Raw genomic sequence first — 72,089 nt, 5'->3', positions numbered from 1 at the left:
AGGGAGCCTGCCTTAGCCCCACTGCACAACCAATCAGACTTTTAATGGCCTAGTCAACAGTGCTGACCAGAACTGTCAGCGTCCCTTTTTGACCAGGTGTTCTGGTTGAAAACCTGACACCTGGCAACCCTACACCAAACTTCCTTAAATATATAAAAAGAAAAAAAAAGAAAAAAGGAGCGGGGAAGGTTTCAGATCCCTTATTCATCATAACAAAACAAAAGGATAGGCACAAATCATTGTTTCTCGCCTTTGTAGCTCACTGTTAATGAGAACTGGCTGAAAAAGGGGAAACATTCTTCATGACAAATTTCTAAGCCCTGGTCTACACTATGGGGTTAGGTCGAATTTAGCCACATTAGGTCGATTTTAAAATGAATGTGTCTACACAACCAACCCCATTCTGTCGACGTAAAGGGCTCTTAAAATTGCCTTCTGTATTCCTCCCCAGTGAGGGGAGTAGCGCTAAAATCGACCTTGCTGGGTTGAATTTGGGGTAGTACAGATGCAATTCAACAATATTGGCCTCCGGGAGCTATTCCAGAGTGCTCCAATGTGACTGCTCTGGACAGCACTTTGAACTCCGATGCCCTAGCCAGGTACACAGGAAAAGCCCTGGGAAATTTTGAATTTCATTTCCTGTTTGGTCAGCATGGTGAGCTCAGCAGCTCAGGTGACCATGCAGACCCCCCAGAATCACAAATGAGCTCCAGCATGGAGCGAACAGGAGACACTGGATCTGGTTACTGTATGGGGAGAAGAGTCTGTGTAGGTCAAACTCCGATCAAAAAGAAGAAATGCTAATATATATACCAAAATTGCAGAGGGCATGGTGGAGAGAGGCTACAACAGGGACACACAGCAGTGCTGCATGAAAGTTAAGGAGCTCAGGCAAGCCTAGCAAAAGACAAAGGAGGCAAACAGTTACTCCAAATCAGAGCCCCATACATGCCACTTCTATGATCTGCTGCATGGCATTCTGGGGGGGACACCTGCAAGGGGAGAGTCTCATGCAACAGGGAGGAGGATTGTGTGGATGAGGAAAAGGAAGAGGAGGAGGAGGAGGAGAATGTGCAGCAGGCAAGCGGTGAATCCATTCTCCCCAGCAGCCGGGACCTTTTCATCACCCTGGAGCAAATACCCTCCCAAGGCAGGATCCCTGACCCTGAAGCTGGCGAAGGCACCTCTGGTGAGTGCACATGTGTAACGACACTACAGGAATTAAAAGCAATTGTGTTTAATGTTTGATTTGCCCTAAACAATTGGGATGCATTCACAGCCAGTACAGCTAATGGAAAATTCTGTTAATGTGTCTGGGATTGAGTGGGAATCCTCCAGGGACATCTCCATGAAGTTCTCCTGGAGGTACTCTGAAAGCTTTTGCAGAAGGTTTCTGAGGAGGGCTGCCTTATTTTGTCCTCCATGGTAGGACACTTTATCACGCCAAGCCAGTAGCACATAGTCTGGAATCATTGCATCACAAAGCATGGCAGCGAATGGTCCTGGGTTTTGGTTGCATTCAAGCAACATTCAGTCTATATCTTTCTGTGTTAGCCTCAGGATAGTGATATCGTTCATGGTCACCTGGTTGAAATAGGGGAATTTTTGTAAGGGAACAGTAAAAGGACCCTGTTCGTGCTGGGCTGTTTGTACTTGACTAAAACGGATCATCCCGGAGAATAGCCATGCAGCAGGGGGAGGGGTGAAGGGATCATCCCAGAGAATAGCCACGTGGTGGGGTAGGGGGAGGTGTGTGCTGCACATCCACCTGAAAACCGCAGCCCCTCCTTTTAAATGTGAAACCCAGCTGGTATTGCTTGCTATGGGAAAGGAGGGTGCTGCAGTTTGAAAACATTCCCACATGTTATGAAGGCATAAGAAGCCAACCCCGCGTACCCTTTGGCTTACCATGGCTGCTTGGAAACCGAATTCTGTTGCCCAGCCGTGTGTGATGTGTCACCATACCAGCAGGCGCTCAATATAAAAGGCAAAATACGACCTTGTACCTAAAGCACATGTGCTGTCTGCTGTGAATTTCTTGATTCACTGTGAAAGAATCTCCCAAAATTTATCATCTTAAATTTTACTCTCCCTTTTTATCCCCCTGCAGGTGCAAATGTTTCTATGCTCCCACATCATTTCCGTCCCTGAGGTTATCGCAGATTAGAAGGCGAAAAAAACGCACTTGCGATGACATATTTTCTGAGCTCATGTAGTCCTCCTGGACTGATAGGGCACAGCTTAATGCATGGAGGCATTCAATGGCAGAGGCCAGGAAAGCATTAAGTGACCGCAATGAGCAGAGGCAGAAGGCGATGCTGAGGCTAATGGGGGAGCAAACGGACATGATGAGGTGTCTGGTGGAGCTGCAAGAAAGCCAACAAGAGCACAGACCCCTGCTGCAGCCATTGTATAACTGCCTGCCCCCCTCCTCAAGTTCCATATCCTCCTCACCCAGACACCCAAGAACGCGGGAGGTGGGGCGTGGGAGGCTCTGGGCACCCAGCCACTCCACTCCAGCGGATGGCCCAAGCAACAGAATGCTGCCATTCAAACAGTTTTGATTGGTAGTGTAGCTACAATAAGTAATGTGGCCTTGTCCTTACCTCCTCCCCCACCCCACCCCACCCCACCCAACCCGGGCTACCTTGTCAGTTATCTCACTTTTTAAAAAAAATTAATAAAGAAAAAATGCATGGTTTCAAAACAATAGTTACTTTATTTCCTTTTCCAGCTGTGATCGAAGGGGAGAAGTTGGTTGGCTTACAGGGAATTAAAATCAACAAAGGGGGCAGGTTTTCAGCAAGGAGAAACACACACAACTCTCACACCATAGCCTGGCCAGTTATGAAACTGGTTTTCAAAGCCTCTCTGATGCGCAGTGTGCCTAGCTGTGCTCTTCTAATTATCCTGGCTGCTCAAAATTGGCCACCAGGCGATTTGCCTCAACCTCCCACCCCACCATAAACGTCTCCCCCTTACTCTCACAGATATTATGGAGCACACAGCAAGCAACAATAAAAATGGGAATGTTGGCTGCGCCGAGGTTTAACCTTGTCAGCAAACAGTGCCAGCGAGCTTTTAAACATCCAAAGGCACATTCTACCACCATTCTGCATTTGCTCAGCCTATAGTTGAACTGCTCCATACTATTGTCCAGGCTGCCTGTGTATGGCTTCATGAGCCATGGGAGCAAGGGGTAGGCTGGGTCTCCAAGGATAACTACTGGCATTTCAACATCCCCAACAGTAATTTTCTGGTCTGGGAAGTAAGTCCCTTCTTGCAGCTGCTCGAACAGCCCGGAGTTCCTAAAGATGCGAGCGTCATGCACCTTTCCCAGCCATCCCATGTTGATGTCGGTGAAACATCCCTTGTGGTCCACCAGTGCTTGCAGCACCATTGAGAATTACCCCTGGCGGTTTACATACTGGTTGGCAAAGTGGTCCAGTGCCAAGATAGGGATATGTGTTCCATCTATCATCCCACCACAGTTAGGGAACCCCATTGCAGCAAAGCCATCCAGTATGACCTGCACATTTCCCAGAGTCACTACCCTTGATAACAGAACATCAGTGATTGCATTGGCAACTTGGATCACAGCAGTCCACACAGTAGATTTGACTGCTCCAAACTGATTCCCGACTGACCACTAGCAGTCAGGCATTGCAAGCTTCCACAGGGCTATTGCCACTCGCTTCTCAACTGTCAGGGCAGCTCTCATCTTGGTATGCCTGTGCTTCAGGGCGGGGGAAAGCAACTCACAAAGTTCAAGGAAAGTGGCCTTACCTATGCGAAAGTTTTGAAGCCACTGTGAATTATCCCATACCTGCAACACTGTGTGGTCCCACCAGTCTGTGCTTGTTTGCTGGGCCCAGAATTAGCGTTCCACTGTATCAACCAGCGCACTGCCGCCATGATGTTCCAATTACCACAGCCCATGCTTTCAGGAACATCTGTGTCCATGTCTTCCTCCCAATTGTCCTCATGCTACTGTCTCTTAGCCAGGTTCTGCACATACTGCAGGATAATGCACGAGGTGTTTACAATGCTCACAACAGCAGTGGTGACCTGAGCAGGCTCCATGCTTGCCGTGCTATGGCGTCTGCACGGGTAACCCAGGAAAAATAAAGGCGCAAAACGATTGTCCGCCGTTGCTTTCATGGAGGGAGGGAGGAAGGGGAGATTGATGACATATACCCAAAACCATCCATAACAATGTTTTTGCCCCATCAGGCCTTGGGAGCTTAATACAGAATTCCAATGGGAAGCGGAGACTGTGGGAACTGTGGGATAGTTACCCACAGTGCACTGCTCCATGAGTTGATGCTAGCCACGGCATTGAGGTCACACTCAGCTGACTTAATGCGCTTAGTGGAGACATACACAATCGACTGTATAAAATCGATTTCTAAAGATTGACTTCTATAAAATTGACCTCATTTCGTAGTGTAGACATACCCTAAGTCAGTTTTGCTCTGCAAAAGAATGATTTACATTTATTCAATGTTTGAGAGATTTTTATAGGAAATTTCCAGCCTAGAATATTTTCCCCCAATTTGCTACTGAATGGGAGGGAGGAAAATAGGAGAGGAAAGTTAGGGAGGAGGGGGAAGATTTTTTTAAAAAATTTAGAACCATTTTTTTCATGAAACTGTCTGAGTTTGAATAAAAGGTCTTTTTTCAACAAAAACCTTTTTCATTCAAAAATCTTTTGATCAGCTCAACCTGGTCTTGTGTACTTGATAAGAGGAATCTCCCGTCAAATAAATCTATGGGTTTCCCATTTCTCTCATCACCATGGTCTGCCCGAGGGCTTGATCCTGCAAAGTGCTGAGTACTCTAGTCTTGATCCAGCAAATCACTTAAGCATGGGAGTAGTTCCATTGAAGTTAATGGGACAGTAGGCATATGAAATAAGCATATTGAACGTTAAACATATCAGTAGATTAAGGGCTTGGCTACACTTGCGAGTTAGAGTGCATTAAAATAGCCCCGAGCGCCCTAGCTCACTACCCATCCACACTGGCAAGGCACGTAGAGCGCTCTGACTCCACGGCTAGAGCGCTCCTGGTACTGCATCTCGGTGAGAAGATTAATGCTTGCTGCGTCTTGGCTGAAACGCCTGGGTGTCAGTGTGAATGAGGTGTTGCATTACTGCACTCTGATCAACCTCCGGAAACGTCCCATAACCCCCTTAAGTCAAGTGGCCACTCTTGTAATTGTTTTGGAATTGTTGCAGGAATGCGGCTATGCCCTTTGAAAGCTCCGTTTCTGACAGCTAGCTGCTTATCTGCTCCGAGACAAAGCAACTATTAGTGTGGAATACTGTGTGTGAAAGAGGGAGGTGGGGGAAGGGAGGAGGAGGGTCTGCTGCTGTCTGAACTTACAAGACCGCATGCTGACATGCTCTCCCCCCCATACTCACAACATACTCCCTGTCACACTCCACCCCACCCCCACCCCCATTTGAAAAGCACGTTGCAGTCACTTGCTTGGTGGGATAGCTGCCCATAATGCACCGCTCCCAATGCCGCTGCAAGTGCAGCAAATATGGCCACACCAGTGTGCTTACAGCAGTCAGTGTGGACAGATTTCAGCACTTTCCCTACTGTGCTCTCTGAAGGCTGGTTTAACTCAAAGCACTCTACATCTGCAAATGTAGCCATGCCCTGAGGTTCAAACCCTACTAATAACCTGTGGAGCAGTTTATTACATATGATCATAGTCCCCATTGACTTCAATAGAATTACTTTCATGTTCAAGTGCTTTGCTGAATCATTGCTTAGCACCTTTGCAGCACTGACCCTTTTGTCTCCTATTGCTTGTCATAGTCAAAACTCTCAGGATGCAACTGCTCTCCTGGGCCAGCACAAAGGGCAGCTGTATTTATCTTGGCTGTAGGTCAATCACTGTAGACATGCATGAGGTCCTATTTGTCCCAGTGTGGATAGATTCAGTATGATGCTTTTCATTTTAGAAACTCTTGTAGTTGAAAATGCTTAATGGACATTGTTAAAAAAAAGAGATGTCAGCACACTCAAGGCCTGACAACGTATTTTATATGCGTACACTACCACATTGCTTTTTTCAGAAATGCTCATGATGCTGAGACCCAAAAACCTCTTCCTTAGATTAAAGTAACATAAGCTTTAGGACTCCGTTTCATAAAAGTTATACACATTGTGGTTTAACACTTTTTTATTTTTAACGTGCATAATATCAAGCACTTGTATGCAAATGGCAGTGCTGTGTAGTGAGATGAGGTGATTACCGTGCACACTGAACTAAGGGCCTCACATCCAAAAAGTAGGCCCCTGTCTTAATTAACCATTTAAAAATATCTCCACAACTTCCAGTATAATTTTGGTTAGTGATCACCTCTACAAGATGACTGGATTTTTTTTCTGGTCTCAGGGCTGAAGGTCAGCCTGACTAGCTCACATTTTCTTTTTTGATGGACTACTGTCTATGATTCTATTAAGTTAGGATTATTCTTAGAGGATTTATATATTATTGAAGTGAATTACATTGAGCTACAGTAAAACCCAAAAGAATTAACTACTTCCATAGAAGGATGTAATTGGAAATTAGTACAAACACAGGATGAGAGAGTGCCATATATTTCTGCTGAACTGAGATCAAGTGGGCTATTTCACAAAGGATTCCATTCACTTTTATTTTTCTTCTTAAAGTTTATAAAACACATGGGGAAAAAATCCCACACTAGTTTTCATATGGACAGTTTGAAGGGGATTGGGTGGATTTTTATATTTACTTTTATATTTACTTACTATAATACTTTTATATTTTTTTAAAAATTGCAAAAGTGCCTATAGCCATTGGAGAAAAGCCCTTTAAAGAGACCCAGACATATTATAAATAGTTTGATTTCTGAGAAGGGACTACACTCTGTAGCAGTAGGCAACAAACAGAATAGATTTGCAAAGTTATATTCAAAAACCCCATCATAAAATGCTGTTCCTTTTGTGACATTGCATGGGCATTCTGATCTTGCATTCGGATCTGCTCAAATAGGCCCTTGCCCTACATAGATACAAATACAGGATCAAGGACCTAAATTTGCATCATGTAAAGAGCATGGAGATCTAATCCATTCCACTCCCATCAATGTTAGTAGGCAAACCTAAACCCTATGAAATATCTTGGTATGTGAAATAAAACAAACAACTAGACAATGGTTTAGAAAGAAAGGCAGAAGAAAACACGAGTTGAACAAGTAAAAAAATGTCTAAACACAAGACAAAAGTTGGTGAAGTGTTGATGGACACTAAAGTATATGTATCTAACTGTAGTATTCAATGATACATGCTAGGGCTTCCAACAAACTGTTCATCAGACTATGAAACACACCGGTTAGCATATGTAAGGATATATTCAAAAACAATTCTACAAAGCTACCATCTTCTTCCCAACAAATTCTTTCCATATGAAACATATTTCAAAACAGTGCCCAAGGATTTTTGCTCGTTGTTAGAAGCTGTCTAGAAATCCATCCCATGAATCATTTGGCAGTAGTTGCATTCAAAAGTCAACAGTGATAATATACTGCAGTGGTGAAAAGAGCAGCAGGGACTAAAGGATGTAAAGGAAAGCAGCAGAGCAACGGAGCATTGTCGTGCAATATAAGTTCAAGGAGCGAGGTGTGCATTTCAATAGTTGTGTCATGGCTGCAAGGGGCTGACAATTGTAGTTTGAATCACAAGTACGAAAATACTATCATTTACTTAGTGTAAGGAGTTCATTCCCCTTCTTTAATTAGCACTTGGTGAGGAGGCAGCGACATTAACTATCAGGGATATTTACATAATCTGTGAGATGAGTCCATGTGGCAGGTATGAAAGTCATTCTGCTGCTAAAAGTGGAACTCCCGGATGGAGACTCCTACTTCCCATGTACTTTCTTCCTTGGGGGAAGGCTAGACTTCCAATTTGAGAAACTATTATATTAAAAGCTGGTTTGTATTCTTTGAGTCTGTACTTGGTAACAGTAATACTAAACTACTTACCTGTGTTAAAGAGTACAAATGGAGTGTTGTCAGCGATGTTACCTCCTTCCAACCAAGAGAGATACAAATGAGAAGCTCATGGTAGTCAAAAACAAACTAAGGGCTTGGCTACACTTGCGAGTTACAGAGCAATAAAGGAGCCCCAGGCACATTAGCTCGCTACCCGTCCACACTGGCAAGGCATGTACAGCGCTCTGACTCCATGGCTACAGCGCTGCTGGTACTCCACTCGGCGAGTGGAATAACGTTTGCTGCACCCCCGCTGGAGCGTTGCAGTGCCAGTGTGGATGCCCTGGTCCTATAGTGCGCTCTGATCAGCTCCAGAAGTGTCCCACAATGCCTGCGCTAGCCACTCTGGTCATCTCTTTCAACTCTACTGCCCTGCCTTCAGGTGACCAACTGTCAGACCCACCCTTTAAATTCTCTAGGAATTTTGAAAATCCCCTTCCTGTTTGCTCAGCCAGGCATGGAGTGCTGTCAGCGAATCTTTCCAGGTGACCATGCCTCCATGCGCCAGGTGAGCCCCAGTATGGAGCAATGGCGAATTGCTGGACCTCATCAGTGTTTGGGGGGAGGAAGCTGTCCAGTCCCACCTGCACTCCAGCCGTAGGAATTACGATACCTTCGGGCAGATATCAAGGGACATGATGGAAAGGGGCCATGACTGGGATGCACTGCAGTGCAGGATTGTAGTGAAGGAGCTGCGGAACACCTACTGCAAAGCCGTGAGGCAAACTGCCACTCCAGTGCTGCCCCTGTGACCTGCCGTTTCTACAAAGATCTGGACACGATACTTGGGGGCAATCCCACCTCCACTCCGAGTACCAGCATGGACACTTCAGAGCCCAGTTCAACAAGGAGGGAGGAGGAGGAGCAAAGCGGGAGCGAGGGTGCTGAGGCAGAGGAAGACACCCCGGAATCCCCAGATGGATGCAGCCAGGAGCTGTTCTGAAGCCAGAAGGAAGGTAGCTAGTCGCGGCGGCCAGTGGTTGGGGAAGGACAAACACCAGAGGAGGTGCCCGGTACGTGGCTTTTATTTTGGGAAGGAAGTTATTCGGTGTGGACCTTTGGGGCAAGGAGGGTTAGACTACATGCATGCCTAGATGTGGAATAGGGCATTGACGTGGTCTGTCATATCATGGTATTCGGCCTCAGTGATCTCTTCAAAGGTCTCGTCCAGAACTTGGGCAATGCGCTTGCACAGGTTTTTCAGGAGAGCCACTGTGTTCCTTGTCCCAGTAAAGCTAACTTGTCCACGCCACTGTGCCGTGAGGGGCGGGAGGACCATTGCTGCACACAGGCAAGCTGCATATTGGCCAGGGCAGAATCCGCATTGCAGTAGAATACCCTCCCTTGCTTCCCAGGTCACCCTCAACAGCGAGATATCTTCCAGGACAAATTCCTGTGGAAAATGTGGGGAAAGTTTTCAGTATAGGGGCCCCCTGCCACTGTTGGCTTTCCCCAAGGCACAGAAACCCAGAGGACAGTACAGGCGTGAAACAATCAGTCACGCTTGACCCTATGTTTACTCACCATTTTGGGGCTCCTGTGGGTTTTATGCGCTCGCTTTGGGATGGGCAAATTATGCTATTGTGTAGTCTGTGTTTGCTCTTAAGTATGGGGGAATCATTGCTCTGTCTGGTGTTGTCATAAAAATAAAGGGAAGGGTAACCACCTTTCTATATACAGTGCTATAAAATCCCTCCTGGCCAGAGGCAAAACTCTTTCACCTGTAAAGGGTTAAGAAGCTAAGATAACCTCGTTGGCACCTGACCAAAATGACCAATGAGGGGACAAGATACTTTCAAATCTGTAGTGGGGGGAACAAAGGGTTCGTCTGTCTGTGTGATGCTTGTGACGGGAACAGATCAGGAATGCAGCCTTACAACTGTTAAGTTAAGAAGTAATCTAGCTAGAACATGCATTAGATTTCCTTTTGTTTAATGGCTAGTAAAATAAGCCGTGCTGGATGGAATGTATAGTCCTGTTTTTGTATCTTTTTGTAACTTAAGGTTTTGCCTAGAGGGATTCTCTATGTTTTGAATCTGATTACCCTGTAAGGTATTTACCATCCTGATTTTACAGAGGTGATTCTTTTACCTTTTCTTTAATTAAAATTCTTCTTTTAAGAACCTGATTGATTTTTCATTGTTCTTAAGATCCAAGGGTTTGGGTCTGTGTTCACCTGTACAAATTGGTGAGGATTCTTATCAAGCCTTTCCCAGGAAAGGGGGTGTAGGGCTTGGGGAGATATTTTGGGAGAAGATATCTCCAAGTGGGCTCTTTCCCTGTTCTTTATTTAAAACGCTTGGTGGTGGCAGCATACGGTTCAAGGACAACGCAAAGTTTGTACCTTGGGAAAGTTTTTAACCTAAGCTGGTAAGAATAAGCTTAGAGGGTCATTCATGCAGGTCCCCTCATCTGTACCCTAGAGTTCAGAGTAGAGAAGAAACCTTGACAGGGTGTGAACAATGCTGCCTCTGTTAAGTGTTGCATTTTGCCTTTACAGATGCAACCTTGAGATCTTAGCTGTCCGTGTTATCACTGGCCGAAAGACTCCAAAGAATCAAAAAGAGGCCATGTAGAAGCAAGGAAGACGTTGCATGAAGTAATGCAGCATTCAAGTAATGAAAATCGAAAAGTACAGGAGAAGCGGCTCAGTGAAAGGAGCATCTGCCAGCAGACTGAGGAGCGCCGGCACAAAAGCGCAGTGCTCCGGCAGCAAAGCACAGATTGGTTAATAAGCATAATGGAGCACCAAGCGGATTCAATCCAGGTGCTCATAGTCATGCAGGCGGAACGCTACCGTGCCCACCTCCCCTTCCCCCCCCCCCCCGCAGGCCTTGTCCCAAAACTTTTTCCCTTGTGCCCCCTTGTCACCTTCAACCCACTTTCCCCAACATCCAGGTTCTTACCGCCACCAGCTGCCTCCAACACCTGGAGCTTCACCACCCATGCCTGAAAATTACAACCTTACTCTCTGCACTCAACCCCCATCACCATGCAGTATAACCATCCTGAAGTGCGGCACTCATTGCACAGCACTCCAGACAGAAAGGCTGAGTATGATAACAGGACATACGCAAATCTGTGATTGTACCATTCCCCACCCCACCGCCCTTGCCCTTTCTGTTTCCCGAGCAGGTGTGTTTCTTTTCAATAAATGAATTTGCTTTTCAATAAATTGATTTTTTGGCTTTGAAAACATTCTTTATTATTACATAAAGTAAAAGATACCTTAGCCCAGGAAAGAAACAGGCACTGCAAGTCAGTGTAGCAAACACAGATTCCTACTAACATTGGAACCACTGCAATTCACTCCCATGCAGGGCACCAGACATTACTGGTTGCTTTCAGCGTCCCTCAAGGCATCCCTAATCCTTGCAGCCCTGTGCTGGGCCCCTCTAGTAGCTCTGCTCTCTGGCTGTTCAAATTCAGCCTCCAGGTGTTGAACCTCCGAGTTCCATGCCTGAGTGAATCTTTCACCCTTCCCTTCACTAATGTTATGGAGGGTACAGCATGCGGATATAACCGCAGGGATGCTGTCATCAGCCAGATCCAGCTTCCCATACAAAGAGTGCCAGAGCCCCTTTAAATGGCCAAAAGCACACTCCACAGTCATTCTGCACCGGCTCAGTTTGTTGTTGAACTGCTCCTTGCTACTGTCAAGGCTCCCTGTGTAGGGTTTCATGAACCACAGCATTAAAGGGTAAGTGAGGTCTCCAAGGATCACAATGGGCATTTCGACTTCCCCTATGGTGATATTCTGGTCTGGGAAAAAAGTCCCGGCTTGCAGATTCCTGAACAGGCCAGCGCATTATGCACCTTTCTGGGCCAGCCTGCGTTAATGTCAATGAAACGCCCACGGTGATCCACAAGTGCCTGGAGAACCATCGAAAAATACCCCCTTCTGATTAATGTATTTGGAGGCTAGGTGGGCTGGTGCCAGAATTGGAATATGAGTGCCATCTATCGCCCCTCCACAGTTAGGGAAAACCATTTGTGCAAAGCCAGCCACAATGTCATGCATGTTACACAGAGTCACGGTTCTTCTGAGCAGGATGCAATTAATGGCCCTGTAAACTTGCATCAACACAATTCCAATGGTCAACTTCCCCACTCCAAACTGGTTAGCAACCAATCGGTAGCTGTCTGGAGTTGCCAGCTTCCAGATTGCAATAGCCACCTGCTTCTCCACATCAGGGTAGCTCTCAATCTCATGTCCTTGCACTGCAGGCTGGGGGCAAGCTCCTCACACAGTCCCGTGAAAGTGGCTTTTCTCATCCGAAAGTTCTGCAGCCACTGCTCGTCATCCCAGACTTGCATGACAATGTGATCCCACCACTCAGTGCTTGTTTCCCGAGCCCAAAAGCGGCATTCCACAGTGGTGAGCATGTCCATGAATGCCACAAGCAAACTCATGTCATATGCCTTACTCGAGTCGATTTCGTCGTCGGAGCCGTCACTGACACTTTGGATGATAAGGAATAACTTGACTGCCAAATGTGACATGCTGGCGAGACTCGTCAGCATACTCCTCAGCAGTCCAGGCTCCATTCCTGCAGACCAAAAGGGAAGACAGAGTGCGCAGTACAAAAAACGTTGAAAGATGGCACCGAATGTGGACAGAAGCACAGGGAATGCTGGGATGTGAACCAATGCATCACAGGGCGTTGGGATAGGACCCAGAATGCCACGCACTCCCCGCTCCCTTCCCACAAACCATAGCGCCAGAATGGGAAGAGGTGCTCTGTGGGATAGCTGCCCATAATGCACTGCTCCCAATGCCGCTGCAAGTGCTGCAAATGTGGCCACACCCCTGCACTTGCAGCTGTCAGTGTGGACAGACTGCAGTGCTTTCCCTACTATGCTCTACGAAGGCGGGTTTAACTCACAGTGCTCTACAACTGCAAGTGTAGCCATGCCCTAAGGGCTTGTCTACACATGGAGTTGTTCCTGATTAACTCCATGTGTGGCCACCCTTACTCCAGAATAAGTTTCCACTTTGAAAGGGGGTTAAGCTAAAGAGAATCAAGGCATTCTCATTCCAGAATAAGAGTGTCTAAACATGGACTTAATCAGGAACAACTTTACCTGTAAACAAGCCTTAAACTGGAATAACTTCTAATTTGTCTCTAGAAAATCTCATAACAAATGTTTTAAATTCATAGTTAGACTAAGAAATCCTTGGATAGTAATCCTCGTGCCTCTGTTAGTATGTTACTTTTTTTGTGTGTCAAAGTATTAAATATGAAAAGTATTTTAAGGATAGAAGACATGATGATGCAAAAAGAGGCTAAGTTATATCGGAATAACTTCCTTTTGAGACAAAACAGTAACATGGCAGTTGTGTTATTTGATTCAGTCAGGAAACACACCTACTAACATTGTGTAAGTAGTGTCAAGAATAGATACTATTCTTGTAAGATGCTAATTTTAATATAATAATTATATTTACATATAATTTAATTATTTTGACTAGATTTAAAGTTTCAGTGATAGCTAGCATCAGGTCCCTAATGCTGGATTCCACAGCAGGTTAAGTTCTGTATAGATCATGTACAGAACAGTCCTAGTAGATGAAAAGGTAACAGAAAGACACCTTTGACTCTGTCCTTCTCAGGCCCACCAAGCTCATCTCAGCTGTAATGATAATTCAGCCCTGTGACAGGGTGGTCTGTCTCCTTAAAAGACTTGCTGGATTTTTTTCCTTTGTTTTTCCCTTTGAAATTCTGTTTTTGTTCCTATCCTGGGTTTCCTTGTTCTGGGTGGTATGAGTGAATGTGATATAAAAGGTAGTACTTCTTCCCCGCCCCCTTGTTAATCACTGCAAGGTTTTTTCTTTTTATCCTTCCTAGAAAAATCGGTGAAAAGGACACATAGGCAAATGCAGACACCTATGCAAAAGTTAAAATTGGTGACAGCCCAGGATTATGAATGACTGGAAGAGTCAAATTACCCAAGCCCTGCTGGAACCACAGCTACAGCAGGTTAGCAAATGGGAACATGAGGCACAGGGAATCAGTTTAAAAAGTAGAAAACCAGAAACCGCAGGAGAATGTGGGCTAGGTAGGGTGGCTCTGGTTCAGAGCTGATTACTGAGCCTAATACATGAGCTAAGACCCTTCTGCCATTATTTATGGTAACTTTTGCTGTGCATTCTTGTGTTTGGTTCGTTTTCCATGGTGGGAAAATTAATACATTCTATTTCTTTTTACCTTGACTGGGCTGGAGCCACCTCTTCTTTTAAAAGCCAACCCAGCTGCTTTATCTCAGAGAGAGATAGTGTCAGGGGCAGGATGTTTCTTAGGTTCTGAATAGTAAAATCCTCAGACAGCTTTTTAAAGAAACAGGTGCCACCCTGTTACATCCCCTAAGAGTTTAAACAATCTTAATCAAAATCCCTCCCGCTCTCAGTTTGATTGCATTTCACTTGTGTAGTAGTTTGGTCATAATAATACTACTAGTTCTCCCAGTCATTCATAGTGTCTTCCAGGAAAAAAACAGGATAATGTAAAATAGTCAGCAGAAACATATTTTTTGGAGGAAAAAAATATTTTCAATCGTCCTGTGCCTGCCATAAGAACATTAGAATAGCTCTATTAGGTCAGACCAATGGTTCATCTAGCTGAGTATCCTGTCTTCTGAGACTAGCCAGTGCCAGATGCTTCAGAGGGAATGAACAGAACAGGGCAGTTATCAAGTGATCCATTCTGCTGTCCAGTTCCAGCTTCCAGCAGTCAGAGGATTAGGGACACCCAGAGCATGGGGTTGCATCCCTTGCCATCTTAGATAATAGCCATTGATAGACCTATCCTCCATGAACTTATCTAATTCTTTTTTGAACCCACTTATACTTTTGGTCTTCACAACAGGCCCTGGCAACAAGTTCCGCAGGTTGACTGTGCGTTGTGTGAAGTAGTACTTCCTTAAAGCATAAAGCAGCAAAAAAGGAACAAACCTATGTTTTTCACTTTGAAGCTCATATTTAAAAAAACAATATTTTAATAAACAAAGTAAGCTCCTTGGGCCAAGGGTTATGATTTCTATAGGTTTGTGCAGCATCTAATGCAATCAGGACCCATCCTTGATTGGTTCCTGAGGGTGCAATCGTCCTGCTCATAAAACATCCAAATTTGCAAGTAGAACCAAATATCAGTTTTCTCTTGGTAGGTTAAAGATATGGAAGTGATACTAGCTAAACATGAGAAGATCATACTGAGATACTACCCTAGTGAAAGCTCTTATTCAAGTAAGTTTTATCTTCAACCCAGAATTGTAACATTACTCTCCTCTGTTCAAAACAGGTTTCAGAGTAGTAGCCGTGTTAGTCTGTATTCGCAAAAAGAAAAGGAGTACTTGTGGCACCTTAGAGACTAACAAATTTATTTGAGCATAAGCTTTTGTGAGCTACAGCTTCCGATGAAGTGAGCTGTAGCTCACGAAAGCTTATGCTCAAATAAATTTGTTAGTCTCTAAGGTGCCACAAGTACTCCTTTTCTGTTCAAAACAATGTTCCAGATACTGTTCTTAACTAAGCCTGACCTTCTAGCACTTCCCTGACACATCTGACAATGTTCTTTACTCACTGATTTTTTTTATGTGCATTGTACAAAGGTTAGCCCATTTCTATCTTTTGAGCATACTCTGTAAGTGGTTTAAATAGGAATATAGAGTCTTTATTTAAAAGCAATAACATGCCCAACTTTCATAACTTCAGCTAGTTCCTCAAACATCTTTCCAAACGACCTCTCTCTTACATAGTACTTTTTTTTTTTTTTTACTTAAGCTTAATTATGATAAAAAGAAATTCTTTAAAGAGGCTGCCGCTTGCAGCTGAGGAATTTTCATCTCTTGTGGGGTGATCTGTGTGAAATTATCCAGTGTGACAGTTGTCTTCATTAAAACACCACTTATTAAAGAGAGAGAGAAAGCATGGTGGTAAAACAGAACAAATGCTTGGCATAACATACCTCATCAGAATACTCTGCAAAGCCCAGTGAGGTTAGATCCCTTTGCTTAATCACAAAGAAAAGCAAATAAAATATTACGTCTCAAAAATTAAGACCCCTCTGGCCATATTGACCTCATCTTCACTAGGAAAAAAAGTCCTGTTTTTAACATGTGTTAACTTCCTAGTGTAGACAAGGCAGTTGTAGGCACTGTACCCAGATGTACAGACACTTTTCTTAACCTGTGTATTATATAAATTTTATATTGGTTTTAATAATTTTAAATCTATTAACATGTGTTAGCTGGGCAAGGTAAACTCTAGGCCTCCCCCCCCCACTCCCCAGTCTGTGTCTTCACTAAAAAAAAAAGCAGAGTTAATTAACTCAAGGCAAAATCCTAGTGAAGACATAGTGGTTTGTAGTTTAAACACATTAGCAGGTTGAATTAAAGACTATGGAGGAGTCTATGGTTTAACCTTGATTTGCTAACTCATGAAAATTACTGACTGCTTTATTTTCACTAGGGTTTTACCTTGAGTTAAGAACACACCTGAGTGAAGACAAGGCCATTAGGTTTAACTTGGCCAGCTAATTACAACCTTTTGTCTAGATGAGGATTTTAGCCCATTAGTTAACATGTAAGCAACACTATGTTTAAAAATCCACCTTTTTCCAACTGTAGACTGTGTTCAGCCTGATAGTTTCTCTTCGCTATTAAGAAATCCCCCTATCCTTCACCCAACGTGCTTATGAACAAGTCTCAGTTCCTAGAATTCATTATCCTATCAGGGTGAAGTTATGTCACCATTTCCGCCAAGGGTATTTTACCAGGAGTAACATGTAAAGGTCAGTCTGTCCCCTATGCAAGGACTATTGTCACTCCCAGTATTTCAGAGAAGTTCCCCCACCTAGCATTTCATCACCTACTTTGATCTTCCCGTTGCTATACATTACTCACTTGTCAAGGTCACTGATTTTAGTTGTGTCCCCATTGTTCTTGGCTATAGGAGTTAGACCCACACTCTCTTGCAAGATATATTCAGTTTCTATCTGATCACAGAGGTAGCATGGATTCATTAATTTTCCTTTGCTAAGGCAATTTACTTTTTAAAAATATGATAATTATGACAGGTTTCAGAGTGGTAGCTGTGTTAGTCTGTATCAGCAAAAACAATGAGGAGTCCTTGTGGCACCTTAGAGACTAACAAATTTATTTAGGCACAAGCTTTTGTGGGCTAAAACCCACTTCATCAGATGCATGGAGTGATGAAGTGAGTTTTAGCTCACAAAAGCTTATGATAATTATGTTATCGGTAACCCCCACAGTCATTATCGCCTACATGGTATTGAGGTTAACACCCATGTTGATGAAGATACAGATTCACACATATAACTTTAACAAGTGCTACTAATAGCACATGCCTGCCATGACCATTTACAAGTAGATGTTAAGTGGAGACTTATTAGAGGCTCCTGCAAAGGTCGGTAGTACCTCAGCTACATAAACTATTTTAAGTTTGCCAGAAACAGCAGCTTTCTTTCCTTTAGTATACACAGAACAGTGCAAAAGTAGGTTTCGAGATCATGAGTCATCTACTACATGGAATTTATGAGCACATGAGGTAGTTTTTTTGGCAATTTCATAACATTTTCCTCTCTCTTGCATATGGATTTTCAAAACTTAGCACTAGTTGAAGGGGTCAGGTATGTAGCCTGCATATAGCTTCAAGACAACTTGTCAACAAGCAAGTATCCCAGCCTATCCCCTGGGCAGTGGTTTCCCACAGTAGATGTTTTGGTGGACACAGACCTACAATATAAAATAATGACCGTGACCAGAAGTAGAGTTTTCATTTCAGTTATAAGCTTCACTTTCTATACTGATTTTTGAAGAATGGACTCAACCACTGAAGTTTTTTAAAAGGAGTTACATTGTAGTTTACATTCACTCTACAAAATATTCTTTAACAGGGATAAAAGTCATACATGAGAATAGGATGCTTGTAAAACACTGTGTAAATGTTAGATACAAGCAACTTTCTTTTAAAAACCAACAGTGTATCAAATGGTTTTATATTATGAGAGATCACTATACTTTCAGTATATAAATAGGCGTTTTCATGTTATTTCTTTTGCTAGATGATTTGTAAAGCAGAATGTCTGCACTGAGACATTAAATAAAGTACTTGAGGTTTGGGAAACCTTAAAGTATATAAAACTAGACTATTACTTTCACTGTTATTTTAATAGTAGACTTCAAAATACAAACATTAGCTTAAAGAGCCATCTACTGGTCAAATGTTTACTTACTACTACATAAAAGTTTAGTGCACATTTTAAAGTAAAGCAAAACAGATGCATTGGTTGCAAACAAGAAATTCTGAGAGGTTTATCGAGACTAGAGATAGACAATTAGACATTTCAGTGCCTAACCTTTAGGCTTTTTGTCACCTAGTGGAACTGACAATTCCCAGTTATTTGCAGTGTTGTTGTAGCTGTGCTGGTCCCAGGAGACCAGAGAGACAAGAGGGGTGAGGTAATATCTTTTATAGGACCAACTTCTGCTAATGAGAGAGAGAAGTTTCAAGCTGTAGAGCTCTTCTACACAAGCCCAGACCTAAAGAAGAGGTCTTGAAAGCTTCTCTCTTTCACTGGCAGAAGTTGGTTCAATAGAAGATATTACATTACCTCACCCACATTGACACTCTGAACCCAAGGTTAGGTGCCCAAGCTCCTGGTACAATGCAAGGGGAGCATTGGTACCTAAAACATGGATTCCCAAAAGCCAACAAAATAACTGAGAAATTCTCTAAGCTAGCCAACAGGAAGTGCCTTAAGCCCACGCCTCAAACGGTGTTAGACATCTATCATCACTTGGGATGCCTAGCTAGAAATCCTCTTCTGGAGTTAGGAGTCTTACTCAAGGTCAGTCTTCTCAAGAAAACTGGGGTGCTGCCAGTACCTTATAGTTCAAACATTCACCCAGGATGTAGGAGACCCTGCTTAAAATCTCTCCTCTGCCCAATTCAGAGCAGGGACTTCAATCCCTGTACTACCCATTGGGTATAGTCTCTCTCTCTCTGGCTCAATAACTATTAAGTATTTCACACAAAATGGAACAGTTCAACAGGAGAGTGCTCTAACCACCTGAGTTGTTGGTAATAAGGAGGCCACCCCCACTTCCTGTCTTGGGGGGGTTAGGTGGGCTCTGAGTACACCTACCAGATCAGGCCCCACACGGGAGGTTAGGGGGATTCACAAACTAGGCATTCCTCCTAGGTGGCTTTGTCCCTGCCCACCACCAGAAACTGAAGTGCCTAGGGGATTTTACCAATGGAAAATTAGGTGCTTAAGGTGCCATAGGGTTAGCTAGCAGCTGAACAGTGGTTTTGTGAATGCCAGTGGCTTGATGCTGAATTGAGGCACCTCAAGGGACAGTTAGACGTTAAATTCCCTTTGTGAATCTAGGCCATAGAGTCTAATCCTCCCATTCTTATACCTGTCAATACAAAATGGGCAAGAGTTGTCAAACATTAGGATAAGCTCCAGCCTCATTTTGAAGTATACAGCTGAAATGTCAATTAATCCTGCAAAACAAAAAAGGGTTAGATAATCCAGAAACTTGGCTGTAGAGGACTATCAGCACCATCTGCTGCACTGCATGTGCTGCAAGCTGGCAGCCCAAAACAAAGCAAAAAAGTCTGCCTAGATCTGTAGGTAGCTCCATTCCAAGCGTGAGGAAGCTTTAGCTGCCTGGGTATTTTGAGACGCTCATCTGCTCTATTATCCTTGCTATGCATTCTCGGTTAGGTTACAAGTCTAATGGATTCAGTGCTAGCATTGTTTCAGTGTTGCTTAAAGCTGAGTTGGAAGAACTTGGGTTATTGGAAATGTTCTTAGAATGTTTAATATCAGTCAAGTGGTTACGCAGTACTTAAGTCTCATCTTGCTCTCTGATCAAGATCTTGGCGAAATAGCAATCTACTACTCTACATTTCTAAGTCCTCCCACACAAGCATGTCAAAACAAATTAAAACAATCCATCCTCAGAGGTATTAGTCCCCCACCTCCTTACCTGTGAGGAAAAATCAAGGCACAGATGGAGTGACTTGCCCTATGAAGTCTGGGCTAGGGACAAATAGAATCCCCATCTTTTGACTCTGTCCTACAGACTTCTTCCCCACTTCAGCAAAGCACATGCTTGAAGTAAGAGCATGACCTTCTCTCTCTCTTCAAAGCACTTTGAAGCACATGCTTGAAACTTAGCACATGCTTAGTGCTCTACTGAATATTAGAGCCACACAGGGCCACATACTCCTCCCTATAGAATATGAAGAGAAGCCCTAACACCTGCAGAAGAGAACTGTGACTCTGTAGCATAGCCTCTGCTTCCAGAGACAGTGATACTTACATCTCAACTCTGGGAGAGCCAATCTGGGCAAAGTCACACTGCCCCTTTTCACCACCCCGTGATAGGACCATTATCACCAGTTCCATGGAACCTGATGGATAAGTCTGCGCAACTCATATCCTGTCCCTGCAGAAAGTTATCCCCCTCCTCCCCAGGATCAGTTATTCCATTGCTTAAGCAGCAGTTAAATTCTGCTGATATATGGCTGCAACATTCATCCTAAAAAAAAAAAGCGCATACTGGAACAACTAATTGCTTCCCAGCTCTTCCAATAGAACATGCATTTAGCTAGAATGATTTTCTGAATCACAGCTCTGTCTGCAGAACGGTAACCATTTCATTTTCCAAACCAAGTGAAATGTTAAGTGTTATAGGTGTGCTACATTAATCCGTGTTGGTAAATCTTTTTCTAAAGACGTCAATACCAGGATTGAGTGACAGGCACAGGTTACAAAGCCACCATAAAGTGGCTCTTACCTATTTCTGTATAGCAGAGTGTCATATGTTGTGGCACATGTAACCTCATTTATAGTTTTGGGTTTTGTTAAACTTATCGTAAAAATTCAGGGATGTCATGCTGATCCTCATGCTCAACCGCTAGCAAAAGTTTCTATTTACAAGATAAACATGAAATTCTGAAGTAACAGTTAAGTGAGCTTTTTATTTTGCGCACACACCTCAATTCAAAGTGAAGCCACAAAGTCTACATGATCATCATCAGTACTCATTTACAGTGCTGTTAATTCAGTAGTATCTGCATTGCCTGGTTGAGGAGCGTGGAAGTTAATTACTGAATACAACTTTGTATGTCTCAATGTACCCACCAAAAATGTAAAAACCCCCAAAGTATCTTTATTAACCATGCTCTCAAAGAACCTTGTGAAAGGATTTTCATGTTTTAGTTGCACTGGAGCTATAAACTACAGCCCAAAAAGTTTCTTCACTACCGAATTGCAGGACACTCACAAAAAACACGAGAATCCCTCTTCCCCTACATCCTCCAAAAACAAAACAAAAATCTCGCACCTTTAAGGGAAAAAACAACTTGTAAAGAGCTGGAAACTTACAAGCTGAGTTTAGATACCCGCTAGTACATTAGAGGAACAAGAATGATCAAGCAGATAAAGGAGTTTCCTTCATAAGGCTGCATCCATATTTACTATTTTTTAAGAACTATGCTATGACAGTACACTAAATCTCCCCTCCTCCATTCATTATGGTATACCCACCTACCACTTTAAGTGTCAATTAAGACCAACACCACAGTTCTAGAGAAACATTTATTATAAGGTTGCAGGAATAATGCCAATATAAAGTCCCTTATTAAAACAGACTCAAGTTTTGAATCTGTAGCATTCTAGCAACTCTTTACCATCTTTATACTGTAGTTCTCATCAGGAAACAATACTCTAACTGCAGTAATAATGCTACTTGCTCATAAAAAGTTTGGATCTAAAAAGTTCGTTGTACAGGCCAAAGTAGTTAAATTTACAGCTACAGTCACATCCACAAGTGGGCCATACCAAGAGAGGTTTAATGAAACAGGCAGTTACAAGATAAACCAATTTATAACCAAAATACTGACACAAACTTTAGAGATTAAGAGCAACTAAATCTATGTCAACTAAATATCACAAAAATCAAACAAAAAGTATAAAGAATTTAAATGTAAACTTACGGAAGATTCCAAATATACATACGAGTTCAATACAGTAATTGCACAAAATGAAAAAAGCAATGTTAGAGGTTTATAATCACTGAGGTTAGATTTTACATGCTTCACACGTGGAAGTTAAAATAAAACCTTTAACGATAAATGTTGCAAGGTGGAGGTTGTTTGATTTTTTTTAAACCAGAAAATGGAGTGCAGAGCAATTCTATAGAACTACACTAAATGTGCAACCCACAGATTATTAATCCATTAATTTAATCATTCTGTGAAAAATCAAAAGGTGTAACAGAATTGATTTTGGCTATTCCTGAAGGCATTCTGGGCCAAAAAATTAAGCGCCAAAAAATTAAAAATTCTGTGCACGTTTTAAAATTCTGCACATTTTGTCAAACAAATGTGGAGGCTCCAGCATGGCATTGGGGAGCACAGGCCACTGGCTGCACAGAGGTGGGAGATCACTGTGCAGCTCCCCTTTCCCAGGGCACAGATTCAGTGGTGAGGTTGCACACAACCCTGACACAGTGCAAGGATCAGGCCTGCGCAAGAAACAACCCAGAGCCCTGCCCCTCCATGCACCAGGTGTGGGAAGGCAGGCTCAAAAAGGCAGGATCCAAGTGTGGAGGGAATCCAGGTGTGGGTTGAGAGGGTTCTGTGTGGGACAAACTGTGTGCAGGTATCTCAGCGGAGGATCTGAGTATGTATGTGTGGGGGGGGGGAGGATCTGAATGCACAGGGACTTGTTGGGGGGTTCTGAGTGCAACAGTAATGGGACTCTGCGGGGGGGTTCAGGTGAAGGTGGTTTAGGCTCAGCAGAGGGAGTCCGAGTGTAGGGGGCAGGATAGAGCTCAGCAGGGGGTCTGGGTGTGTGCAGAGGGTCCAGATGCCGGGGGAGTGGGGCTCAGTGGGGTTGCAAGCCAGGTGCAGCTGACTGAGGCTTGGTAGGGTGGGGATCCAGGTGGCTCACTGGGGTGGTCCAGGTGCAGGGGGAATGGGGCTTGTCTGGGGGGTAGAGGGATGAGGCTTGGCAGGAGGGTCTGGGTGTGAGGGGTTCTGGATGCACAGAGGTTGGATGGATGGGCGGGATGTGAATTTGTAGAGCTTCCTACAGCCAGGGGAGAAATCTGGGTGTGAGTCTGACGCAGCCCTAGATGCAGTGCAGGGGAAGAGGAAGTCCCGTCCTCCCCAGCCCAGCTGGGACTAGCAGCTGAGCCTGGCGCAGGGCAGGAGCCATCAGCCGGGTCGTCCCCAGTCCCGCCTGACAGCCGGCTGCCCTGGGCAGCCAAAATGTACTGCTCGGGAAGGTTGCATGACCGCTTTTGTGGCTTCCCTTTTCTTCCCCATCAAAGTCATTTTTCTGTGGGAAAACAAAGAAATCTGCAGGGGACATAAATTCTGTGCATGCACAGTGGTGCAGAATTCCCCCAGGCGTAATTCCGACCAAAGAATCAATGTATTTTTTTTCTGCCTTTCCCAGAAAAATTCGAAGTCAGACACATTCAATGGATAAGCTGATAACACATTTCTTCTAAAACATCTCAAATTTCAGTTTTACGCAAGACAACTAAAAATATCGTTATACCAAGGATCAAAGAAAGCTGAAATTGTGATTTTGTATTTTGTAATACAAGCAATACACAGGAGATGCATAATAAGGCTTTTGATTATCACTGCACATTTTAATTTAGAAGTCAAACTGTAAAGCTCAGACTTCTTAATGAAGATGTGAAATAGTCACTTTCCATCCAGTGTCTTTCACTGTTGACAGATCTTTGTTTCAACCACAAAAGAATTTTCAAAATGTCTGATTGTATGACAGTTCTCAGCTGAGCGCTTCTGGAGACCTGGGTGGAAGAAAAAAGTAAATTAGCAAGTTACAATATTGTGTTCTTTACAGATAGCTAGAAGTATCTGTATATTTCTTAGGAGATAGCAGTTTATGACTAGCTTAGTCTGGCAATATACAATTAAGTACTCAATAATAGTGTAAGGTCAGTTAGTTATCACTATGGTTGTACACAAGCTTGTTTCTACTGTTTAATTATAAAAAGCCCACTATTCTCAGAGCTGTGTTGACATTATACTAGGGCTAAACAAACAGGTGTTAAATACCTCTTATGAATAAATGTAAATTTCTGTTTCCAGTATCCTCTTAGCCCTTCAGACTGTAAGCTGCTGTCTCTAAACTAATTAAGGTCATGCCATAAGCCCCTCTACTAAACCATAGTCCCTCTTAACTCTTCCAAGCTCCTAAAGGCAATTCTCCCTTTGGCTCCTCTTTCCTTTCCTGAGTTCAGAGAATTCTGAAGTGGCTGCAGAGAGGGTGTTGCAGAACACAATCCTTTTTTGTTCAGCCAGATACACTTACACCAAAACACTGCAGAGATTACTCCTCTGGGGCCCAATCCTGGTCCCAGTGAAATAAATAGCAAAGCTTCCACTCACTGATAGGAATAGGATCGTGCCCTTGATTGCCACTCTGCTGACAATGTATAAAATACATTAAAAACTTGACAGAGCATTCTCAGTACATGTCAGCAGCAGACCCCTACCATAGCAAAACTGATTCTACCACATGGTTTTAATGAAAACACATTAGACAGAAGGATAAGCGAAACATGGCAATACTGTAATCAAATCAATAGTTGATCAAATTCAGTCTCCCTAGTGGAGTGCTCTCAGTGATGTCAGATACCTCATGAAAGCTAAGAAGCTGACTATTGGCATCAGTTTTGTTTGGGTAGTTTAACAGAACACACAGAACAAGAGTTTCCAATGAAAGTCTCTTCCAGAGTAAAAAGAAAAGGAGTACTTGTGGCACCTTAGAGACTTAAATTTATTTGAGCGTAAGTTTTCGTGAGCTACAGCTCACTTCATCGAAAGCTTATGCTCAAATAAATTTCTTAGTCTAAGGTGCCACAAGTACTCCTTTTCTTTTTGCAAATACAGACAAACACAGCTGCTACTCTGAAATCTGTCTTCCAGAGTACTAGCTGCTAACAGTCTGCTTATACTGTTATGATAAACTGACAAGAATGTTGGCCTTCACTTTGAATTTTTGCTTATTTTAAAATAGCTTTTGTAGAAAGTTTATAAAGTCAGTGCGAAGTTCTGTAACTGGGTATAAGACTGCCTTGTATATGGAGTCTCAATTAAATATTTACTATATGTAAACAAAAACAAGCCACACACTACTATCCTTCCTCCTCTGTTCCTCAAGCCCAAAAAACTTCCTGGGAAAACAACATGGTTTGAAGTGTCCACCAATTAGTGGTGAAAAAAATCCAGGACATGAACTCCAGAGTCGAGGACCTCTAACTAAAGGTACCATGTCTTCAACCCCCCAATATCAGTTGCCTCTTCCCATTATTTCCTCTTCTCTTCCCCCAAAAGAAATGTTTGCAAAATGAAAATATACCATTTGATTTTCATCAGTTTTAGTGTCACTGGTTATATAGGGCATGGAGGCGTTTACTGCATATTAACAACAAGACATTATCTTTTAGACTAGGATATTCTATGGAGAGTTTTAGACCCAAGCAATTCTCTTAACAGTACAATTACAAAACCCTTAAAAAAAAAAAAAAAAGGAAGGAAAAACCAGCTTAATTACAGCAACATACTGTACCGCAGTAAAATGTTTTTACTTATTTCCTGGAAAAGATTTTCTTGCAAGCAACTCATGTAAATGGCAGATTTGAACTCCTGCTGTCAGTGCTAATGCATTAGCATGGCATGTCAGTGACACAAATGGAGGGTTAATATACTAGAGCAAACGAAAACTGATTATTTTGTATTTAGGCAGGTGCAGTACACTACTCAAAGTTTTCAGTGCATTGACCACTCACTGGAACAGAGCATCTATCTAAACTAAAAAAGTGTGTGCCTACCAAGGGCGTTAAAATTAACATCCTCCCCATCACGTCTGTAAGCTTCTCAGGGGGACGGAGAGATTCCCGTTTCTGCATATAAAGCTTTCCTTCTGCTGTCAGCAGAACAGAAGCAGAAACAAATCAACTGATCCTTCTAAGTTTTATTCTGCCAATAGCAACAATACCAAAGAAACTCGCAAAATCCCAGTGGATTTGGAGCAGGAAGAAGACAGATAAATGTTGAGACAACAAGGTGGAGTTGTACCAGTTACCTAACAGCAGCACATATTAGTAGGGTCCCTTACTCCCTGGCCAGCCCAGGCTAGAAGCACTTGCAAATTTAAGATACAAAGAGCATCACCAACAGCCTGTGAAGGAATATCCTTTCAGATCACTTCAGACAAGAGGACCACTGTAAAATGGAGTAGGGAGGAAAAACTGGACAAGTTCACTGTTTGGCAAACAACTTCCTCTAATCAACCCCTATATATTAGGGTGCAAAGATATAATTTCTAGAAGGGACTGATTTAACTATACTGTGAATTTCATACAGTAATTCTAGTATTAAAAAACCCTTTGAGTGCTTTAAAGAGCTGTGATGACCAGAAAGCTCCCAGTATCATTAGGGCTTTGGCGGCATATTTGTGTATTCAGACCCACATCAAACAGCTTAGATACCAAATTCATTCCTGAATAGATGGCAGTGCTCTAGTTTGGCTGCAATTGAATCTTGCATCAAAATGTTTAGGATTAAAACATGAAAGTCAACTGGTATCACATGCAGATCTAGGCATTTGTATTTCAGATTTCCTTTTAAGATTCCCTCGAAGCATTCATTACTTGAAACAACAAGTCTCTAAAATAGATTCTACAATTTGTCAAAGCGTAACTAACAAAAGAGAAATCCCCTATTATCTGAAGGCCAATTATCCAAACATTAGACTGTTAAATTTGGATTTCCCTCCCACCCTGCAAACAAGATTTATATGTAAGCTAGTTTCTCAAATTCCAAATACTCTACTGTCTCAGGATCTCTGACTAAAACGAAAGAGTGAAAGTGAACTCATGTTCAGGTTGGTGTTTTGGGCATATCATTGAGGGTTTTGTAACCTGTAATAGACCATGTCTCATTGGAGAAGAAAAACTTCAGACTCAAAGACTCTAAAGGGGAACAAAACGTACATTTTTATTTTAATGTAGTAAATGAAGTAACAGCCTATTTAGTGGGGCATTAACACCTACCTGTTTCTGGAGTGAAGTTTTTAAGTTTCCTATTTCCCCTCTCTATTGAGGTAGTATATTTCCTATACTGGAGGAAACACTCACCTGCTCTCTGATCTCTGCGCTGCAGTCTGAAGGTCTCTTTTCCTACACAAAGCTGGTAAATGAAGATGCCCAAATCAGACACATTATCTATCTCTTCTGTTACCACCATTTCTTCACGAACTAGGTAAGTCTGAGGCAAGTAGGAACCAGTCTAAAAAAAAAGAGAAAAGGGAATTAAATGCCTTCATTAATGTTCTGTTAAGAAATGATACTAGTCTTCTGGATGGTCACATAAAGAATAAATAATTTTGACCCCTACTGGATTTTGAGTGTTAATTCTGTTAGATTGTTAAAACAAAAACAGGATTCATTTTTAACATTACCTACCCATCAGTAAGGGTCACATTCAAGTTGTTAATTCAAGCTAGCTGGGGTACTATATTAGGAAAGTTGTAGTTAAAAGCTAGACTCACACAACCCAAGCACATGAAAAAACTAAGTCTGACAGTCTAAGTAGATGGTTCAACCCCCACCATTATTCAAAAGTGATATTTCTGTATTTTCCTTAGAGACAAACCATCTCCAATACCATGAATACACAAAAAAGGGCAGCTACTGCTTCCAAACATATTAGTGACATGGCAGATATGAAGCTGCTGCTTCTGCAGCGAAGTTATATGCCCACTAGGCAGTGTTTCCCAAACTTGGGACACCGCTTGTTCAGGGAAAGCCCCTGGGGGGCCGGGCCGGTTTGTTTACCAGCTGCGTCCGCAGGTTTGGTCGATTGCGGCTCCCACTGGCCGCAGTTTGCTGCTGCAGGCCAATGGGGACTGCGGGAAGTGGCGGCCGGTATGTCCCTCGGCCCACGCCACTTCCCGCAGCCCCCATTGGCCTGCAGCAGCAAACTGCAGCCAGTGGGAGCCGCAATTGGACAAACCTGCGGACGCAGCTGGTAAACAAACCGGCTTGGCTCACCAGGGGCTTTCCCTGAACAAGCGGCGTATCAAGTTTGGGAAACACTGCCATATGGTATCGTAATGTTCATGACAGGAAGAGAAGAGTGCAATATGCTAAAACATGATCCTCTTCCTTCAGTCCAGCTATTAGACACTATCATGCCTGTTCCTTTTCAAAACGCACATACACTACATAGGAAAGGATTATAAAGTCTGCTTCCATGGAGATACAGGCACTTCCAAGAAAAAGTTATTACTGTTTCCAACACAAGTAACTAAACCTAGAAACCAGCAGCCTTTAAGTTTCTCTCTCTGGTCAGAGGTGATAACTACATTCTATTGATTTCAACGCTTTGTCATGACACATTGTTTTTCTTTAGTTTATAGGGAGCCTGAATAATATTAGAAGTTTTAAATAGTTTCAAAAGGCCATCTGATTTTCTGGGTTTTGAGTAAAAAACCATAAAATTTAAGTCAAGTAATTTAATAGCGGTTTCCTGTTTGGGTTAAAAATGTTTATTTTTAAAATATAAAGTTTAGGGTATTTGAAAGTTTAATGTCTTCATGAAGTTGAAAAATTATTATATTGCTCTATTTAACAAGCCACTGTGTGGATCAAATTGCATAAAAGTCTACATTGGCTTTGAAAAAGTATTTACATAAAAACACAGCCAGGGAAAGTTTAAATCCACTTTTCAAATCTCAATTGGAGGCAGAAATCCAGTTTTTCTTACTTTAACTCTTACAAAAAAAAAAAAACAACAAAAAAAAAAACAAAAAGAAAAGGAGTACTTGTGGCACCTTAGAGACTAACAAATTTATTAGAGCATAAGCTTTCGTGAGCTACAGCTCACTTCATCGGACGCATTTCGATGCATCCGATGAAGTGAGCTGTAGCTCACGAAAGCTTATGCTCTAATAAATTCGTTAGTCTCTAAGGTGCCACAAGTACTCCTTTTCTTTTTGCGAATACAGACTAACACGGCTGCTACTCTGAAAAAAAAAAAAAAAAAAACAGAGTCCCTTGAAAGTACCAATTTGTTTCAGAATTTAACAGTTGCCAAGCAACTGATTTTGAATTCGTATCATGAAAAGCTCACAACTGCACTTCAGTGAATGATCTGAGGTCAACAATTCGAAGAGCAAGTGAATACAGTTCTTTTGTGAAAGTTTCTATTAAACCAACACAAAGCGTTACAGTAACTTCCAGTTTCAGACCTTTGTTTTCTGAAGTCTGCTGCACGTTTCTCCATAGTGACCAGATCTGATATTATTTACAAGTACTTAGCTTTCTTAAAAGCTAGATATTTAGTATTTGAGAGCCGCTATCCTGAAAACTCAAGTTTGTTATCCATTCAACGGGTACAAAATGTAAGGAAGAGTAACTATGAAGCTTTACTACAATGACACAGTAAACTGAGGAACAATACCCTTGGGAGCAAAAAGGTTCATTGTGAAGGTTATTGCTACTGAACTTTTCACTTGCAGTTTTATTTATTATCAGAAATCACTCCTTTAGCTGTACTATTCAAAATAGTGAAGAAGTTGCACATACCGCCAGTTTTGCGAACAGGTCCATCAGATTCCTTGGTGGCATAACAATGGATGTATTCAGAGGGATCACATAGCAGTTACCCAGTTGTAAGTCAAGATAAGCAGTCAGAAGCTATTATGGAAAGAAGTTTAACAGCTGTTCTCAATAAATCAAGTGCTATCTTAATTTGTGATGATTACAACTGACTGTTAGATTCTGTGAAACAGAAAACTCATTAAGTATCTAGCAGGCCAAGATCAGTGAATATTAAAAACATCAAAACAGAATTAGTGTTTTTAGACCAAGCAGTGATAGAACTAAGTTTATTGTAGGTAATTTCAGAACAGGAAAAAGGCTACAGCTCTACCTCACATAAGAGAGCCTGCTAACAGGAAGTGAAAGACAGACCACAGGAGTATAAGCCTTCACACTTTAAAAGAGAGTCTTCCTACCAGGAAGGAGCATCTTATGACAATTAATATCAGGTAGAGGACTTGGTATACTGAAGATGTGTTCTTGTAATTATAGGAGCCTAATTAAAATGTGGCTCTAGTCAGAAACAGTACATCCATGTTCTGACTTAGTTTTCTGGAAACATACCCTGATTTGTTTCCACCATCAAATAAGGCCTGAATAAAGACTGTGAGTGGACGGATCACAACAAAAAGTAATTTCCACTCTGCTGATACTCACACCTTCTGTCAACTATTGGAAATGGGTGACGTCCACCTTGATTGCACTGGTGTTGTTAGCACTATAAAAGTAATTTTCCCTCTCTTGATATTCACTCCTTCTTGGCCTATTCTCAACAGTTGACACTTCCACCTTAATTGAATTGGCCTTGTTAGCACTGACTCCCCACTTGGTAAGGCAACTCCCATCTTTTCATGTGCAGTAATATTTATACTGCTTAATGTATTTTTTACTCCATGCATCTGATGAAGTGGGTTTTAGCTCACGAAAGCTTAGGTCCAAATAAATTTGTTAAGTCTCCAAGGTGTCACAAGGACTCCTCGTTGTTTATATCCTGATTTGTCACTTTCCAGTTACTTTCCTTTAGCTATAAGATACAGAATCCTCATGGGGCAGCGTAGTTACCAATATAAATAGCTAGACTAGAGTATTTGTATGAACTATAATTTAGCAAAATACTCTGCAGAACCTCACTAAAGTTACCATAATCCGCTTAGTCTCTTCAACTGATGGCAAGGTTCTGTCAAATAAATAAATAAATCAATTAATCTATCCTTAACTGTAGATGCCAACTCTAAGTACTCAAAGTAATTTCTGTTTATCGAAGTGATATATTTATACATAAACAAGAGTGAGAGTTTCAGTACTGGTTAGAAGAGAAAAAAGTTATTAAGTTTTTAGTAAGTAGTAATTCCTTAGGCATTTCAACATGTGTTTTTTGCACTCAATAAAGGTTCAACAATAGTCCAGGTAGACTTCAATCATTACACAGAAACCCCAGTTGTAGCCTTTTTCAGTCTCTCCTTTGACATATGACCATGAAAGACTCCCTCAAATCCAGAGAGAAGAGGCAAACTGTCTCATATTATCAGAAAGTCCTTTTTATAGCCAGTTCTTGGAAAAAGTGTTTGGCTTGAAAGCACTATATTGGCCTGCTAAACCTAGCAGGTCATGAAACATCTTTAAAACACCCACATCATTCTGATTATCCTTCTCCTTCCCTCCCCAACCCTAACATGATTTTAGCAGCCAATAACTGCTAACTTCATCGGATTAAAGAGGGGGAGAGAACAAAGTTAACCGAATTGCCAGTTAAAATGACATTTCAAATTATATAAAGGAAGGAAAAAGGCTTCATTACTCTCCAGCACAAGTGATTTCTGGTTCAGGACTCTGGAAATACATTGTTTCCAGTGAGCAGGGGCTGATTTATAGCTTCACAGCCAAGGAAAACTAAGGGAAGGTTTTAAAAAAAAATTGCCTTACAGCAATGCAGAACTGGGGGTAGATAGGCAGAACCATGCACATTCTCTACATGTGGGGAGGAATATGGCAAGAACACAACATAGGAAAAAGAAAAGTACACAAAGGGCATACAGGGGGGTGAAGAAAAACAAGAAGTAAAAAGGAGTCAGCAGAAACTTGAAATGTTAAACATTAAGAAGAATACACATTTTGGTGTTCCGTTTATTTTATATGTAGGCACTAGATTTTGAAAAAAGGACATGCACATCAGTTTCCATTCCAGAGATACCCTCCCCAAAATAAATTGAAATTTAATTTGTAGAAGTCTTGGACTGTCCAAGGATAAAAACAAACTTCACTATATACTTCTGAAAAGCAATTTAATGTTTGTTGTTGTTTTTAATTTCTGAAATACACTAAATTGTAGGCATTTTCAAATATTTTTCTCAAGGTGGAATACTCTCAGATTTGCTTTCCTTCTTAGGAGGTCTTTATTTCCCACACCCTAACCTTTCAAAATTAGGGTTAATTTTCAAAAATGCCAATTTTGATTGTTGTCTGAATAACTGAGAAGATGACCAGTTTTGGAGAAGACTGACTGGGATACAAACTTTGAGGGTGGCTGTTCTCAAACTAAGTACCTAGGCTTCTTTTGTTATGTTTTTTTGAAAAAGAGACTTTCATCTCAAAGTGATCTTTATATTTAAGGTGAAATACAAGTTTTGGTTACTTTTGCAGCAATGTTTTTACACCCCACCCCACCGAATCCTGGCTCTAGGAAGTCATATATAAATAGCCCAACAATGCTGTCAGTTCCTTGTTTTCAACTACTTTTAAATACATTTAAAATAGGAGTTTGTCAGAAGCTTCCTTTCTGCCACACCCACAAAATAAATAGAAGTTGCTATTTGTTTTGCTGTATGGGCCTTCCCTCCGTTTGCATTTTACAGTAGTACGCAACTAAAAAAAAAAAAACCTTGTATGTAAAAAATTTATTTTTATTGGCAATTTACACTCTCCTGTTCCAATTCAGATTCAAAACTCTCATTCCTTTTCCCAGTTCAATTTGCACAATTCATTCTCAGGAGTTAAGAAATCTATCCTGGGCAACATTGTCAAATCACACAGCAACTGACGGATCCATTCTGTTAAATGAACCTGTTTCATTTAATTTATGGTTGAAAAGACTTCCAGTTCTAAGAGAGAGTAGTGTAGCTAGAGTTTACATCTAGACTAGTAAACTTTGTTAACACAAGAGACAGATTATCAACAGACAATTCATTACCAGAAGTGGGAGATGCATAATTGTTGGTGCCACACTGAAAAGACAGTCTCAAAAACAAAGTCACAGTAAGCTGACATTTAAAGCTATCATCCAGAGGACACATCAGTAGTAAAAGTCATCCATTTTTTAAAAGCATTAAAACGCCCCTTTTAAACTCACCCTGTCAAAATCATGGACAATAGCTGCTGGGTCACTATCTGAGAACTTCGGAACTGGAACATCAATGATTGCTATGTTATCATCTTCCCGAATATCAGCTTCTTCTGCAATGGGCAGGAAGTACGGTTCTGTAGCACGATCCTGATTTTCATTTTCAAAGTAACACATTTCCCCACGGTACACCTTATGCTAAAAATAAAAAAGTCAGCTGTGTTATTTTTTGGTGTTGCACTTTATTTTTAAATTTTAATCTAACACTAAATCAGAAGTTTGTTGTAGTTCTTTTCTACCCAAGCTTCAAGGGTCAAGGCCTGTAACTCATTTCAGTTGTTAAGACTGAATTTTTATCAATACCATGACAGAAATCCAGTAATAAATCTATTGCTTACAATTAGTTAATATTTTGATTTTGAGGTTGTCAAAATATGAAAGTAAACAAAACCAAACATTTATTCTGAACAAAACAAATAAATATTCACATTACCTTAGGCATGAAGTACTTGTAGATGCAGGCTCCACCAACTACAACCCCTGCTAAGATGAATGCAAGACCCAAAAGGGTCAATAAACATCTTCCAGATGAATTTTCATTTCCATGTGTTGCAATTTCTGGATCCTTTATAGAAAAAGGAATGAAAGATTTGACACAATTTAGTAGCCTGGAATTTACACTTATCGTTCTTCTACTACCTGTTTAAGTGCTCAAGCTTGACTTGTGATCCACATAGGGTGTCACTTTGTCTCTTGGGGAAAAGAAGATGTATCTGAGAAAGGTTTTCCTGGTATGATGCCATGGCAACTTAACACCAACATTTTAAAGTGCAACGAAAGTGTTGTTAGTGTAAAAATATAGCTAATAGCAATTTCAAAAATCCTTTGGAATTCTGGCCCATTCTTGGCCAGAATTTGACAAAAATGGCATGTCCTATGAAGTTACACTGTTCCATTTCAGAATACTCAAAATAAGTAATTGCTCATAGTAGACTCAAAGTATAGAAGAAGAAAAAAAAACCCAAACATTTCCACTAACCTAAGGAGTAGACATTTTCTAACTCAATTTAAAAAAATATGCAAAAAATTTCATTGCTATGCCTTATGTTCAAGATACAGCAGATTTAAGGAGCTTGAGGCCACCTCTCAACTGTCTATTTAGCATCATGTGTATAACTAACTACCCTTCTTCAAATATCTTAATTGAAGAAACTCCAGCAAGTTTCAAAAACTTTTAAAAGCAGCAGACAAGATCATTTTTATTTCATCAAAGCTTTTTTAAAGCTTGTTTTAGTGCTTAATACAATGACCTCCTTTCATAAGTTATTCCTGACAGGAGAGAGTGCATCAAAGCAAAGCCCACCAGATGCTATGTAAATATCTCCGTGTCATCCTATTATCCCCAGTCCCAGTTTTTGTAGTTTTACAATAACCTTTTCCAGTTCTTTAAGTGATCATCTCCCTCTGTTGCTGTGTAAGAAGCCCATACAACCAGGAGGTGGGCTCTATAGAGCGTTGCCAAATGCACAACAAATGAGAAAAATATTTTTATTCAAAGTGTTATTTCTAAGAAATGGAAGCTAACATCTCACAAAAGTGTTATCTTAAACTGACTGTGTGTCCCTTAGCTGTGTTTGTCAACTGCACGCACATCCAACAACATATGCTGAGCAAACGGAGCATCAAAGCATCAGAAAACAACTATAGGTTGGATTTCCCATGGCACGTTAGTGCAGGAAGAGATTACTATTGACTTAGATTCCAAGTTCTTTGGGATAGGGACCATCTATTGTTTGTGCCTAGTGTCTAGCACAGTGGGACCCTAATTCACGATTAGGACCCCTAGGCACTACTGGAATACAAATAAATAAGCACATTAAAAGGGCCTCTTGTAAGAATATTACTGAATTCCTTTTTAAAAAGGGATATCCATGTTTTGCCGAGCACAAACTCAAAAATTCACACACCTAAGGAACCAGCTCTTACGTAATCAGTTTAACACAATTTTGTCCTGTCACTGAACCCCGTCAGATGCTGGTTTATCTGACATTCTGCTAGCATACTACTGGTGTAACAAGTATTGCTGCGGCAAAATGACCACTAGAAGAAGGTTGAAAAATATCATTTTAAAATTATTTCATTTTATGTGTAGTGAGAATGTGTTTCACCATACAGACATTTAGATTGTGGCACAAAATAAAACATCTTTTAAAGAAAGCTTACATTTATTGAGGCCAGTTTTATTTTGCCCCTGCCTATCTTTATCATGATACTGTACCACATATTCATATATACCATCAAATAGTTCCCCATCCTTTCATATGATTACTTAAATCAAATGTTGGTGTGCTACTGAATACTATGGTTCTAATTGTTAAGGTACCCAAGTCTAGATGGGTGCTTATTTCAATTTGTAATAATAGAAAAAAAAAAAAAAGCTATGTTGGTTTGTGCTGACTATACACAAGTCATGAGACATTTGCTGTTTGCTTATTTATCTTAGAAAGAGATTCTATGTGTGAACTCAGACGCCTGAGTTAAAATGTTTTCTGTACAAGTATTTTCTGGTGCTCTGTTAAATGTGTTGTTTCAGCAAACATTTGTGACTGTAAACTTGTCTGCTTTCCACTATTATAGCAAATGCAAAAAGTAAGTGAACATAACCAAACTGAAAAGGAGTACTTGTGGCACTTTAGAGACTAACAAATTTATTTCAGCATAAGTTTTCATGAGCCACAGCTCACCTCATTGGATGCAAACTGAATTCACTTTTATTTAAGTGCATTTGAGTGGTATTCACCCACCTCTAAGACCATCTGCTACATTACACTGGAGTTGGAGTGAGGAGTTTGTCTATAAGTGTACGTAGTTTAGTTTGAGACAGTATTTTGAAAGGCATAATATAGTCAACACAAAGTAGCTCAGATCACAAGCTGCTCATCTTATTTTAATAAGAAAGCAAGAAATAAAGGGAATTGCATAACATACAATCATTGCAACAGATTTAGAACAGTGTTAAGAAACTTAAAGAGAATAATTAAAAATATACATCCACAATGCTATTCAAGGACAAGAGGCCTCAGACTTTTTTTTGCCAAACAGGAGAGAACCAGTTGTATATGCTGAATATATAGTCCCCATCTCAAAACTAACATGTATTTTCCCCTTAAGGTACACAAAAGCCCAGGATAGATGGGAACTCAGCCTCTGAACTGTTGTGTGTCTGTGTCAATTACCAGGTGGTAAATTAGCCTTCTAGAGCTACCAGTTCAGTTACATCAGAGGTTAAGACTACAGTTAACTAAAGCAAAAGCATGGTGCAAAATAGTCACTAATTTTTCTTTATAGTACATCATTTAAGAAAATAAAGTCTTCGCACATATTTAAATGGCTGTAGTAGAATAAACCATATTGATAACTCATAAGGGGAGAGGCAGGAGAACCCAGAGAATACATGCCTGGGACTTTAAAGGTTTTCAAGGTCAGGCTTGATAAAGCCCTGGCTGGGATGATTTAGTTGAGGATTGGTCCTGTTTTGAGCAGGGGGTTGGACTAGATGACCTCCTGAAGTCCCTTTCAACCCAGATAGTCTATGATTCACTTAAAACTGTTTATAGAAGGAATTCTTAATTCAAGTCAGATTTGCCATAACCCAGGAGTTCTCAAACTGGGGTCGTGACTCCTCAGGAGGTCACAACGTTATTACATGGGGGGGTCGCAAGCCGTCAGCCTCCACCCTCAAGCCCCACTTTCCCTCCAGCCATTATACGTGTTAAATACAAAAAAAAAAAAAGTGTTTTTAATTTATAAGGGGGGGGGGAGGGTCGCACTCATAGGTTTGCTGCGTGAAAGTGGCCACCAATACCAAAGTTTGAGAAACGCTGCCATAGACCCTAGACAGTTTACAACAATTCCATCTTTCCTAATAATTAGCAACAACGCTTTCATAATAGCCGTGGCAGTTGCATGTTCAGGAAGAACCCTCCTTCCAGAATACTTTCTTGGCCAATTTCACTAGGGACGCTTGTGCCAGAGTGCCACGTTCAAAACAGAGGCTAGAGTCTGAAATCAACACTCAGGTCAGCTGGGCAATTGAAGTGTAATCATTCCCCAGCATGAGAACACAGTTGACTGGGAGCCCGCAGAGGGTTTTAAAGCTACCCTCGGAGCTGGCAGAGGACGGCCCAGCACGTACTCTTAGCTGTTGAGGATTCAGGGCTCAAGAAGGGTGGCACAGAGCAGAAAGCGGGGTTTCCCTTTCCCTAAGTCCCCCCGTCCCCCCTTAGCTCCACAGCCCGGAGCTGCGGCGCTCGCTGCGCACCAGGGCTTTCATGGGTTAAGCGGAGCTCGGCGCACACTGGCTAGCTCGGGGCCCTCCGGGGGTGCCCCGCAAGCTGGGACGCCATCAGAACAGAAAGCGGGTTAAAGGACAGAGCGCGGCTGCGGAGAGGGCCCTGCACACCCCGCCCGGCCTCCATTAGAGACAGGAGGAATAACACACCGCCCCCCTCCCCCCGACACACACACACACAAAATGGATCCCTCCTCCCCTCCCCCTTTTCGCTTCCACGAGCAAGCGCAAGAGTGGCCCGGGCAGGACGAGGCCGCCGCAGAAACCAGCGCCCCGCTCCGCGGCGGGAGCTCAGCGGGCAAGCCCCTGAGCCTCCGCCCCGCCGTGGGACTGGGGGGAAGGCGACCCTGGGACCGAAGGAGGCCCCTCTTCCCCCTAGGGCGGCAGGGCAGATGACCCCCTCACCCGGCAGGCGGAAGCAAGGCAGGGGGAGTCGAGAGGAGCCCCCTCCCTAGGGGGCGCCCTCGGCCTCCGCCATTTTAGCCCCGAGCCGGGGGCGCTATATCCGCCCCCCCCCCCGCCAACCGACGTTATGAGAAGATGGCGGCGGCCCGGGTCCCCTCGTCGCTCCGCGATGGCGGAGGAAGCTCGCGCCCCGCAGAGCCCGTCCCGCACCTTGTCAGTCACCAGTGCCTCGGCCGCATCCTTCTTGGGCTCGTCCTTGTGGGCGAAGAGAGAACTGAAGGCGATCTTCACCATGGCGCTGCCCGCTCCGCTCCGCTCCGCGCTGCGCAGCGGCCGATCGCAAATCCCGCCGCCGCGCGCCCGCCCCTCAGCCCCGGCCAGGGGGAGGAGCCAGCGCGCGCCCCGCCTCTATCCTCCGTGCGCGCACGCGCGCGCGGCCCGGGGCGTCCAGCGAGTCAAACCGCCGGCTCGCTCGTAGCCCTGGCGCGGGGGGGGAGGTGCGCGTCACAGTCCCGCCGCCTGCCCTGCCGTGCCGTGCCGTGCCGTGCCGGAGGCTACCTTGGGAGGCCGGAGAGAGCCGTCCCCATGGCAAAGGGCCCGCAGGAGGCGGTGGTTTTCCAGGGCCGCCACCCAGGAGTCGCCCCGGCTGCCCCCTGGGCTCCAGACGCCACAGTCTAGTGAAAACATCCCAACCCCCCCTCGCCTGCTGCCCGGGCTGCTGACACGGGCGGGGCTCCCCTAGCGCGCGCTGTGAGACACCCACCTGCGGGGGAGGGGGTTCGCCTGTTTGCACGTCCCAGCCTGGATCGGCCCAGGACAGTCAGCTGCTGCTCTCAACCAGGGCCTAAGTGCTGCCGTCTTCCTCCTTGGGGAAGGCCTTTGACAGCCCCCCACGGCCACCCCTTTTGCCCCCTGCGCCCTCCCCACCCCACCCCCAGAAGGGGAAATTAATAACAAAGAAAACCTTGCTCCAAGCAGAGTTTTGACCCCAAAGGGAGATGGGCTTGAGACTCCATGAAGTCCCCTAGGGAGTTTGTCACCATTGATTTTACTTGGCTTGCTATGGGAAACCCTCAGCAGGTAGGTAGGTGTACAAACCGTTAGTTATGTAACAACACCCTTTGTCTATGTGTTTAACAGTTTAATAAAACAAATGTTTGGCTTTTCTCCTCCCTGCCTTGAGGAGTGCATACTGTTCTGAGCCTTCCACCTGCCCTACAAGCCACTCACAAGGTCCCCAGTGTCCTGTCTGAGCAACTTTCCTCCCATGCAGGAGTGTTTTACAAACGTTTTCATCCGTATTCAGTATCATTTACTTATATAGTGCCCTAATTGCATGTGGCACTTTACAGGCAAATATGAAGACAAGGTTCCTGTCCTGACAAGACAACAGGCGGAAGACACCACTCATTGAGAGTGATATTGCTCTTTGGTATCATGTTAGGGCCTTACCAAATTCACAGTCTGTTTTAGTCAATTTCGTGGCCAGAGGATTTTAAAATTGGTCAATTTCATGGTGCAAGCATGGGGGGCTGGACCCAAAAGGAGGTCATGGGGTCACAAGGCGGTTGTGGGGGGAATGGCGTGATTTCCACCCTCATTCTGTGCTTCTCTCAGAGCTGGGCTCTGAAGGCAGCGCAGCTGCAGAGCTTCCTGCAGGAGGGGAAGGTCCCCGGAGGTAGGTCTGATCTCCCCTCACAAGAGAGGCCGTGCAGGGGAAGAGAAAGTCCCGTCCCTCCCCAACCTGGTGGACTAGCAGCTGGAGCCTGGAAACAGTAGGAGCCCCCAGCTGGGGTGCCCCTAGCTCTGCCCCTTCCTCTCACCTCCAATAGCTACATTTCACACAGGAGGTCTGATTTCACAGTATGTGACATGTTTTTCAGGGTTGTGAATTTGGTAGCGCTCTAAGTATTGTATATTAGTATATATATAGGTAGTCAGTATACACACACAATATATAATAAGTTACTAAGACATAGATATATAGGTATCACATCACTCACCAGTGAAAAGCAGACACCTTGGGCATGGGTGGGTGGCAACCAGAAGGGTACCATGCTGCACAACAATGTAGAGGAGGGGTGAAATTTTGACAAAATATATCTGTGACACCCCTTCTCATGAAGGGATCTTTAAAGGCCACTCAGGGCAGACAAGACTTTGGTGTTCAATGCCTCATGCAAAAGATCCTCACAGAGCAAGCCACATGGTACTCCTCTACTTTAGACTGATGAAGGTCTGAGTCAATCCTGCTGGAATTTGACCCTATGGTTCCAGCAAGGAGTCTAGGTATTTAAAATCTAATGCTTAGATCACTGAGCCATCCTAACAAGTTAATCATAATTAAACAGAACTAATTACTATGCAAATACTGCAATCATTAATGCCTACAAATAAGCGTAAACAAAATGAATGGTGCATTCCAAAAGGCAGACATAGATGGCCATGTTCCCTCAAAGTTTGTAAAAAAAAAACACAGCTCCAAAATCAGGTTAGATAAATCTTGTTACAGAAAGGTACCACTGCCATGTTCATTTTCCTTTTGCAGCAACTGTATGACCTGCACAAAGCCTCACTTTCATGTACTTTACTTTTAATCTGGAATTTTATATTTTATATGAATAATTTGCATAACCTTTATGTAGTACAATTTCTTTATGTTTAGTATTTCTTACCCAAATTGGCTTTATCTATCTCTCCTTCAGCATCTATTGTCTTTGTCTGAAAGAGAGAATACTCTTATATTTCTTGATAAAACAGCAAAATTCCAAAATAATAAAACTAAGAGAGACAAGCAATTTATCTGGACTTTTCTTTGCATATCTCAACTTGATCACTCCCTAAATTCCATGTTCTTCATAACTTGAGATGGGTGCACCTCAAGAAGTTCAGTGCTCAGCTAAGCCTCCAAAAGGCCTTCTTGAAATTTGTTCAAACTTCTTGCAAAACTAAGGAGGAAATCTCACAAAATTCCTTGTGAGATTTTATTTGGCATTTCTACTTCCAGTCTATGCCTGAAACCAAATGTAAAGAAATCATTTATCTCAACATTTCAGAATTTCCACAAAGTTTAATTTCTAAAAATGGGCAATGTTCAGCTAAATAATTTTTTATTTTATCCAACCATTTCACCCATCTTTCATCTTGACACACGCCTAATAATCTCTCTCTACTCAGCCACCAAATCCTACTCCAAGATGAAGCGATGTTTACACCAATTAATCTGATCAAATTTTGTAAAGCACTTGCAACAGACAATAGCATTAGGGCAGTCAAGCCCATGCTGAGGAACATGTCCATTAAGACAAGGGTTCTCAATCTTTTTCTTTCTGAGGCCTCCCAAACATGCTATAAAAACTCTGTGACCCACCTGTGCCAAAATAACTAGTTTTCTGCATATAAAAGCCAGGGCCAGCTTTAAGGGGTAGCAAGCAGGGCAGTTGCCCAGGGCCCCATGCCACAGGGGGCACCGTGAAGTTAAATTGCTCAAGCTTCTGCTTCAGCCCCAGGTAGCAGGGCTCAGGGCTCCAGGCTTCAACCCCATGCAGTGAGACTTCAGCTTTCTGCCTTGGGCCCCAGCACATCTAACACTGGTCCTGCTTAGTGGACCCTCTGAAATCTGCTTGCGGCCCCCGAGAGGGCCCAGGACCCCTGACCACTGCATTAGGAAATTCAATTCTCTGGTGACCTTAAAGCCCCAAACTATTGTATTAATTAACATTGGGGATCTAACTTTAATGTGAAAGATCTCCAAAGCCACCTCTTAGCACTTTGAAGGAAAGTGGAACCAATGCCTAGTAGAATTATCTGATTCAACAAAAGTTTTGTAGTCAAACTGTCCCAATTTGTTGACTCTAATCCAATCCTGGAGTCAACAAAATCCCACGATAACTAGACCAGTTTTTATTTCACTAGGAGGCTGGTGAAGCACTGGAATGGGTTACCTGGGAAAGTAGTGGAATCTCCATCCTTAGAGGTTTTTAAGGCCCGGCTTGACAAGGCCCTGGCTGGGATGATTTTGTTGGCGTTGGTTCTGCTTTGAGCAGGGGATTGGACTAGATGACCTCCTGAGGTCTCTTCCAACCCTAATATTCTATGATTCTATCATCTGTTTTTTCAAACTCCAGATTATCTTGGGCTTTCTTTCTACCAAATATCTTATTTCTAGTTTTACTGGTATTTACTCTCAGATCATTTTTATCCCCTTGAAATTCAAGAGAATCTAAATTATCTCTTTAATCCAACTGGTATTTGTGATGTTAGAGTAGCATTGCAATATAAAATACATAAAACCGATTTTATTATGCATTGTAGGCCAGAAGCATTACTGCTTTTCTAACTCATTTTTCTTTGGCACCATCCACAGTGGGATGGGAACTGAGTTTCTTAAGATGATTGTAAACATTGTCATTATCTAAGTGAAAGCGTGGTTTTTAAAAACAGTTGAATGGGGTTTGGCCCATCCTTTTTGGTCAGCCTAAACAGTGTTAAAACTGCTTTAGTGTGAAGGGGTTTTTACACTATTTTTAGAAACCCTTTAGGACACATGCCTTAAAACTCACTCTTACTTATTCTAACCCTTTCCCTCAGTTTCCCCATCTATAAAATGAAGACATTTTCTTACCTTACAGAGATAGTATAATGCACCATTTGTTAATGTTTGTAAAATACTGAGATTTTGAGTAGAAGATGCTATATAAATACATAATCTTGATTAATATTTATTTTTATAGTTCAAACAAAACACTGGTGAGTAGGGTTGCAGTCTGGCAAAGCTCTTAAGTACATGCTAAACTTTCCAATGGCATATTCACATGCTTAATGTTAAGTTGTATTTAAATGCTTTGCTGGACTGGGGCCTCGGATATTTAGGTCTCAGACTGCTTATTCAATCAGTATGGAATTGGCATTCATAATGCACATTACACATGCAGTGGCTAATGTTTCTTATAGATCTGTACAGTGCCCAGCACAGTGGGAGCTCAATCCAGCTCTAGGTGCTTCCACAAAACAAATAATACACATTGTTTATTATAATAATTCACAATAATAATCATTTTAAAATGTAAGATATAGCTATAATTTGAAAGTCCTTAGAAGTGGAATAATTAGCAAAATGTTAAACAATGATTAATTTGCATTTGCCAGTTACTGAAAATTAAAGGGACACTTGTAAGTGTAGCAATGGGAGACCCTCAAAGATTTGCTACAAATAAGCCTCAATAAATATGGATGATTCAATCTATGCTTATCCAGACATTCGAGGTTTCACCTGTCTTTACCTCCCATCCTTTTCTATCCATCTTTCCAGGCCTTTCCTCTTTCTCTTTCCTGCTTCATCCCCTCACTCTTTCTTCCTGGCCGGCTCTGATAGGTTCTCTTTCTATTTATTCCCTAACTAGGGACTCTAGACCCTTTCTCTTTCTCTCACTTATCCAAGACTCCCAGTAAGCATTCCATCCATATTTTTAGAATCTGAAAGTGATCGTGGTGAAAGCTGCCCATATAAGCTATTTGCAGTGTTGTTGTAGCCACGTTGGTCCCAGGATATTAGATGGACAAGGAAGGTGAGGTAATGTCTTTTATTGGACCTACTTTAGTTGGTGAAAGAGAGAAACTTTCAAGCTTACACAGAGACCTGAATTTGAGCTCTCTGTAAGCTCAAAAGCTTGTCTCTTTCACCAACAGAAGTCTTGTTCAATAAAATATATTAGTCACCTACATTGTGTCTCTAATATGAGCTATTGTCAGGGAAGATTACTTCCACTGACTTCAATGAAGCTATGGACTGGAATGAATTTGGCCTATTACTGGCCCGCTCCAGATGTAACTATTACTGAGGATATCTGTTTCCAGTGCTTAATTTGTGCCAAGGCTTGCCACGGCTGAGCTCTGGCACCTCTAGGCTTGGCAGTTCATAGACCCACCACCTCTGGACTTGCCACATCAGTTATGAATGTAAAATAATTGCTTGAGCCTCAGCACCTAATTGCTTGAGTCCGGCACCTTTTCATTACAAATTAAGCACTGCCTGTTTCTGTATAGGTTTCATAGTAGCAGCCATATTAGTCTGTATTCGCAAAAAGAAAAGGAGTACTTGTGGCACCTTAGAGACTAACAAATTTATTAGAGCATAAGCTTTGTAGCTCACGAAAGCTTATGCTCTAATAAATTTGTTAGTCTCTAAGGTGCCACAAGTACTCCTTTTCTTTTTGTTTCTGTATAGTAATTACTGAGTGTCGTTCACTCCACCTACTCCCATTACCGATTGGAGTGTTTTTCTTTGTTGCTGTGGGAGTGGATTAATATTTTTGGCAAAAAGCTTATTATTATTATTTTAAGGAGTTTATGGATATAATTTGTATTGATTGTCTCTTCATAAAAGGTTGTAGGTTTCTTTTGATTCTTTTTGAAGCACAACAGAAAAGTAAGTTAAAGAGAAAAGAACCTATTTACATTTAGAGGAGAGTCACAGGAGTCCATTTTCCTCTGTAGTGAGCTGTAGCTCACGAAAGCTTATGCTCTAATAAATTTGTTAGTCTCTAAGGTGCCACAAGTACTCCTTTTCTTTTTGCGAATACAGACTAACACGGCTGCTACTCTGAAAACTGTGGAATTGTTTACCAGAAGGGCAAGTTTGAAGGAGACTTAGAAGAAGAGGTGATTACTGATTAAGCAACAGAGTGAAAAAACAAATCCTCTAATTACTGTGTTCAGATTCAAGACTGGATAGGAACTCTGCTGCCCACACAGCAATTGACTCACAAGATAAAACTCCACAAGAGATTCCAAAACTCCCAAAAATCTTCAGAACAAGCAGCAACCGGGAATGATAAACAGGGTCAAATTAGCCTCTGATGTAGTTCTAATGAAGTCAGTGGAATTTCATCAGAGTTGAATTAAGTCTAGAATCTCTTCTGGCAATTCAAAATAAACATTGCTAACATTATTCTTAGAGGAAACCCAAGAAACACCAAAAGATCAAGATCTCTCCTGCTGAACTGACCAGATACACATTGGTGGATGCATATTGTTTTTTACCTTTGCATTGTGGGGTGTCTTCTGAGGTCCCCCTTTTTTCCTCTCATTTACATTTCCCCCTACAACCACCCTCAATGGCTCCATGCCCAGTAATTCTCCCTCTGGCTGAGGTGGGCTGGATGCGGCTCACTCCATGGCTCGTCAACACCATTCTGTGCGTTGACCAGGGTGGGGGTTGTTCTAGACTGACATCAGGTGTCTCTCCACCCCCTGACCCAAGGGCTGAGCAAAGGCCTGTCCTCTTGGACTCCCTAAATGGGAAGGAGAGTGGAGTTAACCCCACCCCTTTATCCGTGGACATCTTTTTGCTTCACTTGCTTGAACAACTGCAACTTGGTGTCTCACCTTTAGCCCAGAGAGTGGATACTTTGTTTAACTGCTGCACAAATCACCTGGAATGTAGTGCAACCATGTGACAAGACCTGCACTCTACCACTACAGGTATTTGCAATCTCCAGCCTCTCTTGTCTACACAAGGAAAATTACCTGTTGCTGACAATGCAATTGAGCTACTAGTGCAGCTTGAACTTGGTTTAACTGCAAGCCTCGAAAATGGCAAACCAGTTCATCATTGTATGACCGCGTTTTCTGAAACAACACTGAACATGGTTTGTGCTTGTCTACAAACTGTTAAACTCAGATCAGCACTGGTTAATTTTCTCATTGTAGACAAAACTTTACAGGCAGCCTGAGTAATAAGAACTCTCATTTAGTCCGATTCTTGTATCTCCCAGTTTGCTGCACAATGTTGCTTCTTTTGCATATTGTATAGCTATACCTGTTAATATGGCATTAAAGGTGGACCTATTGGTCTGCAACACTTCACACACAGTACATCCTCATTTACAGGTACAGCTGAGAAATAGTCTACAAAGTAGCCTATTCTGTGAAGTCTGTGTTATGAAGCCAGTGAGCTGGAGAAGTTTGCAGAACTGGGATGAAAAGTTAAGGAGAGCCTGGTGAATGTTTCAGTAGAGTTTTGTTAGCCATGCAGAGCTATATTTGAATCAAAAGGATATAGTTTAGTGGAAAATATATAATACAATTGTATGATTCTGCTAACAAGAATAAATTCCCTTCAATGTGCAGCATACATTACTGACAATTTTTTCATGTCTCCAGTTAATTTTTGGGTAGAGTTTTCCCACAAAGTGTTTGATTGTATTTGTATGATACCTAAAAATGTGTTTACTTTTCTTCAATTTGAAGACTTTTTTAAAGAATATTTTTAATTCTAAAGGCAATTTACATACCAAATTTCAGTCCATTAATGCCTTCTTATATGTAGCTGGGTGAGAATGCACCCCCAATTTATTGCCATCAGTTACATTGCATTTCTGCTTTGTTTTAAACAATGAAATGACATGACCCCCCTAAATAAAAAACCCTGATGGAGAATGAAGGGTTATCTCTTTCAGCTCCTGTGGGCTTTTTGTAGAGTGCAGGTGGCTTTTGTATTTAATCCTTTTTAAACCTGAAGTGTCAAAAATAGAAATACGACAGAACACCTGTCATAACAGCAGCTTACAGTACAACCATTTTCAGTTAAAAGGATTTGTTATCTTTTTATGTACTCGTAGTAAAATAAGTTGCACATGAGGTGCAGATCTTTTGTTAAGGAACAGAACATATGATGGCTTCACTCTGATGTGATATTTATCTTCATGAGTGAAGAGACTCACAACGCTATGAGTGGCAAAGCCTCAACAAAATCAGGTTTCTGTTCATGAGTAAGGATAACAGTTGTCTAAGACCTAAGATATCATGCATGGCTCACGTTTCCTCTCTTCAGTGCATAGGGGAAAGAACAGGTCTTTCACCGTATTTTGTTTTGAGTATAAGCTTGTGTATGCTTCCACTTTTAAAAGAACGTAAAGTTCTCTCTCCGCATCATTCTAGGCCACAAAGTTTAGTGCTGGAGGAAGTGTTTTGAAACCGTATGATACAAGATAATGATACAGGAAGTTACTTGTGGCATCTTAATTTTGAGTTGAAAGAAATATCTTCATAGAATTTGTTTTCATACTTAGGAGACACCTGGTGATTTAAGAAGTCTTTGATGAGGCCCCTTCAATGCTATCTTTAAAGGTGTTGCATCTCTAGAAGAAAGCACAGGGTATAATATTTAGGTTTTTGAAGGAGTAGAATTAGAAAAATCTAGAGCATTCTTACTGTTTGCTTCCATCATACTTCCGCATAAAGACCCTGATTCAGGAAAGCACCTCCGTTAAGGACAGCACTTGAGAACATATGTCAGTCTCATTTAAGTCAATGTTAAGCACATGATTAAATGCTGTCCGGAATTGAGGCCAAAAGATAGAATGTGTATGAACTTTGCAGAGCAATGTTGTCTAGTAGACTAGTATAGGAGCAGGAGTGAGGAATTCTTGGGTTCTAATCTCACCTCTGTCACTGATTTGCTGTCTGTTCTTCAGCAAGTCATTTAATCGCTCCATGGATAAAATTAAGCTCCAGGGCTGAATTTGGCCCAGGTTGTCATGGGTATGTATTATTGGAATATATGCCATGATCAAGCCAGCCATTTTGAGAATGAGGTCATCAAATGTGAAGTTCAAATTACAATATTATTGCAGTCATCACTTAACAGTGGACCAGGTAATTAAAATAAATAAAAACAGAGTGCTCCTTGGAATAGGGCTAAATCACTGCGATATGTACTCCACCTCATATTTTTTTTTACAAGATACTAAGGGCTGACCTATATTATTTAACCCAGCAGGAGCTCATGAGTTAATGGCAATGCCTCCCATAGCTTCAAGCTCTATGCCACCCCTTAAAGTAATGCAACATATGGTCTCTCCTCTGATATGATTTACTTGTGTTTCAGGCCTTTATACATTTTAAACCCATGCCCACTAATGATTCCAACAATCAGTTTTTAATGTGGGTCTGAGGAAGCATCCTTTCCAATCTGGTATTAGGGCTGAATTTTCTCATCTACCAGGGAACTCCTTCTACCAAATCTGTAGAAGCTGTGCTAAGCTGAATGCTGGATCATTCTTTGCCTCATTAAATTACAGCTGCTCTGTGGCATCCATTCCTCTGAATTGACTGTATTTTCCTGATTTGTTTCACAATCTAAATCATACTTTTAAATACAGGATTTTAGTATTGAATATACATGTATATAATTCAGTACAAAAATCCTGTAATTAAAGGTATGCAAGTATGTGTGTGTATTATGTATTATAGTATGTGTGTGAGGGGGTATATATACACTTCAATTTTTGGAAGATTCTGAATGCATATATTGTATGGTCAGACTTGAACGCCTAGACAATTAAGAGTCAAAAGACCATGCAATATATTGGACAAAAGTTACTTCTGGATTTGCAATAAGGTTTTGACTTTGATTTATGACTTTGCTGACGTGAGGCGTATGTCATCTTTATTTAGTCAATATACAAAGATCATACAGAACCAGACTGTGCTTGGCCCTTACCTTACGTGTGCAGTGTGGAGAAAGCGTACAAGTGGATGTCCCCTCTATTGTAGAGCCTGTGTAAGGGTCAAGCATAACTGCAGTCCCTACCTTCCAGGCAAAGAGGGACTGGTCCCTCCCTACTCCCCTGGGGGCACACTGTGCTTTCTAAAGGGTGCAGGGATGAGGCTGTGCAGTGCCGTCTCCCTTCTACACAAGTTTTCAGAGTGGGAATGGTGCAGTAGGGGGAATAAGCTACATCTTGGAAGGGGTGTAGCAGGGGCCATGCTTCCCCTGTTTGCCGCTCTGCACCACTTCTAACACCAGGATCTACCTACATGGCACAGTTGAGCAAATAGAAAATATAGAGATCATATACTGGAGATTCCCTATTTCTAAAGAAAGTACCAAACAAGGTTGTTAGAATGTTTGTGCTTTTCAATCTCTGCAGGGATTTCATCATCACAAAATGCTTCTGAGCACTCAAAACAGCAGCAGCTGTGTTGTAATATTTTCTACTGTGGTTAACCCTCAGATAAAAAGAGCCAAATTCTGCCCTGACTTACACACAGAGAAGATGCAAAGGCCTTCAAATTTGCACAGCTCTTGGGGATTTTCTGTAGATACAGGACCATTTACACAAAGGCCTTGAGCCTCTGCAATGGCTCCAGGATTTCTGCTGCTCTCCAAAGCCCTTGACAGCGTGGCTTTGGTAGAGCCATTCCAAGCCTACAGGTGCTTTTGGTATATGACGGGGATTCCACAGCCCAGGGAAGCTCAACAGGAAAGTTAAAGTCGTCTAAGCATAATTTTCTCAGATTCTCCAGGAGGATGGCTGAGGAAGATTGAGTGTCACTTTACTCCTCCCTTCCATGTCTTTTCTAAATATAGATTTTCAGATTTATGGAAGGCATTCTGTCCCCGTGGATCCATCCGCATGTTTTACTGCATATCCTGTCCTTGAGGTACTGATACCATGCTATCTTGAACCCTAAACCTTTATTATGACTTCTGTGTTCAGATATCACCACTCTCCTGCTACCTGCTGGTCCTGTTTTCTAAGAACATGCTACTGATTCATGTCAGCCTGTCCTGATCCTGCTAGAGAGCTGACTGGGAACTTGGATAATTGTCTCTCTTGTGCTTGCTCATCATCCACAACGCAGTTGCATGCTTTTTATTATTGAGGAGTCCTCCAGGGTTTCCCTACTCCCCACGCCTCTACATTGCAGCAACTCTTCTTTATTTTTACACAGTAGGATGGAAAGAATGGATGTGTTTGTAGGATCCCTCTAGAGTTTGTGCTGCTCTGCGTATCACCCAAATGGTCTCTCACAAGAAACAGCTTTTCAGAGAGTGAATGCATAGTCTTTGTAGGTGTAGAGAGCAAGGCATCGGGCTCTGGGTGTGGTCACGGATTTGTTCCTTGTGACACTACTTTGCTCTGCCATTACTCCAGTAGGCTGGCCCACACAATACCAGACAGTATGTATATAATTAATGCTCAGTACTGTAATATAGATTATAGAGTATGACGTGTTAGTATCTCACCATAGCTTTTACAAGAAAAATGGATTTTCTTCAGATAGTCCTGATCTTTGGAGGATACAGGTAAAGCAGGTCTTTATGGTAGTTTACTATGTGAGTGTCCCTTATGATAGTACCTGTATTTCTAAAGAATCCTCTTTATATGGAGCATTTGAAACATCTATATTAGCTATTTTCATTAGACAGGGTTGGGCATTCCTTTTTAGTCTGAAAAGCTGCCACTGAACTCAGTATAGCATTAAAGGGTCTCCCGCTGTCTCCAGTGAGAATAATAAAGTGACAGAGGGCAATGAATAGGAATGTCTTTGGGACTGTTTTCTAGGAGTACAGCTCTAGTTATTAGATACAATTGCACTTTCATCCTAATAAGCAGAAATTTTTCTGGCCAATTTCAAAATATACTGGAGATTAATATTAACTAAGGCCAGTTTCTCTTCAATTACTGGGCTGAAAAGAGAAGGTGCAGCCTCAGGCCTGGGTTCAATCACGCTGACATTGAACACAAGCACTCAGCTAAGGATATTGCATGGACTTCTTTTTTTTTTTTTTAAATGAAGTTGCTCAACAAGTTTTATTCAGTATGAATAAAGAGAAAGGAGGTGTCAGAGAGAAGAGGAGAAAAGAGAACCTGGAAAAAGGTTCTTTTTGTGGAGAAAGAAAGACAACAGAGAAAATGGGCGTAGTAGGGAAGTAGAAGTAGGGAAAAGGGCCTAGCAATTAGAGAAACAGTATGTGTCTTTTGACATTCATTCTGCCCCTCTGTTTCCTTGTGCAAGTTATTCCAGTTGCCCAAACATCACTTGAATGAAGAGATTTTTCTGAGTACTATTTATGCTAATGAATTATTTCCTTGGTAGTTCAAAAGTTTGGAACACTGAGGCTGTGTCCCACCAAGAAAACACTGACATTTGGCATTATAAAGGAGAAAGTACAGAAGAGAATTGTTTACAACCTCCAAAAAATATTTTAAGAAACCTATGAACCCCTCAATCTGTGTAGAAGACTGGGGAGTATTTACAGCAAACTCAGTGGAAATAAATGTGTGCGTGTGTGTTCATGTCGTGTGCACCATATCCAGGTGAGTGTGCTGGCAGGCACTTCCTTCTCCAGGGAGCTCCTGGTCTAACACTCCCCGTCACATAATCTCAGCAGTTCCATCCACTCAACCTACAACTCCTTGGACTCCACCCTGTCTCTCTATGCCTCCCCTGACTCACCTAGAACCCACCTTCCACACTCAGCCCCCTCCCCCACCATGGCTCACTCACTCACCAAGCATACTCAACAGTCAACCATTTAACCCAACACTCAGCCCTTTCACCACCCAGGCCTGAGCCGAAATCGGGGAGAAGAAAGGCTCTGGGCCAGCATGAGCAGGAAGCATGTGACTGCTGGGAGTCTATTTCCTTATTCCCTTTCAGTAGAGTGTTAATAAACTTACAACAGATTTATATCAGTGCAGGTGAGAGCTGGGTTTATTATTAATAGTTATGATGGTAGTCTGCATCATGTGCTAGGTGCTATACACTTAGAAGACACAACCCACTAAAGAAAAAAAGTAGCAAAGAATGGAAATCTTATCCACCTTAGGACACAGTAGCATACAAGCACTCTTACGCCCCAGCCTACCCACACATTAGCTAGGTAAGACTCCAGCTTAATGCTCTCTTGAGTGCTGGGTTGAGGAAGCAGTTAGTACACCCACTGATGGGCCGGTCTCAGGGGCATGGCGAGGCTCCCAGCACTGGGCACATACTGCAGTCAGCAGCTGGCTCTAAGGAAGTGGTGATACATGCTGCTCCTTTTAGGAATAGCAATCAGGTGTGTTCCCGCCATGTCCTCTGAGCCATCCTGCCCCATGTGAGGGACTCGTTACGACTCAGTCACTGCTCTGCTTCCCCCTGCAGCTCAGACTGACACAGTCAGGATTTTGCCCATGGTAGAACCTCTGGTGCTTCGTTTGTATTGCAAGCAAGAGCCCAAGCATCACAAAGTGGACAGTAGAAGACAAACACACTGGTGAAATAATTAATTTAAAAATAATGACACACCTGTTATTTAAACCAGAAATATAGAACATACTTATCTCCTCAGCAGGCAAATATATCAGGGTTATTACTGCTTGTGCACCAATATCTTTGTGAAAAAGACAAATCTTTTCATTTTATCCCGTGCCACAATATACCACATGGAAGCGTGTGGACACACCACATAAGTGAATAGCCTACCCCACATGAAATATTACACAATAACTGCACATATTGCTAGATGTCGCAGGAAGATATTCACAAGAAATTTGCCTAGTCCTGCTCCCACAGATGTCAAGAGCAAAATTCCCATTAACTTCAGTGTAAACAAGACTGGATCCTAATTGAGTAATCCACTTTCTCCATGCAATGCTGGGTGTCTGCACATTGGAAAGCAATCACCTCACTTTCAATATAAAATATTTTCTAGGCAAACACCTTCCGGGATGGAAAATACTCTGTTTACAGGCTTGCTAAATTATGGGAGACAGAATGGTCAGCAGCTCTAATTATAGTACATTAAAAAGTTCATAGTACTAAAGCAATGTATCAGATTCATATCCAATTACTAACAGGAGATAGTGTCCTGATATGACATCTCATTCTCCCACCAAGGACAAAATATATGTTATATAGCTCTAACAGGGTTTTTGCTGGGTCTCTTTCAAAAGACAAATCAGTTTACAAATCATGGGCTGAGTCATTCCTCGGAGATCCAAACAGGAGTGCTGAGAGGGGGATGGGGGAACTCACAAATTAATTAATGCAGCCTATGGCAGGATCAGACTTTTCATGTTTGCAGCCCAGATGGATCCCTTCTTGTGGGCAAGTTCACAGGAGGTCTGAGGGGCAGTAACCTTGGGGAATTTCTTGTGAACTGTCCCCTAATACAGGAGGGCTTTGAGCATCCTCAGATTGCAGCCTCCCAACTCAACAGAGCTTAGTGAGCCACAAGGAAGGACCTTGCAGAGGGTCTGGAGAAATGGTTATTTCCTTCTGTTGCTCATCCACACACCAGGCCAGCAAGTATTTTCCCATTAGGAGCCATGCTGCCATTGGATGGGTCCCTCTGTGTCTGGTTAGTAGAAGCCATGGAAAGGATCCTGAATAAATAAATTACTGGCAGATTTTCACATGGAAAAATGACAGGACAACAGAAGATGGTGCCATGGAATGTGGCCAGATCTCTGTTATTCTCCTATCTACCAAGTGCTGCAAAAACACCAGGGACATCTTGTCACATGGAACACCTGTGGAGGCTCTTTACATAGTGCTATTGAAGGAAGAAGTGCTACAGAGGAGACACTTCCCCGTGCTATGTTGCCAGGAGATCAACCCATGGAGGGTCCTTGCTGTGCACAGACCCATTAGGGATAATCCTGTATCCTTTGGGTTTAATGGATAAGGGCCACTCTAAGAGACTTGATAGGGTCAAATTCTGCTCCCGTTCCTCAGGTGTGCAGTCCAGCTCCAAGCACTAGAAACACTACCTGAGTCAAGTGAGTAGGACTTGCCTCAGTGAAAGTCATCGAGCAAAGTTTGTTTCTGTTTATTTATTAAGGCTATTATCTTTGCCAATCTATTTGAGCATTTCTTTCCCATGGAAGACATATATTTATTTGAAACTCCTAAACATGAGAACAAAGCTCACAGAAAGTACATGATCCCCATGCTCCATTCCCTCCTCCGTCTCCCCATGGTATTCCAGGTCAAGTTCAAAATTTTGGTCACCCTCTTTCTTGTCTTCTATGTGATTGGCCCAATTTATTTGAGGAGCCATCTCTCATCCATAACTGCTGTGGAACGGTGGAACTATCAGTCTCAAGACCGAGACTCACATGCAGATTTTTCTCAGTGGATGGCATATAACTGTGGAACTCACTCCCACAAACTCTCAGAATGGCCAGGAACATCAAGCACCTTCAGAGAGAAATCCACACTTCACTTGTTTTCCCAGCTTTCCCACAATAACACAATCAACCACCCAACCAACAAAGAAACCATACAAAATAAACTGTCCAGGTCCTCAAGGCTGAAGGGAGATGAGACAGAAAGAGAAATATATCCTTATGAGTCTGCTTTATATTTTTGGAGATGCACAGGTATCCTAAGGATGAGAGCCATGTAAGAACTTAACAAGGAAGGAAGGAAGGAAGGATGCATGGATGTATAGATAGAGCTGAGAACTGCTGGTCTTGATTCAAGTTTTATTGTTCAGTAGAAACAACTATGGAAAGATTTACATGGGATAGAACCTAGTAAACCCTTTCAATATCTGTTTTAATCACTGTTCAGAAATAATAATAGGACATACAAATAGCGCATAATGCAAAATTTAAAGAGAAAAACAAATAGGAAAAATGTCTACTGGATTCCCAAATTTCTCTCTTCTTTATCACTCATTGCTGCCAATTTTGGAGAAGTTTTGTCCTTTCTTCTACCACCTCTCTCTACCCCCAAAGTCATCATATCAAAGCATGATTTGTTGTTAATAAACAAAAGCCACATTGTTCAGTCGTTTCCCTGCTGAATAATCCCACATACTTTTTCCATACTTTTGGAAGAGGCTTTACTGTTTGTCCAGCCTCTAATTTATAGTTTATGGTGAAAATTAGTTTCATGGTTCATAAAAGCACACAGACAATTATCTGAGAAAAATGAATAAACATTTCCTTTAATTTAGCTTTTTGAAAATGGTCTTTTTCCTGTGTATAATAATCAACTTTTTCTTAAGCATCTAATTTAATGTGAAGGCTCCATCTTGTGGCAAAGTAGAGCAAATTCACCTAGTATGAAGATCAAACGTCTACATTTCTATCCCTTTCTCTATAATAATTTAAGACCTGATCCTACAAACACTAACACATGGGCTTAACTTTAAGTGCACGAGTAGTCCCACCAAAGTCAATGAGATGTGAGTCCTGAGTCCTGCACAGCTTCACATACGGTAGAATCTATAGTAAGGAGCCAGGGAATAGGGTAATGTGCAGTAAATTTCCCCCTGGCATTCTGCTATGCACCCACAATTTGCACGCAATTCCTATCTGCTTAGGCAGTAACAAAAATATTTCTATTCTGCCATATCAAGATGTGGATTTTTGTTGATAGCAAGTTAATGTGGTTTAGAGAAGCCCTCACTAAGGATATGTCTTCACTGCAATCAAAAGTGTGATTACAGCATGTATAGTCATGCACTAGCTAGATTAAAGCTAGTTTGGGTAAATACCACTAGCAGTGAAGCTGTGACATCAGGGGCTTCAGCACAGGCTGCACGAGCCCGCCTGGGACCCTGGGTATTTATGAGGGCAGCTAGCCCATCCTTAAAATGGTAAGCCCTATCACACTGTTTTGGGGTAACAAAAAACAAGCAGCCATTTCACAATGAAATTAAGCATTACTTGAAAATGGGCCTATACTCTGTGTTGCATCAGATTTATAGCTTGTAACTCAAATCAAAAATTTACACCAAGATACAGCTAGTTTAGCAAAGTAGGGAAATCAGGCTCAGTGGTTTTGGCACTTTATTGTGATTTTGAAAAGTGGTCTTGTTTCTGCATGTAAAGGACAACATTTTTACAGGTCAGATTCTGAATTTCAGATGAAAATGAATTAATTTTTCAGACATTTTATGGAACATGGAAAATGTAGTGAAAATTTTGTAAGACAGCCTCAAATAAAATGCGAAAAAAGTTACGGGACATTTGTCACTTCTGAACAACTCAGATAGTCATTTTGGCTCTAATTCTGTAATTGGAGAATTGGTGGTAGGTCCAAATTAATTCAGTGGGGCTCTGCCCAGGTAGATCCCTCTGCAGGATCAGGATCTTATTTGTTTTCCAGAGCAGGCTGTATAATACTTTTCTGTTCACCTTCACTCTTCCCTCATTTCTTCAGACCACACCCCCTTTTTCCAGGCATTTGCAAAGATTTTTATCATCTTCAGGTTGGGGCCACTTTGTGCTGTGAGTTGCAACCAATGGCAATATCCTAAGCAGCAGGAGGCTGTAGCTTGTATGTAGAATGTGGAGGCAGCCATTCTAGCAAATAGCTCCGTCCTTATCAGCATGTCATCCAAGGGAGCATGTGGCCATAAACTGTTAATGCAAAAATATACAAAAGATTTTTTGTAGGCAACAGCAAAAACCATCTGTCCAACCAACAAACCTCTGGAGAATCCCACCTAATGCAATTCAGTCGAATATGATTACATTTGAGTGCACTTAAATGATAGTTCTCTTACTTGCATCTAAAATGTGAGTTTTGTTGTCCAGTGCTGGCAGGGTTCTCTTGTCTAACATAATTTATGTCCATTTTAAAATTACATCTGTGCTGCAAAGCAAAGCAAGCACCAGAACAAAATAACTATTCTCATATTTGGTTTTAGGTCAGTTGGCAGAGATGTTAGTTCCACAGCCATCTCTGTGCAATAGCTTTTCTTGAACTAACAGTGCACTTCAGACTGACCAGGGTAGGATTTTGTCCATCATCTCACGCATTCATCAGTTAATGTGACTTAATTTCCTCTTGAACTTGATGACTGAAGAAGCCAAGAGGAGATTGTCAGCAGCTCCCCAGAACATGTGGGAAGAGTGAGTATATCCAGAGGTTTGGATTCAAAATTGTTTGATTTAGAACTGGAAATTGTTTCACATTTCTCAACTAAGTTTGAATCAATTTTCATAACAGGAGAGAGAGAGAGAGAGAGAGAGAGGAGTTTTGTTTCCAAAACTGGTAAGAGCAACATGCCTCCTCCCATCACCCAGTCTGGTCCATGGGTAGACAGCTATGAATGATGACTTCTACATTTGTGCTTTTGAAAACCTCCCCCCAGAGTGCATGTGTAATATAAGGCACCATGCACAATCCTATTTAAGTAATGGAAATCTGTGTAGTGTCATGTTAATGCATAGCTCCCTGCTAGTCTCTAAGCAGGAGCTGGATATTTGTCTTGGGCATTTGTCCTTGAGGTTTATTGTGCTAAGACAACTTGATCCTAGTGCCATGTTACCACTCTCAGCTATTCCATATTATTAAACTGGCAATTTGCCTCATAGGGTTTTTTTCAAAGTGAAATAGACATTTCCCCCTCTATTTCTACAGCAGCCCTGCCCCAGTCAGAAACACATGAACAATTGGTTCTGTCTTACAGTTACCCTCCATTCCCTAAGGAGAGGTATTGTTGCCAGTCCAGTTACTCATTAGATTTGCTTTCAAAGTTTGACCCTATGTTGAATCAGGCTTAGTGCCACAAATAAGTGGAGAGATGCATGTTAACGGAGTGCTCGCTCCTGCTGTCCCTCAGACAAGCCTCAGGGAGCTAGCTGTAGTAAACTGACACTGTTGGGCTGTCTTTCTGCTGAACAGTTTGATAGGATGGAAAACCAAGTTGTCTTTTGCATCCTTTCATGAACATGTAAGGAGTATAAAACCGTTTGCTCAATAAGGCCTATTTTTAATAAGGCAACTTTACATATAGTACACTGAACCCTTTCTAAAGCAACGACCTAAGACACTAGTCAAGGCTAGCTGCATAGCACAGATGATCCATCTATCTATCCAACCATCCATATATTTCCAATGTGCTTATCTCTGTAGTATTTGAATACTGAAGATCTTTATATGAAGGTTAAACCAAAAATGTTCTGGGAACTTTGGGGCTGCGCTAAGGTGCTGGCTTAATGGGCACCAGCATTAAGGTGTCATCCTTACAGCTGGTTGTATTCTATTACTCTAGTCTTTGCTAACACTATTGCTTCTATATAACATAGGGGGCATCTCAAATCATTATAAATCTTGTCTCCCTCACCAGATCAACATTGGTCTATCTTAGATATTTATACATTGACAGTCACTGTCATATCAAGGAGCTGAGTATGAGCCCATTAGTCCTCCTTCCTTTCTGTGGTTCCCTGGAACATGAGAATGAAATATGGATGAATGCAGGAAGAAGCAGATGCTCAGCTTAATTAGCATATGGAGAAATATTGCAATTGTTTTTGTTTGTAGTTGTAGCAACTAGGAAACATTTAACATATTGAAATATCATTCTTTCTTTGGGCCCGTTTTATTTTTTCCCCATACCAGCTGCAATACTGAGTTACTAATTAATGCAGCATGATGTGGTAGTAGATTTAAGGTACTATATTCCCGTTGTTATTCCTTAATAATTTTTGTAGGAACTACTTACTTTGAGGGTTTAGTTTGGCTTTAAATATGCCAAGTAATCGAAACCAAGCAATGCATGTATGGCTCTTCATGGACTCGTACATGGTTTCACTTTTGGGAAGAGACAAGAACAAAATCTTACTTTCCAAATTAACGTAAATCATCTTGTACATAAACATTATGTCGCCTAAGGGCTAAGGATGATCCAGACCTCCTTTCTATCTCAGACAAGCTTTCCTTGGCTTCACCATGAGCTTGGCTGAATAAAGAAAGAGTAAACACTGAGAAAAATGAGGCCTTCTATATGGTGGTGCTGGCATACAGTTGCCAACCCTCCAGGACTGGCCTGGAGTCTCCCAGAATCGGCCTTGATCTCCCTGTGACTATTGAAAGCAACCTAGGAGATTTTAATCGGATGTTTTAAGAAAATGACATTACATCTTGTTGGGGGAAAAAATCTCCCGGAATAGCTTCGGTTAGAGTTGGCAGCTCTGGCAATGTGCGCATGTACTATGAGCATGTGTGGATATGCACAGTGTGAGGCTACCAACAAGTTTGCATGCAAGAGCAGGCTGAATACAGCCTGCTTTGCAAGGATTGTGTTTTAACGTTGTTGCAACCCTGCAGGCACCTTCCTGCAGCCCTCCTTGGCCCCAAGGCTGAGAAATGATTCTCTAGATATTCAGGGACTTTTTCTCTCTTAATATGGTCTCAGAGTTGAATGTACTCCGTCCCTTAAAATAAACAAGGAAGCTACAGCCTTCTGCACTGTAAGACCCAGGAACAATTTTGGATCATGGTTCAGACTGAAAAAAACTCTTTCATGAGTTTGATTTTTTTAAATATAGATATATTATTGCTTCTCCTGTTGCCATATCCAAAGCCTGTACAGATTGAACAGCAACACAAAAATTGTATAAGGGATATAGGAACTATATTAAAACTTTATACCTCACCACAGTATCATGTATCCTATCTATGATATCATGGTGTGGTATAAAGGTCTAATCAATATAATCTCGGGATGGCAGCATTACTTATAAATGTCAAAGCCATGATGGCCTGTGCAGATCATTCCAAAAGAATGGTGATAAAACCTTCACATCACACCATTCTATATTCTATATATGGCACATATGGTTTGGAAAAACTATTTTAGAAATGTTTAGAGCATTTTCAAATATTTTATTTGGACTCTTGTCTTTGCAGATCTTTGCCTTTAAAGCCAAGTGCCTTAGTTACCCTGAGTCCAGTTGTGCAGGGCTCTGGGATTGCCATAAAAAACTCTTAGAAATGACCTAAAATAACTGTTCTACTTTTAAAAATATCACAATTTAAAGGTCAGCCATCTAGAAGCAGTTGGGGGAAGGGAAGTCTGCAGCTCAGGTTTCGTCCTCCACTGGCATCACTCTACAGGTCCCTCATGCTCTGGCATGAAGAGGGAAGTGAGGAGATAACGGTTTTAATGTAAAAGAGTTAAGATATTTTTCAAATATATTTGGAGACAGTCTTTGTACACCTCACACAATCTGTAAAGGGAAAAAAACATACTTTTCCTTGGCAGTTCACCCTCCAGATGACTCTGTTGAAGCATCTACATACTTAATGACAGAGTGGCATCTCAGCTGTCTTCATGTGTCAGTGACAGTACAGCATTGGGGCATGGAAGACAAAACTGCTAGAGTGGCAGGCTTGCGGTTACTTTAAGACACAGGAATCCTTCTGGGGATCCAGAAAAGAACATAGGGGTTTGGAAGATGATTCTGTGCTGTGTCAGTGCCCTGGTTTACTGTAAGAGGCACACGAAGGGAGGAATATGAATTCAGGCAGAGAATGGGAGTTTGATTTGTATTGACCACAGTGAATAAGAGTATTGTAACAAGCAATGGACAGCAATGGTATGTCTTGTCACCGCAATATCAAAAACGTGCTTGTGTCTAATGGTGAAGAGAAATTGTTTAAGGAAAACTCATGCCTGAGAAAATGTTACATCTCACTCTCACCAAGGTCAGAGAGGACTGGCTTCATCATGTTAGCCTACCCCATGGATTGAGCTAATAGGAACCCAAATGTATCTATGTTTAGTGCTCAGAAACTGGTGTAAACTCTTCGTGCCAATTTTTGCTATTGCTCCTTATTCTCCGTTCTTCTTTGAATCTGCAGGTGTGAAAGGGAGGGGGTGGGCTGGTTGTTTAGGCACCGTAGTGGGATTCAGGATGCTCTGTGGTTAGGTTCCAGCTCTGCCATGGATTTTCTCTGTGACTTTGGGAAAATCAACTAATCTCCCTGTGTCTCAGTCCCCCATTTACAAAATGGGGGAAATCCTTCTATCTCAGCCTTATGTCCCTCTTGTCTACATTTAGGCTGTAACAACAACTATACATTGACTGCAGAATCAATGTACTGCAAGGCCAATCAACCATGCTGTCAAATACCACTCCGATACACATATATGAGCAGATGTAGATCTTAGTGTGGGCCTTATGTTAATTTCATGTTAGAAATCTAGTCATATGGTAGTTTTAATTCTCCAAACATGTTCTCTTCAGGAATCATAAAGGATTTTGAAAGAACTATGGCTTCTTTTGTCTCTGTAACATGTCTGCGAGCCTGAAACAGGATGACCTTCCAGTTTCATTGCTGAATAATGAGGCAAAGAATGTGTTCAGTATGTTGACTAAACCAACCTCATCTGTAACAGATTTCCCATTCATGTGTATAAACGGCCAAAATGACTTTTTGCTGGATTGTTTATGTTTAACAGGAGTGTCTTGGTCTATTATGTTTATCTGTTTAGCTATTTTTATTTTATTTTCTCCTTATCACTTCTCTACTATCCTTTATTTGTTATCAGTTTATTTCCATCACTCTCCTTTTCAGATAACTTAAGATTTCTAATAACTCACTTTACCCAGTTGTAGGTCCTTGGATTTCTACAGTCCAGCAGAGTATCTTCATTTTGTTAGTTACCACCTGTCATACTGCTATATATTCAGTAATTGCACTATCTCTAAGAATATAACTTGTATAATAGGCCTCATATCACTGTTTATTCTCCTTAGCTCAGGAATTGGTGGGAACTGTGGAAATGATATACTTGAACATATATTCTTAACACAATGCCGGGGCGTTAGCGATATATATCTAATTTAGCCCTAGAAGGAGTCATATGGCTTAATGCCCTATACAACAAGCTGTGAATATATCACAGCACCTCAAAAATGGAGGCTGCATCTTCTTTGGATTGTGCAAAAACGCTCAATTGTTTTCCATTTACCAATATTCTCCAGTGTTCTAGGATGTGAGTGGAAAAGGCAAAAGTGAATGCCAACAGGCATCAGAATTTTAAAGCAAAAAAACTCCTCTTTAAGGAGTTTTGAAGAATTTAACTTCTAAACTCAGTGCATAAAACACTTAGACTCAACGTTATATATAGAGAGAGCTTTACAAACATGCCTCAGCATTTAGATCTACACTGTCCCTATACACTGGACCCTGTAGTAGCAATGCCTGATGTATTCATTGAGATGGAATATATGGGCCCACAGAGTCAAAGGTGTTAACATAACCCGGTCACTGTCTAACATTTAGCAGTTTTAAACATGGTTTGGGGTTTGGTATAGAGAGATTTCCGGGTGTTTACTATCATGGCAAATACACCATTAAAAATCCTTTAAACCTTTTATTAAAGATACAGAAAAGGAGGGGGAAAATAATAAAAGCATTTCAAATGTAAAGTATCAAGAATGGCTTTCATGCCTTGTTCACTTTCCCTTTAGCTGTAGAGAGTCTTTACAAGGAAAAAAAATCCCTTGTTTGACAGCCTCTTAGAAGGTATTAAAGATGGTGATAAACCATCTTTTGGGTATAAGAGAAGTTAGTTGAGATGGGCTGGAGCTGTTGTTATTACAGTCCAATCACATTTCCTAGAAGACAAAACAAGACAAATAGGAAAAGAAGAGCAACGGGAAAAAATACAGCTTCTGTCTCTGGTGTTGACTCCCACTTGCATCCTCACAGTTGAAAAAACACAGGCTCAGCACAAGCCACTCCAAGACCTGGCAAACTTATACCAATATCAGGCATTGCTTTTAGCTGCCTTTTTTCGGTCACAGGAAGTGCTTCAAAATATGCAGTCTTGGCCAGCTAAACAAGACTCTGATTAGACAGTAGGCAACAGAGGAGAGATGGGAAAGAGAAGAAATAAAGCGGGCAAGGAAAAGAACACAGGGTCGGGGAGACAAAGTCTCACATCCCAAGAAGTGTTTCGTATTCAGCCAGAGCCGGTGGAGGTGGCAATATCATCAGGGTCTCTCTCTCTTGCTCGGGCTGGTTAAGATGTCTGTCAGGATTAGGATAAAGATGGTTTGGGGTCCCAGGAGATGGTGGGGGTAGTAGCTATGGTGGCGAAGCTTGCTCCAATAGACAGTTTTTCTCCCCAAAGTCTTTCTTTAAAGACCCCAGAAAGGAATGATGGGTGGAATAGCCCATCCCCTCATTAATTTCTTCACCAGCCAGGCCTAATTTCCGATACACCAATTTTGGTTTGCTGATTTCTGATCCCACACTTCTCTGCTTCACCAGGCATGATCTTAACCACATCCGTGAACCAATAGGCCTTTTTGTTTGGACTAAATTGGTCTCACTTTTGCATCTTTCCCCATCAACATTTGTTGTTATAGGTTATTAGGTCATTTTATAAACTATCACTCACTTTTCACAGCTGAGCTCACAATTAGGATAAATGTGTAGGCCCAATTATCACCCCATGCCTCCAAGAGCAGACAGACAGCATGGCTACTACATCACTTTCAGAGCACGTGTAGCATGTGCTCCTTCTCCTGTGCAGGCCTAGTTCCCTGGGCACGTCTAGAGATGTGGAACTGTGACCCTTCATGTCACCACCGTGGAGAGTCTGCTGCCAGTTGAGGTGCTAGACTCACACAGTGCTTGAACTCGGGGACTGCACTCCTGATTTCATACAGTATAAAGCCATTAAAGTTAAACATGTGCATCCATTTTTGTAGACTCGGGGCCTTATAATCCCTTCTTAGGGTGAAATTTACCCCTGTGCAAAGGGCCAGCCTAAACCCTATGCAGCACTTAAGTCCCCTTTAAGCCCAACATTGAAGATTTTAGGGGTGAATTTCATGCTTATTGAATTTTAATTTCACTCTGCAGAATTGATCATAAGCCACAGAATTAGTTACATATACATGCTTCCCTGAGGCTAGCCTAACAACCTCACACTGTACTGACACAAGCCCTCCCCTCCTAGCAAAACAAACGATATGCAATTAAACATTTTAGTTGTGCTTTTTATTGTTTATTTGTGGTTGTCACCCAAAGCATCTTTGTATTCATACCATACACACTATTGTAATCATCTTTGTTCAAAATATGTCCTGAGGTATAATTTAAAAACTAATAAGGAAAGGAGTACTTGTGGCACCTTAGAGACTAACAAATTTATTTGAGCATAAGCTTTCGTGAGCTACAGCTCACTTCATCGGATGCATTTGGTGGAAAATACAGTGGGAAGATTTATATATACACACACAGAGAACAACAAACAATGGGTTTTATCATACACACTGTAAGGAGAGTGATCACTTAAGATGAGCCACCACCAGCAGCGGGGGTGGGGGGAAGGAGGAAAACCTTTCATGGTGACAAGCAAGGTAGGCTATTTCCAGCAGTTAACAAGAACATCTGAGGAACAGTGGGGGGTGGGGTGGGGGGGGAGAAATAACATGGGGAAATAGTTTTACTTTGTGTAATGACTCATCCATTCCCAGTCTCTATTCAAGCCTAAGTTAATTGTATCCAGTTTGCAAATTAATTCCAATTCAGCAGTCTCTCGTTGGAGTCTGTTTTTGAAGTTTTTTTGTTGAAGGATAGCCACCCTCAGGTCTGTAATCTACAAATCCGCACATATACACCCCTAGAACTCCAACCTGGGGTATTCTATCTGCTACCCAAGATCCATAAACCTGGAAATCCTGGATGCCCCATCATCTCAGGCATTGGCACCCTGACAGCAGGATTGTCTGGCTATGTAGACTCCCTCCTCAGGTCCTACATTACCAGCACTTCCAGCTATCTTCGAGACACCACTAACTTCCTGAGGAAACTACAGTCCATTGGTGATCTTCCTAAAAACACCATCCTAGCCACTATGGATGTAGAAGCCCTCTACACCAACATTCCACACAAAGATGGACTACAAGCCGTCAGGAACAGTATCCCCAATAATGTCACGGCTAACCTGGTGGCTGAACTTTGTGACTTTGTCCTCACCCATAACTATTTCACATTTGGGGACAATGTATACCTTCAAATCAGCGGCACTGTGACGGGTATCCGCATGGCCCCACAGTATGTCAACATTTTTATGGCTGACTTAGAACAACGCTTGCTCAGCTCTCCTCTCCTAATGCCCCTACTCTACTTACGCTACATTGATGACATCTTCATCATCTGGACCCATGGAAAAGAAGCTCTTGAGGAATTCCACCATGATTTCAACAATTTCCATCCCACCATCAACCTCAGCCTGGACCAGTCCACACAAGAGATTCACTTCCTGGACACTACGGTGCTAATACGCAATGGTCACATAAACACCACCCTATATCGGAAACCTTCTGACTGCTATTCCTACCTACATGCCTCTAGCTTTCATCCAGATCATACCACTCGATCCATTGTCTACAGCCAAGCGCTACGATATAACTGCATTTGCTCCAACCCCTCAGACAGAGACAAACACCTACAAGATCTCTATCATGCATTCCTACAACTACAATACACACCTGCTGAAGAGAAGAAACAGATTGACAGAGCCAGAAGAGTACCCAGAAGTCACCTACTACAGGACAGGCCCAACAAAGAAAATAACAGAACGCCACTAGCCATCACCTTCAGCCCCCAACTAAAACCTCTCCAACGCATCATCAAGGATCTACAACCTATCCTGAAGGATGACCCATCACTCTCAAAGATCTTGGGAGACAGGCCAGTCCTTGCTTACAGACAGTCCCCCAACCTGAAGCAAATACTCACCAGCAACCACACACCACACAACAGAATCACTAACCCAGGAACCTATCTTTGCAACAAAGCCCATTGCCAACTCTGTCCACATATCTATTCAGGGGACACCATCATAGGGCCTAATCACATCAGCCACACTATCAGAGGCTCGTTCACCTGCGCATCTACCAATGTGATATATGCCATCATGTGCCAGCAATGCCCCTCTGCCATGTACATTGGCCAAACTGGACAGTCTCTACGTAAAAGAATAAATGGACACAAATCAGACGTCAAGAATTATAACATTCAAAAACCAGTTGGAGAACACTTCAATCTCTCTGGTCACTCGATTACAGACCTGAGAGTGGCTATCCTTCAACAAAAAAGCTTCAAAAACAGACTCCAACGAGAGACTGCTGAATTGGAATTAATTTGCAAACTGGATACAATTAACTTAGGCTTGAATAGAGACTGGGAATGGATGAGTCATTACACAAAGTAAAACTATTTCCCCATGGTATTTCTCCCTCCCACCCCACTCCCCACTGTTCCTCTGATATTCTTGTTAACTGCTGGAAATAGCCTACCTTGCTTGTCACCATGAAAGGTTTTCCTCCTTTTCCCCCCCCCCTGCTGCTGGTGATGGCTTATCTTAAGTGATCACTCTCCTTATAGTGTGTATGATAAACCCATTGTTTCATGTTCTCTGTGTGTGTATATATAAATCTCCCCACTGTATTTTCAACCAAATGCATCCGATGAAGTGAGCTGTAGCTCACGAAAGCTTATGCTCAAATAAATTTGTTAGTCTCTAAGGTGCCACAAGTACTCCTTTTCTTTTTGCGAATACAGACTAACACGGCTGCTACTCTGAAACCTTAAAAACTAATAACACACTGATCCTTAATGTTCTTGTATAATGTATGTATGAATGCATATTAAGAGCTATGGACAAAAGCTGAAATTATGACTAAAATGTGTTTATTAGACAAGTCTGGGGTGGCGGGTGGGGGGGGGTGGGAAACTGGTTTCCCAAAGGCAAAGAAAGGACAAGCTGATGCTCTAGACTGGTGTCGTCAAAGTTGATCGGCAATCACCCGTCAAGTGGCCATTCTTTAGCAATGAAGGGGGGCAGGAACACATTGATCTGAATTTTAGCAAACAACCACATGGAATTTCTTTCAAACTGAGACTTGATGTCTCTGTCCTCACAGCTGGAATGAACTTTTCTTAGGGATAATCCTCAGTAAAATGCATTTGAAATAGTGACAGGACCATAAAAGTGAAGAGCAAAAACATCCCCAAGCTCTCTCTCCTGATCTGTCCCACTGTCAATCTCTCTTTCAGCTAAAAAGACAAAGGAACCAGCCTTTTGACTTTGTGGGAATTCTTGAGGAGAAAATTTGATCAGCATTGTTGCTCAGAACCCTTGGTAAGGATTTTACCTTGAACCAAGTCTAACTAGTTAAGCTTTAGCTACTAGAAAGTGTTTTATCTTTCAGAGTAGCAGCCATGTTAGTCTGTATTCGCAAAAAAGAAAAAGTAGTATTTGTGGCATCTTAGAGACTAACAAATTTATTTGAGCATAAGCTTTTGTGAGCTACATGCATCTGATGAAGCGAGCTGTAGTTCACGAAAGCTTATGCTCAAATAAATTTGTTAGTCTCCAAGATGCCACAAGTACTCCTTTTGTTTTATCTTTATTTCTCTTGTACCCATTTCTGACTTTAATACTTGTACTCACTTAAAATCTATTTCTTTGTAGTTAAACTTTTTTTTAAAATAAAAACTAATCCAGTGCTGTCTTTAAATTGAACTATCGGTAACTCCAGTTAAAGTAGCAAACTGTTGAATATTGCCCCTTGACAGGGGCAATGGACCTTTAATATCTGAACTGGCCAGGAAAGGGCTGGACAGTGCAGAACACATGGTTTGGGGAAAATTTTGGGACTGGGAATATATTGGGAATGAGTTGTTTTTGTAAAATCTCCAGTGCCATTAGTTCTAGAGACAGACCACGAGTAAAATATCCAGTGCCTGCTGGTGCCCCTAAAATATTGATATACTTGTAATTACACTGTAGGACCACACTGGACTTCCTTCTCAGAAGGAGCCCCTCTAGAAGGTTGTTCTTCTCCAAATGATGTCCTAGCAGCAGGCAATCACTGCTTCTGGTGGTGAAATACCATCGTTGGAACTACTGCTTTTGAGGCAGAAATTTTGGGACTAGTAAATAAAATAAATAAAAATCCTGGTAGCACCTGTGGTTCACATATAGTGATACAGCTAACATCCTCACCTTATCTGTAGGGGCTCCAAAAAGCCTCCAATTGCTCGATAATTTCAGTTGGATATAGATTAGTGTTTCCTTTGCTTCCTTCCACTCATGCAATTTGCATGTCAGCCATACACTAGGCATAGTACCTGTGCAACAAATTAATTTACACTCCAAATCCACTTCTCCCATCTAGCCTTCTACCACTAGAATCATTCTTTGGTGCACTCTGATCCCACTCTTGCATTTGTACCTTAGACCACTGCATTTTACTTATTTAAATCAGATTGCAAATGCTCAGAGATTATATGCCCTCTTGCTAACAAATTGTGAACCATTTATTTATATTTTTAAAGGCGTTTATAGTTAGGTACACAGGAACCTTGCCAATTAGCTCATGTAAACGCAGAGATGGATATACAGGTCAATGTTATAAATGATGCACTCTTTCTTTTGGTACACTTCCTTATATGCTGTGAGGTATATGCAATAGTGCAACATTGTTATAGCCTAACAGAAAAGCATGTTTTTGGTATAGACTCTATGTAGGTGTTCATTAAGATATTGTTATCTACAGGTAACACCACAAGTAGATGCTGGAATTGTGTATGTATGTCACATAGGTAGAATGTGATTTGTTGGGTGAAGAGCCATCCTATCAGATCATATTCTGTTTGGGCGTGGTGCAATGTGGTTTTAGCTCTGGGCTGTTGCTACATGTCCATGTCTTGGCTTAGGAAGAATACACCAATAAGCAGAACTTTCAAGACTGACGTGACAGGGCAGCTTCCTGTGGGTCATGGCTTGAAGGGCACCGTTAGACAGCAGAGTGATTCAGGAGTTTTAGGAGTGCTCACTTTTCAAAAGCAGGGTATTTTTCACTCTGAGGAAGAACATCCTTATTTGTCATTCACAGGCGTATCTAGAGATGGGCCTGAACCAAAACCCTCCAAAGCTGGGGGAAGTTCAGCTCCAGGACCAAACCCTGCAGCAAGCTGAACCAACCCCTAGAGCCAGACATCTCCAACGGTTGAGAAAGTGCTGCTGTGCATCCAAACAAACTTTATAGCTCCAGTTTCTCTCTGCTTTTGTGGCATCAAATCCATCTTTGCATTTTCTGCACATTCTTCTCTCACCATAGCACAGATCTGTCAACAAGCTGCATACAGTTCTTTGTCCTGCGGCTCATCTAGCTGTCGGACTCAGTTTACTACGCTATCTGTCCATCTCTTATCTACCTTTCTTCTTTACCTCTAGCTGCAGTTTTATGCTATTTCTTTGCTTTACACAATGGCCCCCTTTTAACAGGCCTCTCTGTTATTTGAAAAAGAGTTTGCAGTTTATTTTTTGATTAGACTGTCAATAAACCAGCCGGTCATAATCACACAATGAAATGATGTGGACTTGAAAACACTGTGATCACTCCCTTGTTCTGTGTGAGCTGTAATTCAATGCAAAACCCTCTTGTCATTTTACATTTTCCAGTTCTTTCATTCATTCCTGCTTAGCAATTAAAAATGGCTTACAAATAAACACTCGGGATGATTTCCGAAATGTTCTGTATTTACTTGCAAGACTGGTACTTCTGTCATTGGCCCACTTAAGTGGATTTGAAAGATTGTATACAGGTTCCTTTTACAATATATCTGAAGTTTGTAATCCTGCTTAAATACACAGAAATAGGAAGGATTAGCAAACTGCCGTTCTGAGGCCAAAAGAAGAGAGAGCTAGAGGCAATCAAGGAACAACCTATCAGACGCATAAAATATATTGGAGGAAAAGTGGAAAACTGTCAACAAAAATAATATGTTATGGATCCTCAAGCCTTTCTGTTTAAGCTAGAGGAAGCCTAAAATAATCTGTGGTTTCTGATGCTTGATTTAGTTTTCCACAAGCCTAATTAACACCAGATTAAGTTTGCTGCCACGATAGTTTATTGCTGAGATTGACAGATACTTGTTGTTTATTTGTTTTCCATAAAGAATGACTGGAGTCAATAACAGTATGACACTTTTAATAATCTTGAAAACAGTGTGGTAATATTCATGTATATAAACTCTGGTCCTTACAATAAAAAAAGCCTTGCAAATTAAGGCTCTGAGCCTCTACTCTTTAGCCACAAAAAATTCCCATTGATTTAACTGCCTGTGAAGTTAAGCTTAAAGTTAAACACGTGCTCAAGTGCTTTGCTGAATAGAGACCCGAGATTCTCGACAACTGATTCATATGAAATAATGACTTGCACAGATAGAGGAATCAGCCTGAAATTAATTCCATATGCATTAAGATGAGAATAGAGCCCTCACTGTGGATATTCAATGTGAGAGAAATAGTGAGTCAAAATCATTCCTATTGCTTGGCTTCAGTGTCATTATATCAACGGCTAATTTGGCCTATTGCCTTTAAGCACCTGACTCCAACAGAAATCTTTAAAGTACACAGATACACTCTGTACAACCATATGTACTAGATAAGGTCCCAATCATGCAAACATGTATGTAAGAAACTTTACATAGGTAAGGAGACCTACTGAAGTCAATTGAACTACAGATGTGAGTAAAGTTATTCACATGTGTTTATGGGATCAGATCCTATGCCTGCAGTTGGGGTTGAGATCCATTCTAGGGATGGTCAGACAACCCATCCAGCCCTATTTATTCATGAAAATATTTGGAAATAAACTTTATAAATTATTCAATCACATCTGGTGGTTTGGTGCTGCTGCTTCTAGGCCCCATCAAAACCACGAAATACAAGAATGGATTAAAAAACTTAACCAAACTCTTTCAAACCTGCCAGAAGCTTGTGCTTGCATGCAGTTGGAGATCTGGGCATAGGTTTGTCAGGATTTGGTATTTGACTGGAATTGATTCACCCACTCATAGTTCCCATTCATTATACAATGGGAGAACCAGACATTTTTCTGCTGATATTTACCACCAAGAACCTAGTACAGCATGAAATATCAAATGGTCTATGTACCAGGTAAGTCTCTTCCCTGGGACATAACCTATATTCTGGGACTCTACTGCACTGGGTGAATTTCCCCAGAGACATATAAAACAGTTTATCTCCAAGGTGAAATGCTATAAACCGATCTGCACGTGACCCTACAGAATGTTCCCTTAAGAAACATTAGAAAGGCAGCAGCGTGCTTTCTGCCATTTAGGGCCTGAAGGTCATTGTTGCCAGTGTCACAGGTCTATGGAGTACTGAGTTTCCATCTTCTCTTCACCAAATAAGCAAAGGCAAAAATGTTACTGTGTCCATGCTGAACACATGAAAGGGCTCTGAACTGACAGAGTTACTGTTTAATAATAGAGCCTGAGGCTCAGCTCAGAGATAAACAGAAAACGTTAAGCCAGCCCAAATGTGAGATAAGAGCAAAATCAAAAGATTTAGTGGCTATACTGCTCATTCCAATTAAGCTAATACAAAACATTGATTGGAATAGGTTACTTGAGGTATGATGTAAACTGAATGACATTCCATGCAAGGTACTGCTCACACTTATCCTTTTGGCAATGAAAAAATCCGATCAACATTTTTAAGAGTCAGACATCAGTACCGAAAGATACTTCCAAGTATGCAAAGCACAGCTCTGAGCCCACCTTTGGTAAGATCATGGCAGTAAATTCTCCTGTGTTTGAGAAAATAAGAAAAGGCTCCCAGGTCTCAAGAGAGAACTTTAATTAAAGTCAGTAGAGAATTTAAAAGTGAGAAAAAAATGAAGACAGCTGGAAATAATAAAAATACTAGACGCTGAAATCAGCCCAAGCAAAGTCAAAGGGGCCTGATGCTAATCACCATTCATTCAAGGGATGGGATGTGCAAATGAAAGAGGGTGTAATATAGAAGAGGAACAAAACTAAGACCACACTGGAGGACCAACGTCTAAGAGCAAAATAAACTTATTTTGCATGTACAACCTGATCACTTACTTGTTACTATGATGCCACCAATAAGGCTTATGAGTAACATAAAAGCCCACAGTATCCCTTTCCAATACTTCATTAGTCCCTCTATGGGATCTGTTTTTAATGGATGCTGAACATCTGCATTTAGAGTCAATGAGAACTGAGAGTGCTCAAAACCTCTGAAAATTAGGCTCACAACACTTACGAGCTTTAGAAGATTTTTCCCAATAGGGAAGCCAAGAAGGCATTGTGCAATTCAGTGGTTAGAAAACAAGAGAATAGGATTGTTTTCCCAGCTCTGCCACAAAGTCATGCTAATCTTGAGCAAGCCACTTAGCCTCTCTGTGCATCAATATATGAATCTGTAAAATATCTATCTGGGTACAGTAATTATATGACCCCATCACTGTAGTATCTAAGTACCTTCTAACTACTTAAACATAGGGAGAAAAAAACATAGCAGTCTCTTGCTCTGTTCCTTGACCAGACTGTAGTGTGAGTAGTTTATACAGTAAATACAGGGAAAGCTGCATGAAGCCTGTAGCCATTCTTATCTCTTCTGGGACTGAGTTCCATAGCTAGATTCAGCACTCCCTGAAAATTGTGTCTTTCAAAACTCCCCCAGGTGGTCAACAGTTTCATTGTTCTGATGGAATGTAGGTATCTTTAGAGGTCATGGCTGTGGGGATATAGACAATATTTCAGGAAGTTAGAACCAATCTTACAGAGCACTTTTAATATCAGGAAAGAGAGACCTTTAATTGGTCTATGTATCAACTGGGGAGTCAGTGTAGAGAAGAGAGAACTAGTGTGACAGACTA

At 41.7% G+C, this 72,089-nt stretch overlaps 1 protein-coding gene across 3 annotated transcripts; it reads right to left on the bottom strand.

Annotated features, from left to right (window-relative positions):
* Positions 1-21,655: 21,655 nt before the first annotated feature.
* On the bottom strand, positions 21,656-38,202 carry ITM2A (integral membrane protein 2A). 3 transcript variants are annotated; one of them, XM_038415814.2, is made up of 6 exons: positions 38,026-38,202; positions 33,553-33,684; positions 33,069-33,257; positions 29,708-29,818; positions 27,257-27,407; positions 21,656-23,902 (listed from the first exon to the last, which is right to left on the bottom strand). In XM_038415814.2, exons 1-6 carry the CDS (start codon positions 38,107-38,109, stop codon positions 23,814-23,816), a joined length of 756 nt encoding a protein of 251 aa, XP_038271742.1. In that variant the 5' UTR covers positions 38,110-38,202; the 3' UTR covers positions 21,656-23,813. The 3 variants fall into 3 exon arrangements, with proteins under 3 accessions (XP_038271742.1, XP_043347741.1, XP_043347742.1); XM_043491806.1 differs by having other exon boundaries at positions 38,038-38,188; XM_043491807.1 differs by lacking the exon at positions 21,656-23,902 and adding an exon at positions 24,271-26,344 and having other exon boundaries at positions 38,026-38,193.
* Between the last annotated feature and the right edge of the window lie 33,887 nt (positions 38,203-72,089).

Source organism: Dermochelys coriacea, chromosome 9 (genome assembly GCF_009764565.3).
Source record: "Dermochelys coriacea isolate rDerCor1 chromosome 9, rDerCor1.pri.v4, whole genome shotgun sequence".
NCBI classification, from domain to species: Eukaryota; Metazoa; Chordata; order Testudines; family Dermochelyidae; genus Dermochelys; species Dermochelys coriacea.
Note: the sequence above shows the minus strand (reverse complement) of the source record. Positions and strands in the feature narration are given on the sequence as shown.

What these genes read in the sequence shown, in the direction of transcription:
- ITM2A (XM_038415814.2), bottom strand. Translation starts at nt 38,109, where the DNA reads ATGGTGAAGATCGCCTTCAGTTCTCTCTTCGCCCACAAGGACGAGCCC. An exon ending in ACAAGTACTTCATGCCTAAG is followed by an intron (nt 33,258 to 33,552) that starts GTAATGTGAATA and finishes TTTTATTTTTAG; the next exon opens with CATAAGGTGTACCGTGGGGA. An exon ending in GCGCAGAGATCAGAGAGCAG is followed by an intron (nt 23,903 to 27,256) that starts GTGAGTGTTTCC and finishes TCTTCCACCCAG; the next exon opens with GTCTCCAGAAGCGCTCAGCT.